Genomic DNA, 72,089 nt, shown 5'->3' with positions numbered 1-72,089 from the left:
CAAAGAATTCAGGCCATCGTAGAAGAAGCAACAAAGTGCTAACTGTTCTTGAGTGACTGAGTGAATCCATAATTCTTTTCTATATTAGATCAGGAAAAACAAATGCTTTTCCAAAATTTGCCCCTGTGGCAAAAGAAAAAAAAACATTTAATATGCAAATGAGGCTGAGGTGTCCATAGGCATTACTAATCTCCCAGTTAGCCAGATATCCCAACCCATTTCCTCCTCTGCTATGAATTTAGATAAAAAAAAATGTTAGAACCTCAGACCAGACAATATAATTAACCTCTTCAATTCAGCCCGGCTATTGGTTTGTTACAGGCACTGCTGTAACTACGGTTAACTATTTTCCGGTGTATAAGACGACCCTCAACTTTTCCAGTTAAAATATGCAGTTTGGGATGTACTCCCAGTATGACTACCCCTCTTCCAGCACACGCAAAAAGTAGAAATTAATAAAAACATTGGCCAACAGCATGATCTGAGAGGCAGAGAAGGAGGTACAGTAATACCGGTAGGATACAAGGGCGGGCAGACGGGTCAAAGAGGTGTGTTTTTCTGGGCACAGTGCCACTCTACTGTATCTTTTTTCCATACCCCAGATGCCTGCAGCTTTCTCTGCCCTTCAAACGATCACCGCATATGGTGGGGATGCAGACATTTTTTAACTCCCCCCACCGTATGCGGTGACTGCAGATTCCTGGGTCCGGTTCCAAAAGCACCCGTCCTATTAGACAACACCCAGCGTATCAGACGACCCCTGACTTTTGAGAACATTTTCCTGGGTTAAAAAGTAGTCTTATACCTAGGGAAATACAGTACTCTTGATGTTGTTGGGCACCAGGTGCCTGGTCTCACACTACATGCTGGTGTTGAATGGCATGAGAGCTCAGTAAAATAAGGCAGAGAGTGAAGCAAGAGCTGGAGCAAGGAGGGTAAGTATCTAATAAAAAATGTATTACTTATTTATTTTTTGTGCCCTACTTCTGGCAACCTGGTGAAAATAGATATCCCAAAGTGATGGGGTTAGGGAGGGTAAGAAAGGGGAGACTCTCAATAAAATCAGTTGACTTGACTAGTCTGGTGAGGTACCATAAGCACCATTCTTATTTCGAACATCCTTTTTAATCCTTTTTAACATTCTCAGGCGTTTCTATAATTCAGTTCTGTCTACCCTTGCATCATTTCGCATGCCAGTTTACTGTCACCCGTGGCTACCACACTGAATAATTCTTTCCCTCTATGCTGATACGCCGTTAATGAGAGTGAATCTTTGTCTGGGTTCTCTCTTTTTTTTTTTTTTCCTTGCAATATATCACACGCCATGTATAGTGGATTACCCTAGACAAACGTGCTGTGTTCGTCTCTCTTTTGCTCCCGGTTTTTTTTCTTTTTTTTTTCTAAAATGGACCGCACCATTACATTTAGAACATGAAAAGGAGATAGTAAAAATGTTTCTTGCCGCTGTGAGAGAAACAGCCCTGAAAATAATGCCTCTTTGTTGCTTGACATTGAACAGAAGCTGATTTACATCTGCGGCTGATCTTTCATGAGTTGGATAAAAGGGAGGCAAACTCCAACCATACCAAGCAGCTCCGTATGTTGATGAATCCCTTGGCACATGTTAATTAATAGTCTATTGTGTCTGGCAGCCTTGCAAAAAGGGATTCCACACAGTTTGATCTTTTAAAACACAGACAGAAAATCTAAGTGCTTATAGCCAGACTTTTTCTTTCATATTATCCCTAGCCCAGTTTTCAAACAACCTCAACTATAATATACATAAAACTAGGGGATGCTATTAAATTTCTAGAGGACTATCAAAGGATTCCAAATTGTTCAACCATAAGTACTGTAACATTTAACCATTTTTCAATACCGTTGCTGGAAAATCTCCTTTGTTTAATAGGGCATTTTTTTTTAAGAATCTACAGCTAAGGGACATGAAGACAGCTTAAATTTGATGGAAATTGAGCAATTTTTACCAATTTGATCTATTTTGCAGAATTTTACCACCGCTGTTCTGCATTAGACACTCAAAACTATCCAATCCAATGACAAGAAAAATAGGAAAGGCAATACAAACAAAAAAAACAAACAAACCACAACCTTGTAATTTGATGTGTTCTGCTACATAAGAAACGTGAGGGGTGTTATGAGGAATACAATGGTGACATAGAATTTCATAGCAAATGGTATCAGTGACCACAGTGGCCACATCATTAGCGTTTATGGAGAAAACTTTTTGTATGTCATTGGTGAATGGACATGGTCCAACAGTGTTAAAGCATGTTCCATATTTCTACCCCAAGGGTAAATGTTTAATATATTGTTTTACTATCTTGACATTGAGTTCTCTGGAAGCAGATTTGTCCTTGCAGTTGAATTATAAGATATGGGCCCCAGGGCAAAGCTGTAGGGGTGCAGAGATAGCAGTGATTCCTTGACTCTCTCAGCTGTTGGCTGCATATCTGCCTGTGTAATAGAACCTTGCGACTAACAGCTGATCCAGCCATCGTTCATGTGGTCCACCATATGACTGATTGGACTTTGTAAAGGCTATGTAAAGCAAATGATAATCAAAAGGAACACAGATCAAAGTGCAGGAGACTGTACAGAATCCTGTGGCTCCAGAGTATGGTAATATAGTCAGTCTGTGCACCTTATAAGGGCCCGTTCACACTACAGAATCCTGCCTTCTATCAGTTTGAATGGGAGGGCTTGCATGCCTCCGCTCTCCGCGCCTCTCCGGTTAAAGAATTGACATGTCAGTTCTTTGAGTCGAGAGGTGCGGAGAGTGGAGACGCGCAAGCCTTCCCATTCAAACTGATAGAAGGCACGATTTGGCACCAAGTCCGCACGGAATCTCAGCACCGATTCCGCAGTGTGAACGGGGCTTAATGCTATATCATTGGTTTATTCTAGGAGACAGTAGCCTTAATATATTGCTTATGATGAAGCATAGCACAATTCTTTCCGATTGCTATGGTATTGATTAGAAAAAAACAGTATATCTCTGTATAACCTCTGAGTCTTGTTCACAAAGTTTAGATATTATTTCAAATAGATCTTTTGGTATTTCCCCTATAACAGCTTCCTGGCCATCTTTTATACTGTATGTATAGAAAGCAACAGACTTCAAAGAAAACTTACAATTTAAGAAAACAATGGCTTCATTCATGCGTATATCCACAAATGCCCATATTAAACTCCATTATGTTACATCTGCCCATCTGATGTGTGAAATCATTGTGTTTGATCCTAATATACTTCTTTGTTGGCTCTCTTTCATGCTTTAAGGGTATACATTTATTTCAAGCTTCACATATTTTATTCCCTTTTCAACATGTTTTTTCCTCACTTTGAATGTTTTCTATCTTCACCTGCGGTCACGTTGTAAATCACACTTGTACTTATCTATGGGATTTTTAAGGTTGTTTATTTTAGACAATCAAGGCTTACAATCATTGATAGCAAGTATATGTGGTATGTATGCAAGGTGTTATGTAGGTGTTATGTAACAATGTCATAGGACACACAAATAGAATAAAGATACTGCCATCCCCAATTACTAAACAACATTAGGGGCTGAGAATCTACATAAGAATAAACATGCATATTTTGAACATTTAGGGGCTTCAAAATTAAAGAAGTCCAACCAAAAGCTATGCTATGTTAAAAAAAAGTTATACAAATACTCAATATACACTTATTACGGAAAACATATAGTGCTTTTTCCCCTAGATTTACTACTGCTTAAAGTCTTCAATTTCCTGCAAAAATGGTGACGTCAAGACCTAATGGTGTGGGCTGTGCCTGTCCCCTGGGATAATATCATCGCCAATATCAGGGCAGCCCCACACACCCGCCCAGTAGGAACAGCTCCGCCAGCTTGCCCCTGCTCAGGGAAGCCTCCTTAACCCCTTCAAGACTAAGCCTATTTGGGCCTTAATGACCAGGCTCATTTTTCAAAATCTGACCTGTCTCACTTTATGCGCTCATAGCTCAGTGATGCTTTAACATATGCTAGCGATTCTGAGATTATTTTTTGTCACATATGGCACTTTATATTAGTGGCAAAATTTGGTCACTACTTTGTGTGTTTTTTGTGAAAAACATCAAAATATCATGAAAAATTTAAAAAATTTGCATTTTATGAACTTTGAAATTCTCTGCTTCTAAAAAAAGAAAGTCGTAGCACATAAATTAGTTACTAAGTCACATTACCGATATGTCCTCTTTATTCTGGCTTCATTTCATAATCATATTTTAATTTTTTAGGGTGTTACGGGGCTTAGAAATTTATCAGCAAATTACCACATTTTCGTGAAAGTTTCCAAAACTGATTTTTTTAGGGACCAGTTCTTTTCTTAAGTTGATTTAGGAGGCTTGTATACTGGAAACCCCAATAAGTGACCCCATTTTGGAAACTTCACACCTTAAAGAATTAATCTAGGGGTATAATGAGCATTTTAACCCTACAGGGGCTGGAGCAAAGTATTCACTATTAGGCCGTAAAAAAATGGAAAATTAAAATTTTCCAATAATATATACGTTTAGAGTAAAGTTTCTAATTTTCAAAAGGAACATGAGAGAAAAAGCACCCCAAAATTTGTAACACAGGTTCTCATGAGTACAACGGTACCCCATATGTGGGCGTAAACCACTGTTTGGGCACACAGCGGGGCTCAGAAGGAAGGGAGCGCCAATTAGCTTTTCCAATGCAGATTTTGCTGAAGAAGTTTCTGAGCACCAGGTGCGTTTGCAGAGCCCCTGTAGTGTCAGCAGAATAGAACCCCCCCAAAAGTCACCCCATTTTGGAAAGTACACCCCTCAAAGAATTCATCTTGGGGTAGGATGAGCATTTTGACCCCACAGGTGTTAGAGGAAAGTATTCAAAATTAGACCGTAAAAATGAAAAACTCGAATTTTTCCAATAATATGTTCGTTTAGTTTGAAATTTCTAAATTTCACGAGGAACAAGAGAAAAAAATTACCCCAAAATTTATAAAGCAGGTTCTCTTGAGCACAACGGTACCCCATATGTGGGCGTAAACCACTGTATGGGCACACAGCGAGGATCAGAAGGAAGGGAGCGCCAATTAGCTTTTTCAATGCAGATTTTGCTGTAGAAGTTTCTGAGCGCCAGGTGCGTTTGCAGTGCCCCTGTAGTGCCAGCGGAGTAAAATCCCGCCATAAGTCACCCCATTTTGGAAAGTGCACCCCTCAGAGAATTCATCTTGGGGTAAGATGAGCATTTTGACCCCACAGGTATTAGAGGAAAGTATTCAAAATTAGACCGTAAAAATGAAAAACTCAAATTTTTCCAATAATATGTTCGTTTAGTTTGAAATTTCTCAATTTCACGAGGAAGAAGAGAAAAAAATTACCCCAAAATTTATAAGGCAGATTCTCATGAGTACAACGGTACCCCATATGTGGGCGTAAACCACTGTATGGGCACACAGCGGGGCTCAGAAGAAAGGGAGCGCCAATTAGCATTTTCAATGCAGATTTTGCTGAAGAAGTTTCTGAGTGCCAGGTGCATTTGCAGTTCCCCTGTAGTGCCAGCGAAGTAAAATCTCCCCATAAGTCACCCCATTTTAGAAAGTGCACCCCTTAGAGAATTCATCTTGGGGTACGGTGACCATTTTGACCCCACAGGTATTAGAGGAAAGTATTCAAAAGTAGACAGTAAAAATGAAAAAAGCGAATTTTTCCAATAATGTGTTCCTTTAGTTTGAAATTTCTAAATTTCTTGAGGAACAGGAGAGAAAGTTCACTGCAAAATCTGTAACGCAGGTTCTCCTGAGTAGAATGGTACCCCATATGTGGGTATAAACCACTGTATGGGCACACAGCAGGGCTCAGAACGGAAGGAGCGCCAATTAGCATTTTCAGTGCAGATTTTTCTGAAGAAGTTTCTGAGCACCAGGTGCGTTTGCAGAGCCCCTGTAGTGCCAGTGGAGTGAACCCACCCCATAAGTCACCCCATTTTGGAAAGTGCACCCCTTAAAGAATTCATCTTGGTGTGTGGTGAGCATTTAGACCCAACAGGTATTGGAGGAAAGTATTCAAAATTGGCTAGTAAAAATGAAAAACTCGAATTTTTCCAATAATATGTTCATTTAGTTTAAAATTTCTAAATTTCACAAGAAACAGGAGAAAAAAAGTACCACAAAATCTGTAAAGCAGGTTCTCCTGAGTACAACGATACCCCATATGTGGGCGTAAACCACTGTATGGGCACACAGCAGGGCTCAGAAGGGAAGGAGCGGCAATTTGCTGGAGCAAAACCGCAGCTAGTATCGGTTATTAGAATAGCGCAGTTACTAAAATATAATAAAAAAATGAGATTACAGGTAACGTGGGGTGGTTACGGACAGTCTGGGGTGGTTCCAGGTAATCTGGGGGTGGTTACGGGCAACCTGGGGTGCTTATGGGTAATCTGGGGTGGATACGGACAACCTGGGGTGGTTACTGGTTGTCTGGGGTGGATACGGACAACCTGGGGTGGATACTGTGAACATGGGGTGGTCACAGGCAACCTGGGGTGGTTACAAGCAACCTGGGGTGGTTACGGGTAATCTGGGGTGGATACGGTGAACATGGGGTGGTCACAGGCAACCTGGGGTGATTACCGGCAACCTGGGGTGGTTACAGGCAACGTGGGGTGGATACGGACAACCTGCTGTGGTTACAGACAACCTGGGGTGGTTATGGGTAATCTGGGGTGGATACGGTCAACATGGGGTGGTCACGGACAACCTGCTGTGGTTACAGACAACCTGGGGTGGTAACGGGTAATCTGGGGTGGATACGGTCAACATGAGGTGGATACGGTCAACATGGGGTGGTCGCGGCAACCTGGGGTGGTTACAGGCAACCTGGGGTTGTTACTGGCAACCTGGGGTGGTTACGGGCAACCTGGGGTGATTACGGGCAACGTGACATGGATACGGACAACCTGCTGTGGTTACAGGCAACCTGGGGTGGTTACAGGCAACCTGGGGTGGTTACAGGCAACCTGGGGTGGTTACGGCAACCTGGGGTGGTTACGGGCAACGTGACATGGATACAGACAACCTGCTGTGGTTACAGGCAACCTGGGGTGGTTACAGGCAACCTGGGGTGATTATGGGCAACGTGACATGGATACGGACAACCTGCTGTGGTTACAGACAACCTGGGGTGGTTACGGGTAATCTAGGGTGGTTACAGGCAACCTGCTGTGGTTACGGGCAACGTGGGGTGGTTACGGGCAACGTGGGGTGGTTACGGATAAACTGAAGTGCTCATAGGTAATCTGAGGTGGGTACCTGTAATCTGGCGTGGTTACGGGCAATCTGGAGGTGGTCATTGGCAATTTGGGGTGGTTAGAGGCAAGTTGAAGTGGTCAGTGGCAACGTGCGGTGGTCAGTGGCAACGTGCGATGGTCAGAGGCAATGTACGGTGGTCAGAGGCAACGTGCGGTGGTCAGAGGCATCCTGCGGTGTTCAGAGGCAACCTGCTGTGGTTGCGTGCAATCTGGGGGGGTTACATGTAATCTGGCATGATTACGGCAACCTGGGGTGGTCACGGGAAACCTGGGGGGGGGGGGGTTACAGACAATCTGGCATTGTTATGGATAAACGGAAGTGTTTATAGGTAATCTGGGGTGGGTAAATGTAATTTGGGGTGATTATGGACAATCTGGAGGGGGTCACTGGCAACGTGCGGTAGTTACGGGCAACGTGCGGTGGTTACGGGCAACATGCGGTGGTTACGTGTAATCTGGGGGGGTTACGTGCAATCTGGCGTGATTACGGACAACCTGGGGCGGTTACGGGTAATCTGGGGGGGTTAAGGGTAATTTGGGAGTAAACTGCAATTATTACTATAATAAAAAGTGTGTGTTTTATTTTTTTGTATGTTTGTCACTTTTTGTACTTTATACATTCATTTTCACTGTATTACTATGATTACTGTGATATTTTCTATCACAGTAATCATAGTTCAGTGACAGAGACCAAATTGGTCTCTGTCACTTTAAATTTTCAGAGTTGGCTGGTTATGGAGCGCATGCGCACTTCAAAACCAGCCAGGACGTCGAGGAGGATGGAGCTCCAGGAGCAGGTGAGTATATGGGGAAGGGGGGGTGACTGGGGGACGAGGGTGACAGGGGGGGTGGGGGGCGACTTGGGGGGGGGCACGGTGACACTTTTTATCCCCTGTCACCAATCATTGATGGTGACAGGGGATAAAAAGTGCCGGGTTCCACATGGCACAAGCGATCAGCGGTATATAGTATATACCGCTGATCGCTTGTACCGGGACCCCACAGGGGGGGTCCCGATGACTGCCCCATGCTCTCCGCTACCTCCTGTGGCGGAGAGCATGGGGCTTTCATTCATTTTTATTTTCTGATCACTGTGAACAGACATTAGTCTGTTCACAGTGATTGCGGCGGCCATCTTGGATCTGATGGCCGCCGCGGGGAGGGAGAGGGTTAGTGACCAGCCCACTAGGGGGGCTGATCTGGGGTCTAATTGACTTATTTCATCTCCCCCCGCCGTGGATTCACTGTGGGGGGAGATGAAATGCAGTACAGCGCCGGCCCGTATCGGCGGCCACTAAGGGGTTAACTGCCGGGATCCGGGCACGGCACGGATCTCGGCAGTTGCGGCGGGTGCCCGGCTATCACTGACAGCCGGGCCCCGCCGAGGATGACAGGAGTGCAGCTCCTGCGCCCCTGTCATCCAGTGGACGTACCGGCACGTCCATCTGCAGGAACTGTATGCAGATTTGGACGTGCCGGTACGTCCATATGCGGGAAAGGGTTAAAGCTTCCTAGCAGCTCCCTGGAACCTTCTCCTGGATGCCGTCAACCTCTCTCCAGCGCTGACGGCCCTCCATTTTTGCAATCTAAACAGAAATTCACCACGCTTACAAAAAAAACTTCTTTAGGATTTTTTACTGAAAATATCCTTTCTTTTCTTTTGCAAACAACTTAAATAACGTTGTACATAGAAAACATATCACCCATAGTGCTCATGACAGGGACGGCATCTGGTATCTGGATACGATTTCACTCCTCTCGGAGCTCTTGATCCACCATTTGCTTCACCGGGGACAGATAGGCGTGTAACCACGCAGCCGGATGGACGTTTCAGGAGCATTCCTCCCTTCTTCACGCATGCCGCAGTTAGTGCTCCCACCACCATACATAGCATAGTAGATCTCCCGAGACTACATTACTAAAAACAAGCAGATGACACATATAAGACTACTACAGTCTCTTTTACGTAAATAGGCAATCATCTATTGGGAAACCTTGTAAGAAATAACATGTTGTATGATCAGAGTTATAAAAATACATTAAAATTGCAACTTTCATTCATCCCATTCGGTCTAAGTGTACCCAGCTTCTGTATCCAAAAGACCTCTCTTCTAAGTAGTTTAACCCTAACCTGTTCGGGATCATCATCTTCAACCTGTTCAAGTACCTTCCATTTTAATTCACTCACATTGTGTCGATTCTCAAAAAAAATGTCTAGCAACACCTGTTTCTCCGAACTTATTGTCTTCTTTTCTTTTAGCATAATTGCGTAAAGCTGTTTTGTGTTCGTTCACACGGACCTTCACTGCCCTGGACGTCTGACCCACATATGCTTTACCGCATGGACATTTGAGCATATAGATTACCTGCTGTGTATTACATGAGAACCATCCTTTAAGTTGTATTTTATTACCCTGCATTGGATGGGTAACTATATCTCCTTTTATAATAGAATTACAATTAACGCACGATAGGCACGCAAATGTGCCAGATTTTTTTGCTCGCAAGAATTGTTGTCTCGTTTTGGTCTTTTTCTTTATGTCTGCTCTCACTAATTGGTTAGCTATTGATCTTCCTTTCCTATAGACAAACCTCCATTTTTGCAAGAAATTGAAGACTTCATGTAGTAAGTACAAGGAAAGAAGCAATTTATGTGAATTTCCCATAATAAGTGTCTATTGGTAATTTGTATAACTTTTGTTGGGCAATAACATGCTTTAAAATAGCCCCACCTGCCTTGATTGATAGATCTCCCCCTATACCCAAACAAAAGCTGCCAGTGACCACCCAAATGACCAAATAGGAAAGCATCCATACAGCTTCATTGAAGTACTATGGATGGTGCCCTTGAGTATTAAGGGCCACACTGAACTGATTTTAATATCAGATTGCAAACATCCAACCATATTACTGAGAGGTTTTCGACAGACGTATACTAGCTTGTGTACTTTACTGTAGCGCTAGTGAATTGCATCTCATGCTCTTTCTCCTATGGAGAACATAACCTGATGCATAAAATGCACCCTTTATGTCATTCAGTGAGGTTAAGGTAACCTGAACCTGGCCTCATGTAGATTTTAATAAACAGAGTTTTACATAAATTTCATGCCTAATGTCAATGACAGAATTATACGCCGTGCGCTATGTTAAGTTCATGTCCCATGTTCTTCCATCCTGCTCTCTTGCGATGATTCTGCCTGAGTCACCTATGTCCCTATGGACATGAACCTCACTTCCAATTTGAGCGCTGTCTTCATTATAATGATCACTTATGTCAGTAGAACACCTTCTATGTTTCAATAAGAGAGAAGTGAGTGATGTTGAAAGCATTCAGCCTCAGCACAAATATAGTATGACCTACAGTACAACCTCTTTGTCTGCTAGGAAATGTTCAAAAAGTTGTGGTAGAATTCATGGTGACTATTTTAAGCTGCGAGAACCACTAGGGGAAAGATAGAAAATGATTCCTATATATTCTATCATCTAGATTAATGAATTTGTATTTATTTAAGGGCAATTCCCCAGATATTTATCCCGTGAGCTTCTCTGTATAATTACAGCATTAGGGCCGATCTTAAGAAATTGCCACGTTCCTACTGTACATTAATGCCTCCTCATTCCGTCACATATATGATATATATTATATATTTTCTTATAGGGCTCTGTGGTTCTTAATAACCTTTAGCAGCTGTAAGAGGGGGCTAAACATATATTGGGTAAAATAAGTATTGATACACTGGCGATTTTGTCAGGCAAGGGAGTAAATGACCATGATAGAACCCCGGCCCCCGGCAAGAAGGCATTTTCACCCGAGTTGTGATTATGATGATGGGGAAAATGCCCAACCCGGCTGATAGACAGCCCACTCAGCCAATCAGTGACTGGAGCAACGTCCCACCCCAGCATCCCACTGACTGGCTGAGCGGGCTTTTAATAAGCCGGGTCATGATGTTGGTTGAAAAGAATATCCTGGAGGCTGGTGGGGGTCCCGGAGCAGCGATCCGGCACTGGACAGGCGCGGGGACGCATGGGGAGTAGTGTTGTTTATTATGTTCCCCCCTGCCCCTGCTTCTTCCAAAAATTATAGCAGCTCCGGACTTTTTCCCACGTACAAAGAATGGAGAGGTGTGTAATTTTTATTCTAAGTACACTCCAACTATGACAGAATCTATCTGGTAGCAGTAGCTGTAACATAGGACTGTACATTTAGGCATTAATTTCAACAGAGATCCAACCTTTGTCTGTACTGCCAGCACTTAAAGCCCTTTTACACAGGCTGTAGGGAAGTCCTCAGTTTTATCATTGATAGCCATACATCCCCCATTTATGACAAGGCAATGTATGCACCCTCATTCAACCTATAATTTGCCTATATATAGTAGAAGGGCATTCAGTCACAAACAAGGACTGGGATATAAGCCGCTTCTAACAGCATTTAGAGATATGCTTTACAGCAAGCCCCATGGACATAGACAACAATAACCAGAAACTGGCATTAATGAGAAACATCACTGACCTTTAAAAAAATCATTCCACGGGGAGGATAAGCTCCTATTTTCTTTTTTACCTACTGGTGTTACCATTTACTGTAATGCTGTACAAATCACTTTCCAACAGCCTCCTCCTTATCATCACAGACAGAACAGAAAATCTCAACTTTAATTTTAGGCTTATTGGTGAAAATGGAAACTGAAAGATTTCTGAGTTATTCTAAAATATATTTATTAAAATTGAAAACTTCAAAAAAATCACCAAAAATTCTTAAAAAATAAGTTTTACATGAAAACTTAGGAGCATTGATTGGAGATAAAGCTGCAGTGCAGTTCCACAGTGTCTATATAGCACATAGCAGGCAACAATATCTGTTTTGATAGTGGACCAGACAAAAAAAAGAGTAAAAATGCAAATTGCCTCTCAACCTGTAAACAGGAAGGTTTATACTACTAACAGATAGCAGGCTCCTCCTGCAAATTTCTTATTACTTTGCTCTTACAGTACATAAAGATATTCTGTACAGACTGAAGGAAAGACAGGAAAGGGGGGACATCAAAACCTTTAAATATGTTAAAGAACTAAATAAGGTTCAGGAGGGAAGTGTTTTTATTAAAAAAAAAAAAACTTAACACAAGAGCAAATGGGGCCCAATCTAAGGTTAGTTTGGGGGAAAGGTTAGAAGCAACACAAGAAAATATTACTGTACTGAAAGAGTAGTAGATGCTTGGAACAAACTTCCAGCACATGTGGTAGGTAAATCTGCAATAACTGAGTTTACACATGTCTGGGATAAACATATATCTATCCTAATATAATAAGAAAGGAAATACTAAAAGGGCAGACTAGATGGACCAAACAATCTTTTTCTGACGACAATCTTTTATGTTTCTAACCTGCAGAAAAAATTACTAGGCTATTTTGTTTTTAACATTTAAAATTTTCCATAGCATGTAAAGAAAGTTGAGGAAATGGCAATCAAATGGATGTGATATGGATTGTAGTTGGATGCGCTAAAGATTTCAGAGCTGAATCCTCACCAAAATCAGTCTGAAATCTAACACGTGACCATACCCTTATATCCTGGAACAGCTCAAATTTTTTTAGATTTTACAATGTAGGCACTTTCAAAATTCTTCTAAAAAGCTAAAAAATAAAAAAATAAATAAAAAAGAAAGTTTACTTGTACTATAAAAAAATATTACTCTCCTCAAATATTCACACCTTTTATTATTGAAAAAAAAAAAATAAGCTACCACAGCGTAGATTATATATATATATATATATATATATATATATATATATATATATTTTTTTTTTTTTTTTTTTTTTTTACAACAGCTAAGGGTGGCAAAGTGGCATAAAGCAAGTTTAAAACCCACTTGGGATACAAATACATTTTGATTTCAAATTGGGTTGTGGAAAGAACTCTCACGGATTTTATTGTCCAGGTAATTCATTAAATTGCAAAAAAATTGGGTAAAGCAGTACAGAAGTGAATAATGCAAGCTGCAATGTAATGATTAAACAAAAGAACATTTCAATGTGTCTCTAACAGCCTCGGCTCATCGCTAAAGTGGCTTTGTGAATGACAAAGGTTGAGTAGCACTGCCTTAAGGGCATTGTTAATATCTAGATTATGTAGAGAATTGGCGATGAGAACAGACATGAAGATTGACAGTCCCCATGACTCACTCCATTACTTGCTACTATTGAGCTCCTGCCTCTCATTCTCATGTCATACTGTGCAACCATCTTCCCAACCATATCAGGTTAACACTATGTGTGCTGGGCATTTTATATTCGGCCTATTATTCTGTCTACGATGAGCCTACAAAAAAAAAAAGGGTGATTTCTACTAAAATGTCTCGGCACCATAGTGGACATTGAAATTCATAATAACAGCATAGATATAACCCAAACCAAAGCGATTTTCAATTGACTTTCTAATATATAATATAAGGTTGCAAGTTCCTGATGTCTCTCCTCATTGCCATGGTTTCATCTCTGAATTATTCTTGATTAGTAACACAGTGACCCAACGTGCTCTTAGCTTCCTATCTCTGTAGGGTATTTCTTGTTCATTAGCTTTATCAGTCATTCCGACTGTATGAATAATAGTTCAAACCAATAATCATGCCCTTTTTCTTAATTATCTACACAATGGGAGATTAGAAATGCAATTTGGCTCACTCATAAATATTACTAACAAAATATCATCCCAACCCACAACAAAAAATATGTGTTGTTCCCGTCACCTCATCCGTAGTCATTCCGAGACTGTGCTGTAATCATGGATGCACTAACAATGATATCTGTTTGTAATATTTGCCTAAATTGTACATTTAGGAGGGTTTGATTGTATAATCTCATCAACATGTCGAAGCTATATCAGACACAGAGCCTGATTAGCATTGCGGGAACAACGATGCGGATGACGAGGGCTTGTTTTCTCATTAAGGACAGGAAATGAAACTCTTAGATTACATTTCTGGATTCCCATTTTGAATATATCCACAGATTTACATTCTGCTGATTCAGAAATAAAGATTTCACAAAATTCATTATTTTGTTTTCCTTTTTTTTTTTTTTGCTTTGTTTATAAGGGAAAGGGATTTTCACAAGAGACAAGTACATAAAATATTACTGAGTAACAGGCTTGTATAGATGAAGAAAGCCCTGCCCATTGAAGGGAACCAATCAGGCCAATTGGCCTGATTTGGTTCCCTGGAGCACTGTATTAAACTGCTGTGCAGCTCGCAGCACTTACCGGCCATGGCAGCAGCTTTATAACTGAGAAAATTAAGTTTAATCCCCTGGGTGCGCGACAGGGAGAGGGGCTGGGAGGTAGTAATCTGGGCGGCTCCCAGCCCGTGTCTAGTCACCGGTCTCTCCCTGTCAGCGTTCAGTGACAGGGAGAGGTGCCAGTAACAGGCCTCTCTGTCACTCATCCCCGCTGAGCACACTGACAGGGAGAGAGTATGATCCGTCCAGATTACTACCTCCCACCCCTCTCCCTGCCGCGTGCCCAGGAAAATCAACCTAATTTTCTCGGGTATAAAGCTGCTGGTGCAGCCGTGGCCGGTATGTGCCACGGGCTGCACAGCAGATTTATACAGTGCTCCAGGGAAGTGTTTCCTTCATGAACTGTTTCTCAGAGACTCTCTATCAGTTGAGGGCCATTTCTCGGGAAAAACTGACTGTCTGGTACACAGGGTTCTGGGAAAAGAGGAAGAGTATTTTATGTGAACTTACATCGCAGCAGAAGAGACACTGTTATATAAACAATTTATGGTAAACAACACGTTGTACCAGCCTGACTGGGGAGGACAGGAAACTGCTGACATCTATAGATTGACCTATCAGAGTGTGATATGTATGTATGTGTCTTGTGACTTGAAACCCCGCCTGTATTGAAAGTTTATGTATTTCATGTGAATACACTGCGCATGAGTGCACCGCCCCATATTCTGTCTATAAAAGTTAACACAAATCAATAAAGGGGGCGCTCCCCAACTTATGTTACTGATACATACATCAGCTGTCTGTGTCTGTGATTTTAAGTTGTAAGCAGAACTGCAGCTGCTAACTCTAATTAGGAACCATCCTATCCTGGGGAGTGTCTGGCTTCATAAAGTCAAGCAAAACAAAAGGTAACCTTATGAAAGCTAGATGCAGCCCTAGTGAGTCCTGGAAAACAAGGATACAGCCTTATGTCTGTTTGGATAATGAGGAAAAGTCTGATGTGTTGGAAAAGAAAGTTTTGGAGGTCATCATAAGAGGAGCAGACAAGAGGAGACTATATGCTAAGCTGATATTATGTGATTAAAACTCAACAAAAAAAATTTTGGAGCTAGACCCCCAACGGTTACAACCAGGAGAACAAGTTCTCATCAGTCACAACCATTTTTTTTTTAGCAGCATACAGAACAACATTTCTTTGTCTACTTTGCTTCTATTTATGTGTATAAGTGTGTATGTGTATAAATAGCATAGAATTTATTCATACATCGAATTCATGTTCCTGCTGCAGAAACAACTCAATTGTAATGACAACTTAAGATAACAGTACCCAGGTACCTATGAGGAGTCAAATGGTGTCAGGGAAACACCCAGGAATCCAAAAGGGTGATACAGTTCAAGGTGTATTAGCCAGGGGAGCATGAATAATGCAGAATTTAGCAGACAAAGGGTAAACCTACTTATCTAAAGAGCTGAAGCCAGAATATCCACCAAATGCCAAGTCAGAGCTAACAAAAGTCGCTATGAGCAAGCAATCATAGAAGAATTATAGGCCCTTAAAGGGGTTTTCTGGGATAATCCTAAATCGCTATACTGTTGGGGCTGCCGGGGACATGACAGTAATGTATACTTACCTGTCCCACTGCACCACAGCTGCCGATTCCCGGGCTGCACACTATTCACTGCTTTATTCAGTGTTGCAGCATGTTTTAACCCTTTGAGGACCAGGCCCAAAATGACCCAGTGGACCGCGCAAATTTTGATCTTAGTGTTTTTGTTTTTCCCTCCTCCCCTTCTAAGAGCTCTAGCACTTTCAGTTTTCTATCTACAGGTCCTTGTAAGGGCTTATTTGTTACAGGAATAGTTGTACTTTGTAATGGCGTCTTTCATTCTACCATAACATGTATGACGGAATCCCAAATATATTATTTATGAAGATAGAAATTGGTGAAATCGTAAATAAGAATGCAATATGGTAATGTTTGGGGGGTTCCTGTGTCTACGTAATGCACTATATGGTAAAAGCGACATGATACCATTATTCTATAGGTCAGTCCGAACACAACCACATGCAGGTTTACACAGATTCTCTAATGTTATATATATATTTTTTAAATGAAATCCTTTTTTTGGCAATTCATTATAAATAAAATAGCCCTATTGTGACGCTTATAACAGTTTTTTTCACCTATGAGGCTGTATGGGGTGTCATTTTTTCTGCCATGATCTCTATTTTTTATTAATACCATATTTGTGAAGATCGGACGTTTTGATCACTTTTTATGAATTTTTTTACATATATAATGTAACATAAAATCAGTAATCCACGCAATTTTTCCCCCTCTTTTTGTCTACGCCGTTAACCGTTCAAAATGACGCTTGTTATATTTTATTAGATCGGGCAATTACTCACGCTACGGTATAATATATGTTTATTTGTTTATTTATTTTTATATGTTTTATTTATATAATGGGAAAGGGGGGTGATTTCAACTTTTATTTGGTGAGGGGTTTTGGGGTAGTGTGTTAGTGGTTTTTTTGTTTTTTTTTTACACATTTGAAGTCCCTTTGGGGGACTTTTACATACACTACTATTTTTACACTGATCATTGCTATGCTATAGGCATAGCATTGATCAGTGTTATCGGCGATCTGCTCATTGAGCCTGCCTGTGCAGGCTTAGTGCAGCAGATCGCCGATTGGACCGCATGGAGGCAGGTGAGAGACCTCCGGCGGTCCGTTTTAACGATCGGGACCCCCGCAGTCACACTGCGGGGGTCCTGATCGGCAAGTGACAAGGGACTCCCCCTGTCATTTACACTTAAATGCCGCGGCGTTTAAGGAGTTAATGACACGCGGCAGCACGATCGCTGCAGCGTGTCATTACCGGTGAGGTCCCGGCTGCTGATTGCAGCCGGCCCCCACCTGCTATGAAGCGCGCTCCGCTCCGGAGCGCACTTCATAGCCGGAGACATAGTTACGCCCTAGGTCGTCTAGGGACAGACTTCCTTCGCGTAACTATACGCCGTGGGTCGTCTAAGGGTTAAATCCCATGCCCAGAATCATGATTGGATGCCAAGCCAGAGACCTGATTGGCTAGGTGTCCCTGAACAGAATGACCGACCAGCAACCGGCCTGTGGTCAATGTAACCCCAGATTACCTTCTCCAGATATATATATATATATATATATATATATATATATATATATATACTCTCCTGATGAGTATTCTGAGCTCAAGTATGATCAAATCACAATTGATCAGTTTTGATTCGATCAAGGTTAGATTATTTCTCGGGAAAAGGCGGCAGAGGCTGGAGATTAAGCAGTCAGACAAGCTTTCTGATGGATTTCACAAGGGTTTCATCAGTTTACTACATAAAGTGATACGTCAAAGTTGCAGTTGCAACACGGTTAAGGCTATATTCACACAACGTATACTTTCGTAAAACCCGTTGTACAGCGGCCTTTGCTGCCTATGGGATCCCGGCCAGAGCATTTACACATAGTATACACTCCGGCTGGGATCTCTCGCGGCGCCGCAAACAACTGACATGTCAGTTTTCTGCGACCACTATACATTGAATAGCGGCCGCAGAAAACCATGTCAGTGCACACTATGGAGCGAGCAGTTCCGGCCACTCGCTCCATAGTGTGCTGTGTGGAGTTCTGATGCGGGCATGCACAGATGCGCTCACATCAGAACTCTGCGGCCAAAAAGATCATCCGGCCAGTACTGTAGTACCGGCCGGGATGATCTTTTCAGAGACCAGCCGGTCTCATACGTAATGTGAACATAGCCTAAAAGCTTTCAATACAACCTTAATAAACCTTTTTCTATTCATGATACATTAATATAATAAAATGCCCCCCAAATGTGTCCATAGACTTTACACATAATGCCTATTCTTATGTGCCAAACATATTCATTCATATTGTTCATGACTACAGTGCAGAAGCTAATTGTCCAATTTACATGTGAAATTCATATATAAGTGAAAATATCACCACTATTTATAACTTACAGTCGCATTTACCTCCCCCTGTGTAAATAATTGATCGTGTGCAGCATCATCTGCATTTGAAAAGTAAAAGGTCATGTGCGCTGATATTTTTATATATATTTCATTTTTTTAAACACTCATTGACAAAAAAAAAATCCAGATAGAAATGAGAAATGTTGGATTGCTGCAAAACTTAACACACAGTTATGTTCTAGGCAGATATGTGAATGGTGTGAATGGTGACAAGTGTGGTCTGATTAGGTACTGGGTCTTGGAACAAGCGGGTGTAAAAGTTCTCCCCTATTAAAAAGGCTTTCAGAAGCTACCCTTTGGGTAGTATACTCCCTGGTGAAAGATCATTGGCTGCTAGGCATGCTACTAAGATGGCCATCAACAAATTGCTTGTGATCTAGGTGATCTAGAAATGGCTGGGCCCAAAGCAAACTTTTGATTGTGCCCCCTTCCATCTGACCACAAACCCCTTAAGTGTAGATATAACCTTTAACAGTAGTAATTGCAGTTACTTTTTCAGCACCCAGGAAGCACTCAAAGGAAATTTGGAGCCACACCACCCATTTTACATCCTGCTATTGACAGACAGCTTTTGTCACCTTTGTTTTCAGTGGTTTCATGAAGAAGAAACCTATACTGATAAGGACTGGTACTACATAAGTGTTAGCAATAAGTCCAGGTTCTGTTTGGGATCAGATAATGATCAGCATTGAGTATGGAAGCCAAATGGTGAGTGCGAGTGCTACAATCCTGTTTTAGCTGAGGAGCAACACACTGCCCCATTTTTTTGGTCACCATAGTGGGGATATGAGGGACACCAACAAATCAGCAATGTGTTCAAACAATTACTTTCTCTTGCATCTTTTTTTTGTTGTTGTTCTTGTAGTAGTAGTAGTCTATTTAATTTAATAGTCTTTATTAGGTAGAACCAACATATTCTTCTGCGGATTCTGAAGAATTCGCCCATTTAGCCCATGTATCTAAGGATTTTCAGACTCCTGTCCCTTTAGGCACCTGGACGCTGGAGGCCCTTTGGTGGTGAAAACCTCTAGACAATTTTTCCTTGGTACAGTGGTGATGGAAGTCTTATCTCCCTAGCACAGATATCGGGGTTGGAAATTTAGTCTATATAATATATTGTTTTCATATTGCTTTTATTGATATAAGCAAGATGTGTACAATATATTAACCTTTTAGTGCCCCATGACGTATCTGGTACTTCATGATGCCGCTAGGGGGGGTTCTGAGTGGGTCGCGCCATAACACCACTCTGAACCACTTCCGGCTGCTAGGGCCCATCTTACCTGACGCAATGACGCTGATCCTGGCTCAGCAATTCATAACTCTGGGCTGCAGTAGCCAAGAGAAATATGGATCAGTGATGTACATATATACTTCACTGATCTCTATGAGAGATCAGTGCAGTTGTATTTGAAGTCTCATGACATATCTGGTACATCATGGCACCGCTAGGGATGGTTTAGAGAGGGTCACGCCGAGCAGCTATGAGCAGCCAGGGACCATGGCGTTGTGCGGGGAGATGGCCATGCCCACTAAATAAGACAGTTAAATGCAGCTGGCAAAACTGATAGCTGCATTTAAATGCCTTCAAAAGCCCATCATTGGTGTCTAGTGGATGGATCTTAATGACACTGATCCTGGCTCAGCAATCCATAGTTTGGGCTGCAGCCACCCAGAGCAATACAGCACTGATCTCAGGGATTAGTGCTGTATATGTATACTGCACTGATCTCTATGCGAGATCACTGCAGTTGTATTAGAAGTCCTCCACGGGGACTTTTAATTAATATTTGTGTAAAAAAAAAAAAAAGGTCTTCATGAATAAAAAATCCCCTCTCCTAATAAAAGTGTGAATCACCCTCTTTTTCCATGTTATAAAAATAAATGAATATTTGCTAATTAAATCATCACATTCCTGATCATCCACGGTAAACGGCTGAAGGGCAAAAAAATGCTAACATTTTATAAAAAGTCGCAAATATGCAAGCAAGGTACCAATAGAAAGTACAAAAAAACGACATCACACATAGCCCCATAGACTAAAAAATAAGGATAACCCCTTCCAGCATCAGGGAGTAACTGTACGTCCTGATGCAGGAGGTGGCGTACAGAGGGGCCGCACCTGCTAATTATACTTTTAAATGCAGCTGTCAAAACTGTATTATTGGCCCTCTTTCCCTGGTGTCTAGTGGGGGATCTCCCCCCTGCAATGCAATCGCGGAGGGGAGATCCCTTCTGCTTACCGAGCCGGGGCTCAGCAACGCTCCGAAGCTGATCCCAGCTCGGATTTTAATTCCTTTGGTCTGCTGCAGACCAGAGTAATACAGCAATGATCTGATCGATCATTGCTGTATAAAGTATACTGCAGTGATCTCTATGGTAGATCACTGCAGTAATACTGAAAGTACCCCAGGGGGACTAAAAGTTAAAGTAAAAAAAGTAAAAAAAAAAGTGGTTTTATTAATAAAAAATCCCCTCCCCTAATAAAAGTCTGAATCACCCCCCTTTTTACAATTTTATAAATAAAATAAATAAATAAACAAACATATTTGGTATCATCGCGTGCGTACTCGCACAAACTATTAAATGATCACATTCCTGATCTCGCACTGCAAATGGCGTAAGCACAAAAACCTGCTAAATTGCACATTTTTTGTCACATCAAATCCAGAAAAATTGTAACAAAAAGTGATCAAAAAGTCCCATATACGCAAGTAAGGGACTAATAGAAATAACAGATCATGGCGCAAAAAATGACACCTCACACAGACCCATAGACCAAAGAATAAAAGCGCCATAAGCATAGTAATAGAGCGATTTTAAGGAACTTAAATTTTTAGAAAAGGTTTTAATTTTTTAAAAGCCATCAAATAAAATGAAAGTTACACAAGTTACATATCGTTGTAATCGTAACAACTTCAGAAACATGCATAACAAGTCAGTTTTACCCCAGGTCAAACAGCGTAAATACAAAACTCCCCCAAGTTAAAAAAAAATGTGTGTTTTTTTTTTTTTCAATTTTATCACACATTTAATTTTTTTCTGGTTTTGAAGCATACTTTATGCAAAAATTAAGTCTACCATTGCAAAGTACAATTAGTGGCGCATAAATAAGGGCTCATGAGGAGGAAAAAAAACGAAACCACAAAAACAAAGATTTGCCTGGTCCTGAAGGGGTTAAGAGCTGTCCAAAAAAATAAGTTTTACAAGCTGCATATCATTGTAATCATACTGACTGGAGGAACGTAGATAACATGTCTATTTATCATAGGGTGAACGGCGTAAACACAACTCCTCCGACCCCCCAATTTTTATTTTTTTTTTAAGTGTTTTCTTTTCTATTTCACCGCACAAATAATTTTTTTTTTCTGGTTCTGCACAAAACACAACCATTTTTAATTGGTATCATTACAAAATGTTCCTGCTTCTAGCTATTGCTGATACATATTTTTTTTTAATTTTATTATAAAATGTCCACTTATTGTAACTAGGGTTGGAGTGAGAAACCTACTTCTAATACGAGGATTCTTATTGGCTGGCCTACTTATTAGAAGTCAACTGTAAACATAGGACTGATCTACTGAGCATGTGTGACCACAATAGGTGGTTTCTATGAGAGGAAGTTAAAAGATCACTAGGTGGCACCATAATGGCACCAGAATATAACAGCAATTGAGCATTTTCAATCTCGATCGGAGCATTTACTATGGGGGAGAGTTATCAAACATGGTGTAAAGTGAAACTGGCTCAGTTGCCCCTAGCAACTAATCAGATTCCACCTTTCTTTTTCCAAAGAGTCTGTAAGGAATGAAAGGTGGAATCTGATTGGTTGCTAGGGGCGACTGAAAAAAGGAAAAATTGGCCGCACATCTATGACTGTTCACACTGCAGGTTGCACGCTGCTTGTGGCTAAAGTACAGACAAAGAAACAGAAGGTGCAGCAGCAACACACAGGTGCAAGGGCTTACCGTATATACTCCTCCCAGCGTACACATGGTAAACACCTGCTCTGTAGATATTTAAAAATGAGGATCTTAGCAAACTATTTGATCAGAGTGTACCATGTCGCCACATTAAGGTGTCCTCGAGACATGGTCCCTACTCTAGCATTTTCACACTAGCAATGGCCTCTCCTGGGCTGAATAAGCTTACAGCTGGGCAGATAGGAGCCAAATGATCTCTTTTATAGCACCCTTGGGACAAGGGTGGAGTGCAGGCCAACAGGAGGTAGCCACACACCCCACATTCAACAGAAAAAAAGGGGAAAATTTCCCGCACATCTATGACTCTGTTAACACTGCAGGTTGCACGCTGCTTGTGGCTAAAGTACAGCAGCAACCTACAGGTGCAGGAGCCCACCGTATATACTCCTCCCAGCGTACACACGATAAACACCTGCTCTGTAGGTATTAAAAAGTGAGGATCTTAGTAAACTATTTGATCAAACAGAGTGTACCATGTCACCAACGTTAAGGCGTCCTCGAGACATGGTCCCTACTCTAGCATTTTCACACTAGCAATGGCCTCTCCTGGGCTGAATAAGCCTACAACTGGGCAGATAGGAGCCAAACGATCTCTTTTTATAGCACCCTTGTAGGCTTATTCAGCCCAAGAGAGGCCATTGCTAGTGTGAAAATGCTAGAGTAGGGACCATGTCTCAAGGACACCTTAACGTGGTCACACGGTACACTTTGTTTGATCAAATAGTTTGCTAAGATCCTCACTTTTTAATATCTACAGAGCAGGTGTTTACAGTGTGTTTGATGAGAGGAGTATATACAGTAAGCCTGTGGGTTGCTGCTGCACCTTCTGTTTTTTTGTCTAGGGGCGACTGAGCCAGTTTCACTTTACGCCATGTTTGATAAATTTCCCTCTATGTGTATAAGCTCCATCCGGGATTCTATTCATTCACATACAATGTATGTTCTGTATAAATCACGGCTCTTGTTGCAAATTGCCTAGATAGCAACTTAGATTTAGGCTATGTTCACACGTCGAATGAGACCGGTCAAGGAACGCAGGTCTCTGGCCAGATCATCCCGGACGGTAGTTATGTACTGGCCGGATGATCTTTCCGGCCACAGAGCTCTAATGCGGGCGCATCAGCGCACACCCCGCATCAGAGCTTCCCATAGCACACAGTGAAGCGAGCGGTCGGAGTCGCTTGCTTCACTGTGTGAACTGACAGGGTTTCCCTGACATGTCAGTTATTTGCGACCCCGTGCAGGATCCTGGCCGGAGCATATACGATGTGTATACGCTCCGGCCGGGATCCCATTAAGAAACAGGCAATGTTCACAGGCGCATAAAGTACATCCATTGTTGCCGATGGCAACAACGGACGTACTTTTATGTAGTGTGAACATAGCCTTAGGCAGGAAGCTGAATAACATGGAATCCCCAGTAGCTCCATACTATGGTTTCTATATTGCTTGCTTTTTATGGGAGAGATTCTCCTAAAATACCAAAGAGAAGATCTCTATATGCCTACAATGGTGCAGTAAGGGGACGTGCATCTCTATAGAGCCATAATACCGATGTGTGAATAAGACTTCTAAGTATAATGGATTCTCAGGAATATTGCCTCTCATTGTCTATGTCTTTAGGAGTACTAATGCTGACAGCTTTTCTTCCATATGATGTATATGGTTTAGAGTCACTTCTTATATAGGTCACCTATTTTTTTTTACAGAATAAGGAGTGTAAATTTTTCTAAAGTCATAAGCCGCCTAGAACTGAATCCATCTTACGTAAATGACGATATAAAACAAGCTTGACTGTAGGACGGAGAGGTCAGATTCCTCCCCTACCAGTATCGGCATCACCATTGGCCTCTTTAACTCTCCTTATAGCCCTTCTCTGAGAAATACAAGTCCTCACACAGATTTCTGAATCATTAGGAGGGGTGTTATGATTGAAGAGACAGAAGATTCCGATATGTCACAGACAATAACAATCTTAGCAGCTCAGCTGACAACATCAGTTTAGATACATGGTAACATTTTATGTCTGTCAAATACAGATATCTGCAAGCAAACACCTCGAGAAATCCATTAAATCTAATTGTCGCCATTTTAGGATGCTAACACTTTCCACTTTAGTCTTGTCCTCTCACTTTAAGAAATGTCTTACTAATTATACCATAGCGATAAACACAGGGTTCTCATGGCCATACAATGTACAGTCATGGAAATATCATCACAAGGAAGGCATAACAAACAAGCCATAGTGTACTCCAATTACGTATGTCTAGTATGTACTGAAGATGGCTTATAATGATACTGCTATATATATAACACTATTACCTGTTGTCTCATTTAGGCCTTGTTGGCAGTCGTAAGTGATGCATTTATAAACTTTTTTATTTTCAACAATGTTACCTAGCTTTATTTTGCAAATATTCATTTACAATGGCATAGCTTTACTATACATCCTACATATTGTTTGATTCCTAGCGATAACATTGCATACAATACACATGATGTATATGTGATATAGGGGTATAACAGGGCCTCTATCCACCATGTGCTATTTATAATACTGGTATCTGCTTTGAGCCTGAATGTGACTGCTATCTCTGCACCCAATGTAGCCAACTGCACAGGCAAATATACAAAAGACCACTTATCACATTTACCAATGAATAAGTGCTTCATTATCCATGGTAATGGAACTAAAGGGAGGGATACACCTTCGATAACTGTAGGCCGAACAGTTATCTTGTTTGGCCGGTTGTTTTCATTATAGTTATCTCTCCAGAACTTCCTCCCCCACCCCTGTGCACTCTGGCAGTGTCTTATGTTTTCAAGGACAAATGGGTTGGGCAATGATTTTCCATAATGGCCAACCCAGATCTCCACCAACATTTTCTGTCAGTCGAGTTTAGGTTCAGCCGACAGCAGTATAAACTGTATGGGAACCTATAGACATTTCCTTTCAACTAATAAAAAAACACTAAACTAATTGATATTTGAAATAATTTGACATGTCATCAGATCCAGAGATACAGCAAAGGTTAGTGCGCGACAGTGTGCTCTACTCACTAGCCGGACGAAGATTCAACTCTTTCTCTTCATAGACTGTATCGTGGTAAATACTTGTCAAAGTATTTTAGGAGTGAGGCCTTTATTGGCCAACAAAAAATTGTTAGAATTGTGAGCTTTCAGGATTCAAACGATCTCTTAGTCAGACAAGTTCACAAATGAATGACTTACAGGAACAGTACAACATTGTAGGGATGTTACAAGAAAGAAAATAGAGACTTCATAGACTATAATGAAGAGTTGGATTTGATTGACGGGTGGGGAGAGCTGGCTGTCGTGCTCTCTTCTCAGCTGTATGTCAGATCGCAGCAGGTCTCAGAAGTCCCAGCCCCAGCTCATTCTCCTGATCAGGATCAGACCCGACCAATAAAAAAAACTGGTAAGATCAAAACGTTACACCTGTTGTACTTAGCGATGCAATAAAACCTTGGAGTATTGCAACACCTCTGGATGGTGTTAGATGTTCTCTTTTCTACAAGTTTACCATAGACTTTATTTGGGATTGTAAATTCTACATTGGACAAACTAGTTTGGTGTCGTTGGACCCCATTACAACATGTCTTTGTAACGTGTTAAAAGTTTTTTTTTTTTTTTAGTGACAGGTATGCTTGTGCTGTGTTAATTCCTAAAAAAAAAGATTTTTTTTTCTGCATCAAATCTGTACAGTTTTATTAATCCATAGGAAGGACATTTACCATGGCTTCCATGTGTAGAAAAGTTGCACATTTTTGCTTAAAAAAAAAAATGTGACTTTTCGGAATTTGTAAAAAAAAAAAAAAGGGGGGGGGGGGGGGGGGGTTGCACAGAGATTTGCAACTTTTTTGTGCCCATTTTCTGCTGATTGTACCATCAGGCCTGGGGTGAAGCACTGGAGGAGGGCTGACCCACCCCCAGTGGGAGGAAACCCTCGCCCCTCTATGATACAGCTCCATTGATTCTAATGGAGCAGTGTCATAGAGGGGCGGAGGTTTCCTCCCACTGGGGGTGGGTCAGCCCACCTCCAGTGCTTCAGCCCGGGCCTAATGGTACAGTCCCTTTAAAGGGATTTTCCCACCTGACGATAATTCAGATCCCCGCTTACTTCCTGTTTTGAAGTGGGGGGCCGCAGAGTCGAGATGCAGCAGAGCTGAGTGGAATCAGCTTTGTTTTACTATGTCTCCCAGTGAGTTTACACTTTTCTCCAGGGACAATCCAAACCCTGGAGACTTGTGTGAGCCCTATTCCATGGGACGATTATCGTTCAAAAAAATCGCTAGATCACTCGTAATTAAACGTTAATCGTCTGGTGTAATAGCAGACAACGATTAAACAACCAACGAGAAATCGTTGGTTGCTCAATAGAGTTTGGAAATATTTTTATTGTTTGATCGTTCGCAAATTGTTAGCACATCATTCGGTTTAAAAAGACTTCATAGCAGAAACAAACGCAGTAGAGACAAAATCACCACAAGAAAGATTATAACTGACGATCATCGTTCTGTGTAATTAGGTAAAAGATTTTGAGATTGTTTATTGATAATCGTAAAATCACTTGGTGGAATAGTACCCTGACCTTAGTGATAGACTTTGGAGGAGGGTAAAACCATACTTACCACCCCCTGAGGTCCCAACCACCTGACTGGCATCTCTGAGAGTGGTGGTCGGGAACCTAGGCAACGAGCTATGAACACAATGGGGCCAAACTTTAAAAAAAGCAATTTTGCTAATGAAGTGCATTTGCAAAATTCCATTCTTTTGCTTTCCCTATCACCTAACATAAGTTTAGGTGAAGGGAATACCCCTATAATAAATTCCCCCATGGCACACCAGTGGTTTATAATAATAGTAAAAATTTTTTATAAATTACACTATTTTTTATGCATATGATAAATATTAATTCCTCATTGACATACTAAAAGTAAGGGTTTAGGCTGTTTACACTGCCGGGTAAAGTGGCAGCTCTTCTAAAGAGCACAATTCAAACAATATGCATAAGAAGCTCTTAACAGGAAATCTCTTTTTTTCAATAATAAAACATTCCTGTTTAATACAAATATGGCGGAGAGCCAAGCAGCCTTTGAAGTTACTGAAATGACTTTCCACTAATTTAAGATGTCCCCTATAAATTTCCCTTTGGTCCAGCTCTACTTCAGTCCTATGTTGTTGTCTGCACATTAGTTTTCCGTCATTGTCAGGTCTCATGTAGGAATTATTGCTGATAAAATGACAGCAATATGGAACAGGGATTATCATAAAAAATAAAATGTCAGAAATCCTCCAACTGATTTGTATTTATCTTGATTGTAATGGTATAGGAGTTAAGTGCTTCAGAAAAAAAAAGGATTAATGCGCAAATGATAGAAAATCATTTTAGCTCATTTATGCGGAAGCATATTTCTTTTTTTTTTTTTAGAATATTTCCATTTTTATATTTTATCTCACTTTTACAGGGAATAAAACACAAGGGCAACTCAATGAGCTTCCGTTACTGAAGTCGACATTCTCACTGTGACCAGAAAAATACTCTATCACATAGAATAAAGCATTGGTTTCTCTAAAATATTTAAAATACAGCTTCACCTTGAAGCAAGTTGAAAGAATATTTGAAGGAATTGCTTAAAGGGTTTATCTCACCAGAGGCAACCCCATTCAGAATGCAGACGTCATGGCAGCCAGCTGATTGCCGCAGGTTTGGTTCCAGATACCCCCGTCAACCTGCTGACTTTAATAAAGTCTTTCATGGTGGTCATTTAGAGAAATGGTGGCTCAAGTAATGCATGGTTGGCTTAAATACAAGGCTGGCTAATACAGAGTAGCTCTATTTTCTTTTTTAGAGAATAATGTGGAGGGGGCAGAACGGGGGGCACAGACTCAGAGTCTGCGCGATTCATCACTGTTTTCTTGGAAAGATAGGCAGAAAACCTACTCCAGCTCTCAGCTGGCGTAGGTTTTCTGTTATGCGCATCGGCGCGCATGGGATTTATGTAGAGGCAGTCCACCTCTACATAAATCTCCGTAGTGCTTGAGCTGCGGGGACATTTTTATGTCCGGCGCAGAAAACGCCGGACTTAATAAATGTCCCCCTTAGTGTATAGGGACCTTGAGGGAATAAAAGGGTTGTAATCATTTCAGTCATCCCTATCACTCCCTAAACCAAATTTCCAAAATTTTGTATCGTACATGCCTTAAAATATGGCCAGGATTGGACTGGCCCACCTAAGTATGATAAACAAGTGGGGACCTGAAGATGTGGGAGCGGAGACTATGGGTCAGTGGGAAAGGTGAGTATCACTTATTTTTTTATTTTTACACTAACCTCAGCAAAAAATATTAACTTTTATTTTATTGGAATACCCTTTAAATCATGACAGATACCCCATTAAAAATGAAAGCATCCGTAAATGGACCAGTCTAAAAAGATTATAGATGTTTCAACAGCATAAACATGATGTGAGCGGGTCATAAATTCCAAACTTCACTGGACCCATGGAAGCTTCTAGTTTGCAGAGACAGGGTACAAACTCATTGGGCGGATCCACAGCGAATCCCTGTCCTGTACAGTCTATGGGCAGACAAACTCGCAGCAGGATGGAGATATGTCATATGGCTATTTATGTCTGTGGTTCTCTCAATTCTAGCCTATGGGAGTTTCATCCAAGTTGTAAAAAAGTAGTGATGGGAGAAATCACATTGTGGGTACAAACTCACTGGGCGGATCCGCAGCGAGAAACCCTGTACAGTCTATGGGCAGACAAACAGCAGCCAGCCCCGTTAACCCCCCGTTGCCGGAGCGTATACATCACCAAGTCCCCACTCTGGCTTGCTTTGGGACGTGAAGATACCGGGAGCCCCGTAGCAAGCTGGAGTGGGGACCAGGTGAAGTATAGGCTCTGGCGGCGGGGAGGGGGGGGTGCAATGTAAACCGTCTGGCTTCTGACAAACTCACAGCAGGATGTGCATTCTGCTGCAAATTTGTCTGCCCATAGACTGTACAGAGTTTCTCGCTGCGGATCTGCCCAGTAAGTTCGTACAAACAATGTGATTTCTCCCATCACTATTATTTACAACCTGGATGAAACTCCCATAAGCTAGAATAAGAGAACCACAGGCATAAATAGCCATATGACATATCTCCATTCATTCCATCACCTAGATGCATCAGTTAGCAGCCGGGTCACCAAGCAAATCTGCTAATCCAATTAGAAGCCACTTATCTGAATAGGTACGGGATGCAAAGGTGGAAGCCCTCTATAATGTTTCCTTTGAATATGCCATAAATACAACTTAATCTATTAAAGCCAAAGGAATTGGAGTTATTAGGCTATGTTTACACTACGTAAAAGTACTTTTGCCGCGGTGGAACAATGCCTGTTGTTCTACGGGATCCCGGACGGAGCGTACACACATCGTGTGCGCTCTGGCCGGGATCCCATATGCCGTCGCAAACAACTGACAGGTCAGTTTCCTGCGGCCATAATTCAGTGAATTCCGGCCGCAGAAAGACCTGTCAGTTCACACAGTGTGCTATGGGAAGCTCTGATGCGGGCGCGCGCTGATGCGCCCGCATCAGAGCTCTGCGGCTGAAAGGATCATCCGGCCGTTACTTAAGTACCGGCCGAGATGATCCGGCCAGAGACCGGCCGTTCCGTGACCCGGCCAGGGTGAACATAGCGTTAATCTGTAGCATACTTACCAATCCTACTTGTATACTGTTTTTCTATATTCTTACACATATGGGAAACAAAATAAAGAAGGCTGCACTGATCTGTGTGATTCCACATGAACTGAAAAATTGATAAAGGCCGTCACTCATCTTGTCCTTGATATTGCTGTATGCCTGAGGATGAGGTGCTGATAACTATGCAGAGGCCCGAATATGCCAGAATGGGTTGATGTCTAGTAATGAGTGGCTGCAAGGTCTTCACCTGCATGGAGATAAAAGACCGAAGGTCCATATTCCAGGACTTCTAATCCTGGCTGCCAGGGAGAGGACAATGACTGCTGGGACAGGGCGCCGGATGATGGATTTGATGTTGGTTCCTATGCTAAAGTTGTTCTTTGAAGTGCATGTGCTACCTATACACAGTATATATATTTTCCTAACTAAAACCAGATTTTAAAACTTTCATTTTCTTATGTGTATCAGCTGTATTTATTTCCTGTTAGTAGATCTTTTTATTCCATTTTAAACAGATGAGCTGCTGTTAAAAGAATTGACAGATATGCTTTACAAGAGTTACATGGACCTTGGAAACCTGTCAAGAGAAAATGTTCATGTTGACTTTTTGTTCACATATTAGTGTGCAAGGAGGTGGAGGTGTAAGATGTAACCTATTGTGATCACATATTGTGATTATTTCTGTCACATATATACCTTTTATTGTAATTACATAAATAAAAACAGCTAGTCCCGCCTCTGGACCCTTCTCCATGGCGCCACCCACCCTCTTCAAGCCCCGGCCAGCTGCTTCTCGCTGGTCCGGTGACTGATGGCCAGAGCAAACACTGCTTCCCCCTGACTAAGGGCTCACCTCTGCTGGCCTTCGTGACTTCCTGCGACCCCTCACCAGGCCGCCAATGCCCGCCAGGCGATGCTGAGTTTAAATAGCCACAGCTACTGCCTCTCACTCTGCCTCCACTGTGGGGAAGAAGGGAGCAGGGAGAAGGGTCCAGGGAGCTCGAGCAGGCTGGAGGAGCTGTTCCCCACAGCAGGAAGAAGCAAGGGTGGCGCAGCAAAATGAGGGAAATCCCCACTCTAAATGGGTGTTCCCCGCAGTGGCGGCAGAGGGAGAGGCAGTAGCGGCAGCTGTTTAAACTCAGTGCCTCCGGGTGAGCATTGAAATGCAATGGGCAGTGATGGGCTGATGTATGTTCTGGCCGGCAGCTGGAGCTTTAGGAGGGTGGGCAGCACCCTGGAAAAGGGTCTAGGGGCTGAAGGAGCTGTTCCTCGCAGCTGAGAGAGGCAAGGGCGGTAGGGCAAGGTTAAATAGCCACCTAATACTGCCTCTCTCTCTGCCTCCACTGCGGGGAACATTGGTTTAGAGTGCGGATTCCTCTCATATTGAGGGGAATCCATGCTCCTTTACAGTAAGTACTGGTGCAAGATGCACCGCTACTTACTGACATTCTTTACACTCTGTGGGCCGGGGGATATTTATGTTGTTCCCTATGGGAACGCACAGCTCAGTTCTTGAACTGCTCGCTTCTGAAACAGCCTTCTAGAGCCAATTAAGGATGAGAACAGAGGTATTAATATATCTATATCTATATATATATATATATATATATATATATATAGTTAGGTAAACACCTTTTCCAACCACCTCTTTGGGTGCCAAAAACAGATAAGAGGAGACCAGGTGATCCTAGATAATATGACAGGTGTGTGGAGGCCAGAGGTGGGACCCTGCATCTATTGGACATATATTGAGCATGTGGGTATCCCATGAAAATTAGCTACCATGAAGGTAGACCACTCAACCACTATGGGGTGTGGTAAAGGAGCCCAGTGAAGCATGGTATGCCCTCATGGTAGTTATGCCAATGACATCATACATCACCACCACAATCCTCCCCTACCCCCAGGACTATGACACCAGAAATTCCCCTGGACTGCGGCTCATACTAGATACCCCCCCCCCCCCCCCCCCCCCGACAGGTGCTCACGGCACCAACCACATACACATACTCGCCTGGCCCTGCACAGTTCCCTGGTGTTTGTTCTCCAGGCCAGGTGAGTAAGGGGAAAGGGCTTACAGGATCCATGGGGCCCCATACAGATTTTTGCTACGGGGCCCCATGAATCCTAGCTACTCATCTGACTCCTTGTATAAATTATATAAAAGAAGTGTTTCTTATATTATGTATATATACAATAAATATTTTAATGAAATGTATATTTACATACGTAAGGTATAGTAAAGCAGTAAGGCTTTGCAGGTGCTATATGTATGTGTATAGTTAATAACTACAATACAGATGGCGATGACTCGGGGAGGGGGGGGGCTGTTAATATCATGAATCATTCCAGATAAATCAGCATTTACAGAAAGCATGAAATGTGTCTGCCATTATCTTAAAAGATGGACATAGAAGTGTTCAGTTCAGAGAGAAGAAAAGAGAAAAGCTGCCAATGTTGCAGTACAGGGGTGGATCCTTGTCACAATCCATCCCTGCCAATCTCCGCACTGCCAGTAGGGAGAAGTATAACCATGGCAACAAGCTGTACCCACACCAATGATGCTTCCAGTCCTACTGTCAAATATTCTATGCACACCATGTAAATAGGCCTGGCTCCTTCTCTCTCTCTCTCTCTCTCTCCTTTTACCTTTGTGTATGTCGTTTCCGTGGATACATGTTTATGTAAATGAGAATTGTCACATTACTGTCTGCTTGATTGATCGCTGAATTTGTTTTGCACCTCTCTCTCATGTAACACCACGCCTTATGCTCTCCAGACTGCAATTTAATTGCAAGAATTAAATGATGTAATTGTTACATAGGTAGGAATGAGCCCGATGATAGCACGGTGATAATATACAGTGTAATACAGCCTGGCAGCAGCCCGTCCATGTGACGCGAAACACGGCAGCCGCACGACGAGTGCCAAATTACTACTGATTGTACTACGCTTATAAAACATGAAAACACAGCGTCTGCTCTGAATGTCGCACAGACTGAAAGGCAAATTACCCATTACCGTTGCCTCGAATTGTGAAGAAATGTCAGATTTTATTTTTTGAAAAAAATAAAAATGTGAGCGATTTTTGAACCCCATGAACATAAATATATATTACTGTATGTTGTACCCCAGGAAATGACTGGTCCATGGGGAAGTGTTTTAATGAGAACCTAAATAAAAGAGCAAAGGCAGCACAATTTAAGGATCAGAAGCAAAGGCAAAGAATATTACTTTACTGAAAGAGTAGTAGAGGCTTGGAACAAACTTCCAGCACGTGTGGTTAGTAAATCTACAGTATGTGATTGGGATAAACATATATCTATCCTGAGATGAAAATAATATAGGGCAGAATACATGGACTATTCGCTATCATTCCTCGTGTATATACAATATATACAACTGAACATTATGTTTCCTTTGGAAAGAGAATTATTCACTCAAGGTTTTAAGCTTTAACGTAATTCTTAAGCAAACGTAAGAATGGACTGCGACCGATACCATATAAGTATACAGTATATGGTAATTATATATATATATATATATATATATAGTTTTGCAATATTTGCTCAAGGCTTTAACATCATTCTTAAACGAATGTAAGAGTTGACTACTACCGCTGTATACCATATAGGTATACAGTATATGGTAATATTATGTGTGTGTGTAAATATATATATATATATATATATATATATATATATATATACTGTATCTATTTTAAATAAACACAGTGTATATGCCATATAATACAGTGGACAGAGACAACAAAAAGTTGAGACAATTAGATTGGATTATAATAGAAAATTTGAAAAATTGGTAAATGTAATGTAATGTAAAAAAATTTTTACAGTGTAAAGGCCGCAATAAAAGGTTGAAACCAACAAAGAGTTGGCAAGACAAACGAAACAATAAATTGCTGAATTATAGGTTGAATGTAATAAAAATCCAATTAAAATTGCCAGAAATTAGATAAAAGCTATTTCTGAAAGGGGGGGAGGGGTACACTGGGGCTAATAAATGTATTACATCTCATAGTAAACATAGCACCTTGTTTTAAATCTGCCCTGGATTAAAGGAGACATCTTCACAGTAATCCCTGATAGGAGGTGGTAGTTTAACCCCTTTTTTCTCTTTTCAGTTTGGCATCCTATGTTTCCCTAGGCGTCTGAGTCATCCACTATCCTAACTGCATCTCCTAATGTGACATCTAGTGGAAATTATAGCCTTCCTTATACCTAGAGAAGAGCGAACCTGGAGCATGCTCGAGTCCATCCGAACCCGAACTTTCGGCATTTGATTAGCGGTGGCTGCTGAACTTGGATTAAGTCCTAAGGCTATGTAGAAAACATGGATATAGTCATTGGCTGTATACATGTTTTCCAGACAAAGTGAGAGCTTTATCCAAGTTCAGCAGCCACCGCTAATCAAATGCCGAACGTTCAGGGTTTGGATGGACTCGAACCCAAACCCAGTTCGCTCATCTCTACCCTAAAATGGCTATATACATTAGGTAAATGTTAGCTGAACCTACTGGTAAGACCAGCTATCTATCTAATGCAGGGGTGCACAACCTGTAGCTGTTGCAAAACTACAATACCTATCATGCCTGAACATTCTTTGTCTATTCGGGCATTGTGGGAACTGTAGTTCTGCAATAGCTGGAGAGCCGCTGGTTGTGCGCCCCTGATCTAACATGTATCAGGACCTCCCAACTTCCCCCCAATAGCGGATTAGGGCAGCTAAAGATCAGGTATTTGGATTTTAGCTATCCAATTATTTTGTTCTTGGAAGATGAGCCTCCACCAAAGTAGTCTGGCAGCGGCTTACTCAACTACTTACATGTGTAAGGGGTTATCTAACATGGTCACTGAATTCCTGGAAGATAACTGATGACTCCTCTTTGCTCAGCTGGTATATTAAAAACACCATAGACAGACAAAAACAAGTATGCACAACACAGAGCTTTCATAATTTTAAAAATTTCCTATACGTATCATGAAGCTGTAATATCCGTGTCCCCTCTTAAACTTTTTTTTATCTAACCACGGTGTCTCTTATACAGTGGTATATAGCACAGCCAGATGAACACAGTTCCTAGGCCAGACAGAGCAGGCCCCTGAATGCACATACATGTGAGCACAACATAACCATGGCAGGTTCACATGGTAATGCCTGTGCCGCAGTCCTTTTTTTTTAACCGCTGCCTGGTTACTGTGCACGGCTACGGTCAATTCCCGAGCAGCGGCCTAGCATGAAGCACTGGGGACAGGTCCACCAGCCCCCAGTAAGATGATATCCCCTCCCCTCTGTGACGCAGCTCCATTAGAATCAATGGAGCCTTGTCACAGAGGGGAAGGGGTTTCGTCACCCTGGTGGGTCGTGAGCCCATCCCCAGTGCTTCATGCTGGGCTGGCGCTCAGGAGTCGAGCGGCGCCGTGCGCTGGAACCGGGCGGTGGTTCAAAAGAAGGACCAGCATCCCCACGCCGGTCTGTTCATGTGAAAAACACAAAGTGATGTACTTAATGGTACATTGACTTTAAGATACTGAATTCCAAATTTGAATTACATAAAAACCTTGGCTCCCTTCAGCCTCCACTAGATGGAGACTAGGAGCTTCCTGCATACAGATGTGTTTTTGATTTCAATGTATATCCAGTATGCAGTAAGCTCCTACTCTCTTCTACTGGCAGATTCAGGTAGAATATTTTAGGACTATGCAGGGGAGCTCCGCGACATGAGAAATGGTGTTAACATTGGCTGTCTCTTTAAGAGGGCTATTAATATTCAATAAAGACTCAGTTTCAAATTGAAATGTGAACATAAAATATCTCCAGCACATCCTGCTGCTCTTTGACTCGATATTTCTGCTGTGACTAAGAGTGTCTCCTGTTTCCTCCCGCTCTTACTTGACCATGTCATGATATTAATTGAAATCAAACCTTAATAAACCTGGAGTGATGGCTACATAATTTCGAGAGAACTCTCAGAGACAGATTTCACTTTAGAGTCAAGCCCCTATTTTATGCCAGACTTCCACTAATGAGTAGCGACAAGCATTTCCTCCTTATGCAAAAGTCGAAAATATTCATGATTTAGGTATTTAAAAATCAAGAGCAAATAAAGCGATGATCCGGCTGCTTTTTAGGAAATTAAGTTGAGCTTGTACTTTTGACTCTGGTGGTTTTATAGATCTTTTCCTCTCGACATAACTCATGTAAATCACATTTCGGTTTGCTGGCAATTCTTTTCAGAGTGTAATTATTTATACCAGTTTACTTGTACATTCAGGTTCCCTCATGACGCTGCATTTATTCATTTGGGTATCCAAGCTGTAAAAAGCGGCACGTTTACGATACAGCCACCTGCCATAACTATAGGTACCATAAGGAAATGGGCAGTATTTATTGCATTCATTCAAATTAGAGCTGCCTTGGATTTCATTCAGAAACACTGAGTGTAATTTGTCAAGATTCAAGCACTTTGGCAAACATCAAGAGAATGTTATATTGTGCCATCTTAGGATTTCATATGTTAGAAAAATGTGTTTACAGCGAGAGGAGGAAGACCGGGAAGATGACATTAGTGTAAGAGAGTCATTATTATGAAAGCATCAATAAATTACGTGTAAAGAAATTAAAATTATGATTAGAAAAAATATGACATAAAGCAGATACATACATTACCACTATGCCTTGATGGTTGTCCACCTTCTAGGCATGTCAACCTTATTAAGTCATAACTTACAGGAGTTGTCTGAGATGACATCTATTCTAGAAGAGCATCCCACTTGTCCATGGGCTGTGCTCGGTACTAACATCATTCTGTTCAGCCGTTCTCCTAATATGCAGGAGAATAGGATTCTTGCCACACCCCTCTCCCTGCCTTCCAGCTGCTTATTGACAGTTGACTGCTTATACACAGCATGGATAGATAACTACCAATTATCAGCTGATGGGCAGAGTTTTCTGCTTCTCATGAATATCCAGGACTACTGGGCTCATGCACATCAGCGGGTTCACACAAACCTTTTTCCAGTAATTAAATAAAAATAAAATATGCAATAATTCATAAAAAATCATAAAATATTTATAATTTTTCTTTAAGCCTATTGATAGCTGATGTAAGCCTAGACTAGACAGTCAAAAGATGTACTAGATATATTAAACAGCCTGAACCACATTGATTAATCTGGAGCAATCTAGGCTGTGTCGTCTAAGCTCACGGTGTCTAACTATTAGACAGTATTATTAAATATAAATTTCTTCTTCTTCTTCTTCTTCTTCTTCTTTGATCCTGTGTTGTCTCATATTGCAATCAAAATAAAAATATATGTGAAGAATTTTTATATACAGTATATAGCACTGGAAATTAGTCATCCTTTCTCTTCGTACACCTCAGACTGTAAGGGCCCTATTCCATGGGACAATTATCATTCAGATTATTGTTAAATCGTTCGAATCTAAACAATAATCATTTGTTTGAATAGCAGTTAACGATTAACAACCGAACGAGAAATCGCTGATCGTTTAATAAGACCTGGACCTATTTTTATCGTTGCACGTTCGCAAATCCTTCGCATTGAATAAGATGTTGTTCGGTCATTCGCAGTAGTGACGAACGAAATAGCGACAACAAGACGACCGCAAGAACGATCATAAGTAATGATTATCGTTCCATGTAAATGGGTGAATGATTTCAGGTCTTTCGCAATAGCGGTCGTTTGGATCGTTTATCGTTAACGATTATGCGAACGATAATCGAATCATGGAATAGGGCCCTAAGGCAACTGGCTGCAGCACTAGACCTCCCCCACTGCTTCATTTGCAAAGATGTGAAAAGTTGCCGCTGAGTTAGCTGACTGTCTAAAGTAAATGGCATCCTCCTGACTCTTCACGACTGATGATGTTGGGGTGACACAGATCCAGCTTGTTGGATTTCAACTACTTGAGCCTATTTTCCTGGGAGAGATAAGTCTTGCTGCAGTTTACCCCTCCCCATAGACAAAACATGTATTTTCAGCTGGGCTAAATGTTCATACATATAAGGAGGTGAGAACAGATAACTGTAGGCTGAATGGAGGTTTGGTGAAAAATTCTTAAAAAATGTATGGCCACTTCAATTGTAGAAAAGAATTGACATGCCCCCACACTTGTAGCAATATGGTAACACAATGTATGCTGCAGCTCAACACTGCCGCTACAACTAGAGTTTAGCCCTCGCTAAGGACTATATAACCTAGAAAGATGAAAACAGCATGTCTGTCCCTTATGCCTAGATGTAAAATCTACCCCCAAAAGCTTTAAGGCTATGTTCACACTACGTAAAACTACGGCCGTAGTTCTCGCCGCAGAACTACGGCCGTAGTTTTAAGGGGTGGAACATAGCCTTATTTTCAATGGGATTGCGGCCGGAGCGTACACACATCGTATGCGCTCCGGCCAGGATCCCATGCGGCACTGGAAAAAACTGACATATTAGTTTTCTGCGGCCTGAATTCAGTGAATTTCGGCCGCAGAAAGACCTGTCAGTTCACACAGTGAAGCAAGCGGCTCCGGACGCTCGCTTCACTGTGGGCTATGGGAAGCTCCGCGGCCAGAAAGATCATCCGGCCGGTGCTTAAGTACCGGCCGAGATGATTCGGGGTCACGGAACGGCCGGGTGTTCACGTAATGTGAACATAGCCTAAGGTTGCGACCATAGATAGGTCACCTCTGCCAAAGAAGAGTCACCACTGCTGCTGTCACTGCCAAAGATGGACAGACAGATTTTCCATATCACTATGCAGAGGGAGAAATCTGTCATATTGAGGGTGGGAAAGTGCAGAGGTCACTCTCTTCTAGTCATGCCTGCAGGTCCTCTAACCTGCTGTACATTCTGGCATAAGGGACAGACCACAAAAAAACAATGTGTCTGTTCCCTTTAAAGTTGGACACAGGTTCCCTTTAAAGTTGGACACATCTTGTGTAAGATACCTTACATTACGTTACATTGTACCTGGCTGAGAGAATCTGAAATGTAAGTTGAACAAAGTGTCAAACTTTAATGTTACCTTCACACAGTAATATTCTACCAAAATACAGGTGTATAATTGAGTGGAAAATGTGTTGATTTTCCAATGTAACAATGTGCTCTGTTAAAGTCTATTGGCACAGTAGAAAAAAATGGTTGTATTTCAGTATGGGCATAAATATGATGAACATACTATATCACTATAACTTGTTTGTATAAATTTTTTTTTTTTTTCACCTGTTCACACATGGTTTCAATTGATTCGAAAAATATGGCTGCTTTCTTTGACTGGTAAGTGTTGCGAATCTTCTACATTGCATACAACGTCCTGAAACTGGCATCCAACTCTTTGCTATGGGCCCTAAAAATAGAGAGTACGGTAAGGTAAGGAAAAAGCCCTTTTTTGTCTGATCTGGGATTTGACGTATTTTGTGGTCTGAGGTCTAGCTACCTAAGGGGTCTGCTCTGACGTTTGAATACATTTAAGGGTCTGAGCTGAGGTCTGAATTTATTGCGTCCTAAATAAATTTGGGGTTTAATGTCTGAATGAGTTTTTGGGTCTTACATCTGGCACATGAATTCATTTTGGCACCCAACATCTGAATTCTGAAATGATTGTGGGGTCTGAATGAATTATGTGTCTTATTTATTACTTGTTTAGACCTTTTTTTTATTTTTATCTCTCTCCTTTTTTAGTAACTGCTACTTGTTCCCTGGAGTAATTTCCTAGAGTAATTCCCAGAGATTTTCCAGAGCTAAAAAAAAGTTGTGAAACCCTGCATTATACCATGATTTAATGAATACCTGTCATTAAAAATACAGTAACTTTTGAAATGTCATCAGTCATAATTAATAACAAGAACAAATAAAAGGCCAACGCACCAGTAACACTATTCACACTATGCAGGTGCATGCTGCCATAGCTAAAATACAGACGAAAACAGAAAAGTGCAACAGCAACCTGCAAGGGTTTTACCGTACATGCTCCCTCAGTCCTATACATAATTTAGATATTTGAAATGGAAAAATTGATCTAAAATGTTTGTTAAAAAAAAGAGGTTCTTTGAAGACCATTCAATCAAATAAAATGTACCATCTCACCATGTTAAGGTGACCTTAGAGAGAGATGGTCCTACTTTGTCACTGACCTCTCTAATGCTAGTACTAAGCCTACAAACTGGGCATGCAGGACCCAACTTATCTCTTTTTAAAACACCCAGATGAGATAGGTGGAGTGCAACTCCCCCTCCATATAGCACAATAAAACACCAAAAAATTGTGCAGGCTGCCTTGGCTAAAATACGGAAGGATGCAAGAGGCAATAGCAACCTGCAAATGCTGGGAATTACTGTATATGCTCCCCCATTTTTAGGAGGTCACGCATGTCAAAAGTTATTGATTGCAGCGGGTCTCACTGCTGAGACTCCATGAGATCAGGAGATTTACCATAGAGAGAGCACAGCAACAGTGTGATCCACTTTCTGGCTGCTCACTAATTCCCACAATGTAGTCTCATAGACTTGTTGGAATCAGTAGATTAGGAGATACAGTCAGGGAGTGGATTACGCTGCTGTACTCTCTTCTCGGCTATATCTCCTGATCTCAGGGGGTCTCAGCAGTCAACATCAATAACTTTCAACATCCCTAATGACATCACATTAACATGGTGAGATGTAGTAGTGTAATCCACTCCTGACTGTATCTCCTAATCGAAAAATTTCAACAAGTCTATGAAGCTACATTGTTTTTTTTAAATCTTTAGAATAGGTTTTTATTGTGTACACTGGAGGGAGGATCTGTGGTAAGTCCTGCCACTTGCAGGTTGCTGTTGCGATTTTTTGTTTTTGTCTGTATTTCAGCCACAGCGGCATCAAACCTGCACAGTGTGAACAGTGGTATAAGAGTGCCGGCCATTTTTTGCTTTTTATACCTGATGACATGTCAAAAGTAATTTTTAATGACAGTGACTCTTTAAGTTGCTAGAAGTATTACTAGAAGTATGCAACCAACGTCATTAGAAGCCAAATTCTTATGCTTACCCGCTATGTCATGGCATGCAGAGTTCAGTAATCTAATCCATTGGAAGATGCAAATATAAGTCATCCTGTCAGTGTAGGAATTGTAAATGTGTAAATGTCTTCTATTAAGCCCAGGTACCCACATATCCAGTTCTACAGTCAAAACGGAAGCCATAGCAAAAAAAAAAAAAAAAAGAAAAATCCTGTCAGAATAAAAAAAAAAAAATTGTAATCATGAGCAACCTGAAAAAAAGAAAAAAGAAGACCACATGAGACAAGCAGCGCGGGTTTATATAAATGTAATGGACATTTTTTTGTTTGATATGTTTTTCCAGTAAAAACGTCGCTGTGATGTTGATAAGTGTATATTTTGGCAGAAAAATGTCGCGTATTGGATGTATGACTGGTATATAGATGTCACTCCGAACGGCTTAAATATTGGAGATGTTTATTGGGATACCGCTAAGGGAAATAATTACAGCCGTCATTTTATCAGCAGGATGCTGTAAACTGAACAAAAAATCATCTTGGGCAAATAAGAGAAAGGAATTTTATTTTTTGACTGGCATATGAAAGAAAACAAAATAAAACGCCAAATGCAACTGACCTAGATTGCTCCACGGAGGAAAATCAAAGAAAAGTTTGGGATAATGAGGAGCTATGAAGCCAAGCATTTGGTAGGCTAATGATGGAAGTGCACAACGACTTGACTAATGCCCCCACCATGGCCCACTGTTTTCTGTCAATGCCATAGCGACATCATGTCTGACTCAAGAAGAGCGCCAGTGTTTACACTGATTCATGTGCAATCCCAACTGGAGTTGACCTGATAAAGCAGAAGTAGAACAGCCCTATTGTTCATTAGATAGTCTTGATATGTAGAAGTAATATTCCTCACAATGGGAGGAAGTCTAATTGATAGCAATTCTCTTTAGATCCCTATAAACAAAGCAGAACAAATTCTTGTTACTGTGTTTCTCAAAAGTAGGACAGTGTCTTCTTCTTCTTCTCCTTCTTCCTCTTATTATTATTATTATTGTTGTTTATTTATTTTTATTTTTTTCCAAAGGCTTATTTTAGGGGTAAGTCTTATTTTTTTCCATGCATGAACATCAATCCCTCTTCAGTACTCCATGACGTAGCTTTTTCTTTTTGAGCTCATGTTGTCTGACATAAAAATGTACCATAATTACCTCTACAGCATACCAGTTAGAGATGAGCAAATCTATTTGCAGATTTGTAGAACCGCCCCGTATCTGCGGACTTGGGGGGAGGGGCAGTAGGCAAGACCTGGATCGGGAATCGCAATCGAGTGAGTAGGTTTTGCCCAGGAGGTAGTGGGGCACTTGTCCAGCATGGTTGAGAGCTTCAGTTTGCCTATACTCCATATCTCACATTAGTGATGTGACATAGGCTAGTGTTGGAGACTAGAGATGAGAGAACCTGGAGCATGCTCGAGTCCATCCGAACCCGAACTTTCAGCATCTGATTAGCGGTGGCTGCTGAAGTTGGATAAAGCCCTAAGGCTATGTGGAAAACATGGATATAGTCATTGGCTGTATCCATGGTTTCCAGACAACCTTAGAGCTTTATCAAAGTTCAGCAGCCCCAAATGCCGAACGTTCGGGTTCGGATGGACTCGAACCCGAACCCGGTTCGCTCATCTCTATTGGAGACGCTAACTATACCTAGGGCTTATATTTGGAAAAAAAACCATCAGTTTCATACGATCTGACATTTTATATTCCAGAATAAGCATAATGATGTAGAGTATAGTGGTAAATTTTATACAAGGGAACAGAATGTCTTACAGAAATTTCTACTACTCTACTATTTATCTGAATGGATCCTGCAGAAATCTACGTTCTTGTGGCCTTAACAACCCCGTTCAGATAAATGAAGATAGTGTTGCATCTCAGAACTAAATCTTCCATGGGTAAATCTATTCTTATCCTTTTTTCAGGGCTTTCTTCTTGAGCTTGGTTTATATACTTTGCCATGACAGCTTGATAATCCAAAAAATCTCACAATAATCTGATGTTAAAGGGATACTATTATTATTTTTAAATCAGCTGGTGCCATAAAGTTATTAAGAGTTGTAAAGTACTTCTATTTAAAAATCTCAATCCTTCCAGTGCTTATCAGCTGCTGTATGTCCTGCAGGAAGTGATGTATTCTTTCCAGTCTGACAAGGTGCTCTCTGCTGCCACCTCTGTCTGTGACAGGAACTGTCCAGAGCAGGAGATGTTTGGTATGAGGATTTGCTACTGCTCAGTTCCTGTCATGGACAGAGGTGGCAGCAGAGAGCACTATGTCAGATTGGAAAGAATACACCACTTCCTGTAGGACATAAAGTAGCTGATAAGTACTGGAAGGATTAAGATTTTTAGAATTTACAAATCTGTATAACTTTCCAACACCAGTTTATATAGTATAAATATATATATATATATATATATATATATGTATATATATCACATTATATATGTTGAAAAGTCAGTCCTGCTTTTTACACTCTGGCCTAGATTAGGTAAATGGGTCCAATGGATACATCTCACATATTTGACACATAGGTTGAACATGCTCTGTGAACAGTGTGAACAGCTGAAAAGTGATACATCTTACAGGTCTGTACTATTCAATAACTGGAATGTTTTGACGTTTGGGATTTTAGACCAGCTGAAAGAAGATTCCGGTGGGAATTGTTAAATGTTGGACATGCTGCTTGTCACTCAGCTGCCCTAGAAACCAATATAGCTGAATACAATGTTTAACAGCTTGTCAGAAAGGGACCATTAAGCAGTCCTAGTGTACTTTTTTGTAGCATTGTGTGACTTGATATTTTTAAGGGTCTATTCACATATACAGGATCTGCAACCGATTTGATGGTTTGGATTTAAAGGGGTACTCCAGCGAAAAGCTTTTTCTTTCAAATCAAATTGTTTCAGAAACTTTTATAGATTTGTAATTTACTTCTATTTAAAAATCTCCAGTCTTCCAGTGCTTATCAGCTGCTGTATGTCCTGCAGGAAGTGGTATTTTCTTTTCAGATTGACACACTGCTCTCTGCTTCCACCTTTGTTCGAGACAGGAACTGTCCAGAACAGGAGAGGTTTTCTATGGGAATTTGCTGCTGCTCTGGACAGTTCCTGTCGCGGACAGAGATGGCAGCAGAGAGCACTGTGTCAGACTGAAAAGAAAACAACATTTCCTGCATGACCTACAGCAGCTAATAAGTATGGGAAGACTTGAGATTTTTAAATAAAAGTAAATTACAAATCTATAAAATTTTCTAAAACCAGTTGATTTAAAAAGGAAAAGATTTTCACTGGAGTACCCCTTTAAAGCTTACAATTTGATGCTGTATTCCATCATTAAGTTACGATCCTATCTGCGGCGTTAAATCTGCAGATCCTGTATATGTGAATGGACCCAAAATATTTACTTGTACTCTATATTTTCCACCTAGCAAAAAAATGTAAAGTTTTCAATCCATCTTGAAGATACACAAGTTTTTGGCTGTTGAAAGAGAAAGGTGAAGCCAAAATCAATGGTTATACCATAATATACGATAATACCTTGTATCTCAGCAGTTTCTTCATTGATGGCATGCTGCTCTGTTTACTCACTGAACTTCATGACATTGCTGTTTAATTCTCGGTATATGGTAACATATTGCTCACAGGCTGATGTGGTTAGATCAAGAAAACAGAAATAAAAAAGGACACTGACTTATACCCAGGCATACTTGCAGCAATCCCATTTAGTTTAATGGCCTGAACATAGCCAACTTGTGACTACGTAAAGGCCATTTTCATCCTTTTAAGTCCCATTAAACACATGTATATGTTCAGGAAGTTACCCAAACAGCGTCACTAGCTGACTAAGCCTGAGCTATAAAACTGTTGGTTGCCAGTATACAGGGACAAAAAAAATGTATATGATGCTAACATATACCTATGATTGACACAGTGCAAACCCAACCTAACTCCATTGTAGCATTTGCCACCTGTAAAGAATGGTACGGTAAATAACATATAATTATATCTGCACTCAGATGCTGGCGATATGTTCATTCATCTAGTATACAGTGTATTAGAAACCTTAAGAACTGTAAAGTTATCATCAGGATTTGTTAGACTGTTCATTTTTCCCCCCTGGCAACACTGCAAAAAAATATCATGAAATTATGCTAAGACTGCAAAATTTGTTATATGTTAATACTGATAGAGTTTTGTTCGGGCAAACAACAAGTAGTGAATGCCCTCTGGTGGCCAGATGAAAAAGTACAGCATCATTGTTCTGAAATATGTTACAGAGTATGTGTTTTATAGGGAAATATTAGTCTCATGTAGACGCCACATAAATAATAGTATACATTCTCTGCCTGTCAGTGGGGGAGGAAATCGAAAGTGAAATAAATACAGAAGTAAAATTAGCACTTACTGCTATGGGTTGTAAAATGTCCAACTGCGAACTGACAAAAAGACGAGTGGCATAACATTTTGGGAGCACTGTCCTTTGTCTAAAAATAGTTTTTCTGTCATTGAAAATATTACACATAAGCCGGTCACATTACAGATTTGTTTCATCTGCACCGTATATATGTGCCAACACTAATTCCTTTATTTATATAGCTTCACCATATACCAGAGCGCTGCACAGAGCCTGTCATCATTCACAAGCGCCCCTGTCTCCATAGGGCTCACAATATCAATTTCAAATTAACCTATTAGTAAGTTTGTATAGGATGAAACTTATGCAAACACAGGGAGGACATACAAACACCATGTAGATGTTTCTCTTGGTCAGATTCAAACCCAGATGCCACCAGGAACAAACACATCCTCTTCCATTTTTTGGACCAGGTTAAGGCTTAAACATACCTCTTATAATACTGCTGTTTAGGAGTGTATTTATTTTAAATGGAAAGCGCTGCAGAATATCTATACAAATAGATATTATTATTATTATTATTATTATTATTATTATTATTACTACTACTATTAATGGCTATAAGAAGGGTTTTATAATAATTTTTAATAATGATTAAAAAATGCAGTACAGCGGTCCCTCAACTTACAATGGCCTCAAGATACCATTTTTTCAACATACAGTGTTCCTTTCTGGACCATCGTAACTTGAGACCAGACTCAACATACAATGCTACAGACAGTCAGGATCTGCGGCACATGTAAATAACTAGATGATCGACCAATGAAACGGGACATTTTACTGGTAAAACCCCAGTATTAGGGTAATGCATGCACTGGTCGGCTGTCTAGTAGTGATACTACATGTCCTGTACTGCTCTTTACTTGCTCCAGGAGGAGTTGCTCCTTTGGGCACCAGATGAGGGCGGCTTCATTTTATTTTTCTGGGACCCTGTGCGATCTGTACAGGACTGTTAAAATGCTCCCATGTTCTACTTAGAAGGTAATTTACAGTCTTCAGTAGTTCTTTTTTTGACTGTTGTATGTAAGGACTTGCTTTATCCATATTAGTTATCTACTTATTTTCCTTAAAATCTCAATTTTTTTCTCATGAATGACATTTTGGGGGATTCAGAACAAATTACAAGTTTTCCATAGAATTTTGGTCTCAACATACAATGGTTTCAACATACAATAACACAGAAAAATGCAACAGCTCACCGCAACAGCAAGATACAGACCCACCATAGACATGAAAATAATTAAAAGCAGCCCCCCCAACTGCCCAAAAAATTCCCACAAAAATAATGAGTCTCTTGGTTACTGTTTGCAAACAGCATAAACTGCCTCACCACGATAAGGTGGACTCATATCGAGGCAGACCCTACACTGTATGTACACTAAGGCCTCTCCATGGCGTATAATACGCCTATGCTCTGGGCATGCAAGATCCGTCTAATACCTGCAAAAATAATTGCATCACCTGGGTGAGACAGGTGGAGTGCACGACCAAATAGAGGCAGCCACTCCCCCAACTGGAAAACAGAAAAAAAAAAGGAAAAAAATGGTCAGCTCTCCTAGAACACTGTTCACACTAGGCAGGAGCACATTGCCATGGCTGAAATTGCAAACACACAAAAACACAGAAAAATGCAACAGCTCACCGCAACAGCAAGATACAGACCCACCATAGACATGAAAATAATTAAAAGCAGCCCCCCCAACTGCCCAAAAAATTCCCACAAAAATAATGAGTCTCTTGGTTACTATTTGAAAACAGCGTAAACTGCCTCACCACGATAAGGTGGACTCATATCGAGGCAAACCCTACACTGTATGCACACTATGGCCTCTCCATGGCGTATAATACGCCTATGCTAGTAACCAAGAGACTCATTATTTTTGTGGGAATTTTTTGGGCAGTTGGGGGGGCTGCTTTTAATTATTTTCATGTCTATGGTGGGTCTGTATCTTGCTGTTGCGGTGAGCTGTTGCATTTTTCTGTGTTTTTGTGTGTTTGCAATTTCAGCCATGGCAACGTGCTCCTGCCTAGTGTGAACAGTGTTCTAGGAGAGCTGACCAATTTTTTCCTTTTTTTTCTGTTTTCCAGTTGGGGGAGTGGCTGCCTCTATTTGGTCGTGCACTCCACCTGTCTCACCCAGGTGATGCAATTATTTTTGCAGGTATTAGAGGGATCTTGCATGCCCAGAGCATAGGCGTATTATACGCCATGGAGAGGCCTTAGTGTACATACAGTGTAGAGTCTGCCCCGATATGAGTCCACCTTATCGTGGTGAGGCAGTTTACGCTGTTTGCAAATAGTAACCAAGAGACTCATTATTTTTGTGGGAATTTTTTGGGCAGTTGGGGGGGCTGCTTTTAATTATTTTCATGTCTATGGTGGGTCTGTATCTTGCTGTTGCGGTGAGCTGTTGCATTTTTCTGTGTTTTTGTGTGTTCAACATACAATGGTCGTCCTGGAACCAATTAATATCGTATGTTGAGGGACCACTGTATCAGTTTTTCAAAGAAAACAGTGTGACAGCAGTGTGTACTGGGAATACTATGGATTCTTCCACATAAGAAAGGAAGTATATCCTTAGAAATACTTATCTTATCCAGGGATCCTGCAGCATTATGGGGAAATAATACAGAGGAAATCTCCTGGATGTAGTGTGAACAAAGCTATGTCTGAAATCCATTGTTCTGAGAGCAACAGTAGCATGTAGCTTCATTTCTATAGCACTCATACATGAGTAAATTTCAAGTAGTAGTTGTAAGTAGTAGTAGCAGTAGTAATAGCAATACAGTATAAAACGCTTGGCGACAACCATGCACGGAGAATAATTAGTGGGGTTGCTGAGTACTCTAGCGGTAGTTGCGGGGGTGCTACTTTCTGGTACAAGTAAGTTCATATAAATCGGTTGATTACACTTCCTTCGTCAGAGGAAGTGTGGTAACCACACAAAACAGCTGTCCATTCGTGGAAGGTGTTGGCGTTCCAGCTACACCAGATGTATGGATTTTATGAAGTGAATTAATAAAGGACAAGTTTTATCGGGTGAGTGCACTCTCATATCTCTTCTCTTCTAAGCGACAGTATTAAACATGATGGACAAGGCAGTAGATGGGAAATGTGCAGCTGAGTAGGGCTATTAATAGTACTAGTAGTGGTAGCAGTACAGTATGGAACATGACGTACAAGGCAGAGGATGTGTCTCTGTGTAGTAGTAGTAGTAGTAGTAGTAGTACTGTATAGAACATGATGTACAAGACAGGAAATGTGCAGCTGTGTAGGGATAGTAGTAGTAGTAGTACAGTATGGAACCTGATGTATAGGGCAGGAGATGTGTTGTGGTGTAGGGTAGTAGTAGTAGTAGTACAGTATCCTGATGTACAAGACAGGAGATGTGCAGCTGTGTAGGGATAGTGGTAGTAGTACAGTATGGAACCTGATGTATAGGACAGGAGATGTGTTGTGGTGTAGGGTAGTGGTAGTAGCAGTAGCATACCTCCCAACTTTTGCTAAGAGCAAAGAGGGACACGTGCGCCGTGATTCCCATAGCCACGCCCCCATAGCAACCCTCTATAGCCACTCCCCAACATTCACCACATGCTGCTTACTGAATAGTACCCCATATAGTATCCAATCCCCCCAATAGTGCCTCATATGGTATCCAATTCCCCCATATAGTGTCCCACATAGTGTTCAATCCCCCATATAGTGGCCCACATAGTATCTAATCCTCCATTATAGTGCCCCACATAGTACCCAATCCCCCCATATAGTGTGGCCCCACCAGAAAAACAAAAAACAGTAACTCACCTGACAGCCGATCCCAGCAGCTCCTCTCCCGGCAGAGCGCGCACTCCCGTCATCCTCCGGCATGGGCAGCAGGGTATAGAGACGCGGCCTGTTCCGGCAGTGTCCTGCAGACTCTATTATAAATTATAGAGGCTGCAGGGACACCCGGCACAGTCAGTCTCTCCATTCCCTGCTGCCTGTGTCGGAGGATGACAGGAGTGCACGCTCTGCCGGGAGAGGAGCTGCTGGGACCGGCTGTCAGGTGAGTTACTGGTTTTTGTTTTTGTTTTACCCCGAGTATAATGCGGGACACAGGGAGCCGTTCCGGTATGGCGGGACATCACCCTGAAACCGGGACTGTTACGCAGGATTCGGGAGAGTTGGGAGCTATGGAAGTAGTAGTAGCAGTAGTAGTACAGTACAGAACATTATATACGAGGCAGGAGATGAGATGTGCTGCTGTATAGGGTAGTAGTAGTAGAAGTAGTACAGTAAAGAACATAATAGACAAGACAGGGGATGTGCAGCTGTGTAGGGTAGTAGTAGTAGTAGAAGTAGTATTACAGTATAAGGCTATATTCACACTATGTATGAGACTGGCCGTTTCGTGATCTTTCCGGACGCAGATCTCTGATTTGGGCGCATCAGCGTGCGCCCACATCAGAGCTTACCATAGCACACAGTGAAGCGAGCGGCCGGAGCCGCTCGCTTCACTGTGTGCACTGACAGGCCGCAGAAAACTGACCTGTCTGTTTTTTCCGGCGCCGCATGGGATCCTGGCCGGAGCGCATATGTTGTGTGTACGCTCCGGCCGGGATCCCATTGAACATAAACTATGTTCCACAGCGCAAAACTACGGCCGTAGTTCTGCAGCGAGAACTATTAGTGGCCACCAAGAGATTCATTTGAAAAAAAATCTCAAAATGTATTTGCAAAACTGAATTTTGGGGATGAAATTGTCAAGTAATTTGATTTGTGCCAAATCATTTCCCTCATCTATAATTGTGGTCTATGTTCTCAGAGTATTTTTGACATATATTTTTTTGCAGTTATCGGCCACAATGATTCCTTTGATCAAAAGCTAATCCCAACTCCAGATGTGGTTATACATCACAGGTGTCAAACCTGCAGCCCTTCAGCTACTGTAAAACTACAAACCCCTTAATGCCTGGACAGCTAAAGGCAGTCTGATTATACATCATAAAACCTGCACTGACCCTTCACTTTGCTTCTGATAGTCGTAGACATACAGTAAAGACTCTATAGCTACATACATGTTGTAGTCTTTGATTTCCAGAGATATTATATTTAGACTTTTCAGTCCATAAATCTCTCCTCTACATCTCAGAAATTCAGTTGGATTCTCTAATGGCTTCCTACAGCTACACATGAATGCAGACACAGTCATCTCATCACAGTAGGGGTATGGACACTGCACACAAGAGGACTTGAGAATTTTTTTGATCTAGATCACGAATGGCATTTGATTTTTTTACCCTATGTCTCCAGATGAAAGATATTGTGTCTATCTGATGGAGAGAGATTTGGTGGTCTACCAAGTATACCTAGGTTACTAGGAGTTCTATTTTCTCTATATCTTTTACAATATATATCTTCTTTTGCTCAAGAGGTGTGAGATCTCTTTTGCATATGCTTTCTTCCCAGAATTCTCAATAGAGCAGCAATGATCTGTAAGCCTCCATATGTCTCCTTAAGGTTGGTTAGTACCCCTTTGACCAACGTAAATAAGCCTCTCACTAGCCAGCCAACACCCTACTCTGCACTGATGAGGGGCAACAACCCTGAAACAGCTGTATGCAGATGGGAGATCTTTTATTTTTGAGAGATAGTTTGGCTTGGCATAAAATCCCCAGTCAATGTTCTAAAACTCCTTGAATGAGTGAGACTTGACAGCACATCTCTTTGCTCAAGAGGTGAGAGAGCTGTTTTGCACATCCTTTCTTCTCAGAATCCTCAATGGAGCACCAATGGTTTGTAAATCTCCATACACCTTTATGACGATCTCTCCTTAATGAGAGTTAGTACCACTTTGACCTACAATATATATCATAATAATAGTCTTCATTGCTGTAGCACCAACATATTGGACTTAATCCCTGTATAGTTCAGTGGATTTGTGGTTGGCTGAAGGATAGATATCAGAGGGTTGTTGTTAATGGTGTATATTCCAAGCAGAGACTGGTTACAAGTGGTGTGCCACAAGGGTCTGTTCTGGGTTCTATTCTTTTTAATATGTTTGTAAGTGACATAGGAGAAGGGTTGGTAGGTAAAGTCTTCTGTTTGCTGACAACACAAAAGTGTGCAATAGGGTTGATATTCCTAGAGGTGTCAGTAATATGGAAAATGATTTAGCTTTGCTAGATAAGTGGTCCAAACAGTGGAAATTGAAGTTCAAAGTTTCCAAATGTAAAATAATGCACTTGGGGAGGAGGAATCCTCTATCCGAGTATCACATCGGCAGTACTGTGTTGGAAAAGACTTCAGAAGAGAAGGATTTAGGGGTAATGATTTCTGACAGCCTTAAAATGAGTCACCAGTGCAACCAGGCGGTGAGGAAAGCAAATCGTATGCTGGGGTGTATAGCTAGAGGTATAACCAGTAGGAAGAGGGAGATTGTGATCCCGCTGTATAGAGCTCTGGTGAGGCCACATCTGGAATACCGTGTCCAGTTCTGGAGACCTCATCTAAAAAAGGACATTGATAAAATAGAACGGGTCCAAAGACGGGCTACAAAAATGGTGGAGGGTGTAAGGCATAAACCATATCAGGAAAGACTTAAGGATTTGAATCTGTATAGTCTGGAGGAAAGAAGGGAAAGGGGGGACATGATTGAAACCTTTAAGTATGTTTAGGGACTAAATAAGGTTCAAGAGGGGAGTGTTTGTAGTAAAAAACTAAGCTCCAGAACAAGAAGACACAGTGAGAGGTTAGTTGGGGGAAAGATCAGAAGCAATGTGAGAAAATATTATTTTACTGAAAGAGTAGTAGATACCTGGAACAAACTTCCAGCAGAGGTGGTAGGTAAATCTACAATAACAGAATTTAAACACGCCTGGGATAGACATATGTCTATCCTAAAATAATAAGAAAGAAAATACTAAAAGGGCAGACTAGATGGACCCAGTGGTCTTTTTCTGCTGACAATCTTCTACGTTTCTATGTTTCTAACATATTCTGAGGCACTCTACAATTCTGAGGGTAAATGTACAAAGAGAACCAAACATTACATATAGTAGTAACAAACTATATGAAGTGTATCAGTACTCACAGTGTATGTGTGTGTGGGGGGGATACTGTTGAATGAAGGGGTGGGGGCACTGTATACTGTAGATATTGCAAATGAATCTGATTATCCAGAGAACTGGTGCAACGCAAGCATAGTCTTAGAGCTAGGGATGGAGCTTGAGTAATGGGGGATGTTAGTCTTACTTAGATCAACTGGGTTGGGTGTTAGACATATACGATGGAGGAGATATGAGGAAGATCACTGTGGAAAGCATCATTAGAAGAGGTAGGCACCCGCCAACAAATAGTTACCCAAAAAAGCCGCTGAATGCCTCGGGTTTGGAGTTTACTGTCTGCTGGGAGCAGTTCAGGACCCCTGCACATTGCCCCTGGATCAGACACATGCACAATGATATGTATACGTTCCCAGTCAGTAAAGGTGGTAAAGTGCAGGCCCTGCTGCTGACGAAGTAGAGGGCACATACGTTTTTGTTTTTTTTATTGTTGCTTAGGGGGCACCTATCTATCCCCAACTATCCACCTATCCACCTTTCTATCTCCAGGGTAGGGGGATGACTTTTTGATTCAGCCTTTACTCTCGCCTTCACCCTCACGCTCACCTTCACCCCCACCTTATCCCAACCATCACCCCCACCTTCACCCTCACTTTCACTTTCACCCCCACCTTCACCCTCACCTTAACCCCCACATTCACCCCCACATTCACCCCTACATTCACCCTCATCTTCACCTTCCAGCAAGTTTGCAATTTAGTATCAGTTGCTCACGTTTTAGGAGCAGTTGTGCCAAAGGGTTAAACCTCAATGAGCTTCAGGAGGGTGTTAATTCTTTTTACATACCCTCCTACAGCTCATTGAGGGTTAACTCCCTGGCACCACTGCTCCCTGAACAACCAAATGTAGAGGACCACTGATACCAAACACAGGGCATTTTTTCCACAGCCCTTGGGGGGATAGTATCATGTTATCACAGAAGTCCGGCATTTGATAAAATCCTGTAGCCTGCAGAGGCTTGCATGGGGAGGAGGGAAATTGATTGAAAGTAGGCACTCACCTCTCCTTGTGCCCGTGGTGAGTGGCCACGGGATTTCTGGGGTGTCCACGTCATGGCTGGCTGATTGACGTCATTAGAGCTCAGGAAAAAATGACTTCCGGCAAGGGTCCCAAGGCCAGTCCCGACCCTCACCGTGAGCACAAGGAGAGCTAAGTTCCTACGTAAAATAAATTCCCCCCCTACCTCTGCAGGATTTTATCAATCACTGGACATCTCCTTTAAAGGGGTTTTCCAAGCAAAACTGATTTATGAGCTATCAACAGGATAGATTATCAGTCATTGATTGGTAGGATGCCATCAGCTCTTTGGTGCCGCAATACATAGTCAATGGAGTTTTTCACAATGTAATGGTGGTGAACTGTAACTGCAGCTCAGCTCCTATTCACTTGAACAGGACCTGAGTTGCAATTACACATCATCACCACTACACTGTAAACAGAGACAAACTCCCATCACTGTTTATTGTAGCACCAAACAGCTTTTTCCTATTTCCTGTTGACCTACCAGGGGGAGAACACCTATTTGGGACACTTATCTACCTCTTAGGGGATACCTATCTGTTCTGGGTGACACCTACCTTCTGTACAGTAGAGGAAACTATCTACCTATTGAGGGCTACTACCTTTTGGTAATCATTAACGATTATGCGAACGATAATCGTCCAGTGGAATAGGGCCCTAAGAGAGAAGGTTCACACTATGATTGTGCCTTCCAAGGGATGTATTTTCTGGCATCCTGTTAAGATGTATCCGAGCATGGACAAGCATGAGCCCCATAGACTTTATTGGACTAAACTCAGCTGGTGACTATGTTCAGGTTATTTTCTAAACATATATATGTTTGTACCCTAAAATGTGTTTTGCAGCATTTAGGGTATAGTACAAACACATATACACATGGAAAATGACCCAAAAATAGTGAGCAATTGAGTCACGTCCGTTGGGCCAGTGTCTGTCCATGCTCAAATATTGCAGCAGCCCATTTTGAAAGGATGCTGATGTATACGTGCCACACAGATCATACAATATGGGTGTGAATACAGTTGTTCGAGCCAGAAATGTTATTTATATCATATTTTTTATAATTATATTATTCTTCATTATTTTTTATAATGCATTTTTAGAATCCTAGGGCTGCATAGTATTGTATAGAGCTGTAGTCTGTATAATATACTCCTTTTACACTGCATTTCTACTGTTACCAAAGACTTGCATTGTACATAAAAGGAATCTGGGAGGATCATGTTTTTTAAGAAAAAATAAATCAAAATGAAGAGAAAAAAAAACACAAATCCTGATGGAAACTGTAACAGATCCATTTGAAAATAAAGAAAGAAAGAAAGAAAGAAAGAAAGAAGGTGCTTGAAAAGGAAACTTAAACGTTATATGATCTGACTTTTTGTCTGTCTCATTAAAAAAGGAATCCTGATGGAATCAATTCCTTAGGGAAATTTGCTAAACTTGCACTTGAAGAAAAATCCACACACTTCATGCTGCGCTATTCTGTCCAGGAAAATGCTGAACATATTTTTGTTGTTCTGTAAAGGAGGAGAACAGAAACAACAGGGAACAGTGTGAACCGAGTCAAAAAATAAATGAATAAAATAGACAGTTGGTCTTAAAGTGTTCTGCTGTTTCTTGTTATGAAGAATATAAAAAAAAAAAATAGGAGCGGAATTTCAACAGAAACAGCAGGGAGAATAGTTATAGAAAGAAAAAATATTTATTGGGTTAAAAAATTGTATAGGAGGATAGGACACAGGATATGTATGTACAATGAAAGCTCCCTTAAGATGACCACCAAAAATTGGTTCAAAAATAGTCTGTGCTCCTCTCATATACTATGCTATTATGAATAGTAGATGATCATACTAAAAATCTTCTACTCAAGTGTCACTGTATAATCTACAATTAAATTTGCATTCACAAATTAATTAAAGTATTCCAGTGTTTCTGCTATTTCTTTAAATATATAAGTAAGTATATAAGACCTCCTCACATCATACAGCTTGTCACAGATTACACTTTGTTTCGTAAAGAGTCTGTTTACTAAAAGTAAGCGCTTTGGCCACAAAGTTGAACTTTCATGCAATTTTATCTTATAGTAACTTGTTTGATGCAAGTTTCATGAAGGTATGAATTATTTAGTTGTATTTTTTATACCCAGTATACTGTGTGAAATGTTGGTAGAATAGTAGCTGTTTGTGGTGTGCAATATATATTTCTTGTCACATTTGTAGATGACAGCCAAATATTGCATAGTCTCTGTTTCGGAATCTTTTAGCGCACAAGCCTTTGGTGAGATAAATGTTTGTAGTATATACAAATTTTGCACACCTTTATCTGTTATTTTTACTTTTTTGTGTTCTTGCAGAAAGAATACAGGCATTCCAGAATAGAATTATCCTTAAAGGAATACTCCAGTGATCCCATAAAAATTAAATGCACAAAAAGCATTTACTGTAGGTGCACTCACCAATCTCTCACCGATCGTTTGACATATTTGTACCTAATTTGTCTACATTTGTCTATTCTCTTTTCCCTTTTATTGCTCAAGAGAGGCTGTTGTTTCCCTGCACTTGGCAAGATGATCACTCATTGGTGTGATGTCAGTGGGCGGGGTTACAGATGATATGCTACAGCATGCCTGGCACACATAGGATAGAGATCATGTGACCTCAGTCTCAAAAGGGAGGGGGAGGTCAAAGGAGTAGAGACAGGAGTGGACCAGGAAATGGGAATCTTCAGCATCTTGGTGTGAGTCATGATGTGCTGCAGATATACGGACCAATTCATGCACTGAAAGCCTATTACAAACAACCTTAGATTATGCGTGGGGATTGAACAGGGTTAAATCTTCCTTAAGTGGAGTATCCCTTTAAGGCTATGTTCTCATACCATGAAAAAGATGGCCATTTTTATTGGATTGACATTTAATGGCAAATAATGGCCGTTATTTTAAAACAATGGCCATAATTATAAGAATAATGGCCGCTGTTATAAAAAAAAAAATGGCTGTCATGTGTTTTTAAATATGGCCATTAGAGATGAGCGAACCTCGAGCATGCTCGAATCGATCTGAACCCTAACTTTCAGCATTTGATTAGCGGTGGCTGCTGAAGTTGGATAAAGCCCTAAGGCTATGTGGAAATCATGGATATAGTCATTGGCTGTATCCATGTTTTCCAGACAACCTTAGAGCTTTATCCAAGTTCAGCAGCCCCCGCTAATCAAATACCGAACGTTCGGATTCGGATCGACTCGAACCCGAACCCGGTTCGCTTATCTCTAATGGCCATCTAATAAAAACAGTTGTCATTTTGACGGTGTGTGTGAACACTAATGCTTTATTTATGTGATTAAAAGCTCACAGGCATCACATGATGGGAAGGAATATGTTTTAGGCATACATACTAAGGCTATGTTCCAGCACCATATTTTTTTTGCTGTTTCAGGCCATTATTGAACTAATGACGGCATATATTTTTAGATACAATTACATGATATATCCACCCACATTACATGAGGATTGATATAACTGTCAAAAGCACAGTAGGATAAGGGCAAATATCAGGGTGTCTGCTTTCAGGTAAAATTACCTGAAAGGGTAGCTAAGAAGGTAATTAATAAAATTACCTTCATTCTCAGCATCACCTCACAATGAGAGCATAACAGCAGGTTAGAGTCTTCTAACTTGCTGTTAGTTTTCATTTAAAGACTATGTTAGCTTCAAAAATTTAAAATAGTTTTATTGTTTTGAATCTACAGTTTTTATGCAGACCTATGTGCCTCCATGGTAACAGACTACAAAAAAATTTATGTAGTCTGACCATGCAGAAACCTGTTCCCATCTGTACCCTACTTTGTGATATAACTTTATAAAATAAAGTATATCCATATCCATTTCCGTTTAGTGGCAGCAGTAAGAGGCAACATGTCCCATCTCCTCCCACCAACATTTGTGTCCGGAACTGCAGGGCTCTAAGCAGTACACAGGGAGGAATATGCACGACACAATCACAGTGTCCAGCAGCCTCTGCACAGTAGCAGTGATTGATATAACCATTAACTGTGCTAGAAGTTAGAAGCAGAGCGAACAGTGATATACTAGCAAAGTCCCTTTGTGTCCGGAGTACCCCTTTAGGCTATGTTCACACTACGTATATTTGAGGCTGTATGTTTGAGGCTGTATAGCATTGAAAACACAGAAAGGCTCTGTTCACATAATGTTGCAATTGAGTGGATGGCCGTCATTTAACGGCAAATATGTGCTGTTATTTTAAAACAACGGCTGTTGTATTGAAATAATGGCCGTTATTTACCGTTATATGGTGGCCATCCACTCAATTACAACATTATGTGAACAGAGCCTTTCTGTGTTTTCAATCCACTCCTGGTTTTGGTTGCTATGAGGACCTGACATGAGGACCAAATACAGCCTCAAATATACATGGTGTGAACCCAGCCTTAATAAGTACTAGGGGTCAGATAAAAGGGAGAATGACACATAAAAGGTAGAATAACAGTATGATCAGACTACACAAAGTGTATTTGTTTCCTGTTGCCAATGAGACACACAAGTCTGCATAGTAGCTGTAGACAAAAAAATGGTAGGAATATTTAAAATAAAAACTTTTTGTAGCATAATTTATTTCTATATTATTTTATATATAATTTTATAAGTATATGTTTTATATTTGTTATAGTTTTACATTTAATATTACCAACAAAAAATATATGTGGGTATCTGGGTTGCGGGTAAAATAGACATCTTTATTAAAATGCTAAATTTGAATATTCACAAGTGGAAAAGCAAATCTGAGAAGAAGTAAAGGGAATGTGCAGATGGAGTCAATAGATCTCTGTTGATTTTTTTTTTCTAGCGTGATATCATCTGTATTTGAAATATCTGAAATCCCAGAGCATGCCGACTGTCAGAATGTATTGACAACACCCTTAATCATAAGGCTCTCTTCATCGCACTCTTCTCCCTGTCTCTCCAATTCTTCATATATTTGCTCCAGCTCCCAACTCACCCACAAGGCTGTCAATTTTTCAATATGATCCACTTTCTGGAGGTCTACATATCTAAAGAGAACTCAAAGGAGGCAAAGAAATCTTATTTCACCTAAAAGTACTAAATGTAGACATTATAAGACACACAGAAGGTAGCTCCTTACTTAAGATATTACACAAAAAACTTTGGAGTTCCTATTACTATACTGAGTTTTGTACTGTACTAAGGTGGTAAACTTCTCTTATATTTTTTTTTTGTTATTTTATGTTTAATGCAAGAACAAAATGATGTTGGAATTCAAAATAAAAAAAGGTAAGATGATAGATTTTTACCTATGGCTGTTGTTTACTGTATATATTGATTGTGGGTTGTTGAGTAACTTAAAGCGTTTTTTCCACTAACAACTGAATTTCCTCAACTCTCACAGCCTTAGTAAAATAGTATTCCTACTGTATGGTCCCTTTATGGGTTTTTTTTCCTGTGGAGACCTGGAAATGGGAACTTTTGTACAGTGTGTCATGTGACCTCCATTCCTGTTCAATAAACTACATTACCCATGATCCCTCACACCTTTTGTGTGACAGTTTACAGAGGGATGCACTGTTAGGCTTTGTTCACACACAGTCTTTTCTTGTCTGTTTGAGGTGGTAATGTACAAATGACGGCCATGGTTATGAAATAACAGGCAATATTTGGACTCAAAATTATGACCATCCCTAAAGACAGCCCTTAAAAGGCCAAGAAAAGACAGTGTGTGAACATAGCCTCAAACTGTAGTACATGTTCTCATCCTGCTGAACTACAGGACAGCTGGGTGCAACAAGATCACCTGTCGAGTAAGACTTGAGGTACGTTGGGCAATCATTTCTTCGGCAAGTAAAATTAATTGCAAATATTGTTTGTTTTTGTATGATTCTTTAAAATTTAAATCTGAATGTAATTTTGGCAGATCATAAACTTCTATTGACCTCCAGCTAACATTTCTTGGGAAATTCTACATACACTAAGGCCGGGTTTACATTTATCCGGCAATCAGTCAGCATAGAAAAGTGCCAGAGGGAAAAGTATCTTTGAGCTGATCCCATTTCTTTCAATAGGACAATTTAAAGCAACTGGCATGCTAAGGCTATGTTCACACTACGTAAAACAACGGCCGTAGTTTTCACCACAAAACTACGGCCGTTGTTTTGAGGATGGTACGATATAGCAATTCGTACAAACTACGGTCGTACGATGCACACAGCGTATAAGACTACAGCCGTAGTTCGTACGGACCCGTGAAAAATGAACAGGTCATTTATTTGCGGCCGGTAATGTTACAACTACAGCCATGGATTTCAATGCGGCCGCACACATAAAATTTATTTCGCCCAAATTAAACTTGATTTTAATGTAAAAAATTTACTGAGTGGTTTATTCGGCTAGTCGCAGTATTTAAATTAAATGACATGTTTCAGCCCGATTAAAAACATGCTAGGAGGCAGTATTAAACAACAGCCGTTGTTTCACGACGAGCCCATATGTTCGTAATTCTACAGCCGTTTTGACCGCAAAATTCTGGCCGGTGAAAACAACGGCCGTTGTTTTACGTAGTGTGAACATAGCCTAATAGTGCTGCCGGATCACCGGACACGCCATATGTCAGAATGTGTCTTGCAGCGTTCTGTTGTAGGGCCTGCCCATTGATGGAAAAAAGGGTAGAAAGCTGGATGAGAACTGATGCCTTTTTGGCATTGGTTGCGTTCAGTTTCTGAAAAGAAACTGAAACGGAAGAAACTCATGCTGCGTTTACACACAGAGATTTATCTGACAGATTTTGGAAGCCAAAGCCAGGAATGGATTTAAAAAGAGGATAGATCCCAGTCTTTCCTTTATGACCTGATCCCTGTTTATAGTCTGTTCCTGGTTTGGGCTTCAAAGATCTGTCAGATAAATCTGTCTGTGTAAACGCACCATCATAAATGTAAATCCAGGCTATGAGTACACACAACATTCATTTTACAGGCAAAAAAAGTCAGACCTTTTAGACAAATTTGTAATTCCTTATAGCCTTTTGCTGTATTACATTCTCCTCATTATGATATTAGATGCAATAAATGGGGGCTTTCATTAGGTCCCTGTCGTTCATGGAAACCCATACTTTTGCAGAGGTGCAGATGTGATTGATATCCCAAAAACAACTTAGATGTCAAAATCACAACTGTATCAATGGTCACTGTGGTTATACTTAACAAACTCTAAATGAACAGTAGATGTGATATAAAGCAAGTTTGCAATTTGCATTAATAATTTTTTTCTTGTTATCATGCTTTAACCTCTTAGTGACCGCCATGCTGCCTTTTCACAGCGGCCACTAATGGGCTTTATTCCGATGCGTACGCCTTTTAACGGCGGGCGCATCGGAATAAATTACCGCCCGGCGGCGGCTGCAGGACGGGTGATCAGCGGTCAGTGTGACCGCTGACACCCTCCTGTAACTGCCTGGAGCGGAGGATTCTCCGCTCCAGGCAGTTTAACCCGTTAAATGCCGCTGTCAAAGCGTGACAGCTGCATCTAACGGGTTCCGGTGGATCCCGGACGGCGCCGTGCAGTCCTCCGATGTCTCCATGGTGATCCCGGGGTCCTAATGAAGGTCCCCGGGGTCACCATGGAGATGCCTGATGCTGACAGGGGTGGCTGTGGCTATTGCCTGTCAGCATGAGGCATGATACAATACATTGCAGTACATCAGGTACTGCAATGTATTGTATCAGTGATCAAAGAATTTTACACTAGTATACAGTAATGTACACTAGTGTAAAAGTACAAAAAAGTGAAAAAAAGTGTGCACCAAACACAACACAGCCCCCCCCCCAGCCCCCCCCCCCCAATAATAAAGATGCATTACATTCCCTATACCCAATAAAACGTGACATAAAAGTGATCAAAAACACAAATCCTATACATATTTGGTATCGCCACGTCCGTAACGACCCAATCTATAAAACAATATCAATAATTATATCACACGACACACGCTGTAAAAAAAAAAAAACTGTACCAGAATAGCTGTATTTTATCAATCCACTTTAGAAAATACGTCATAAAAGAGATCAAAAAGTCATATACATATAAAACTTGGTATCAATAGAAATTACAGATCTTCCCGCAAAAAATAAGCCCAAAACCAGCTCTGTCACGCAAAAGATAAGAACGCTATGGATCTTGCAATGCGGCGACAGTTTTTGTGGGTTTTTGCTAGGAAGATAGTTTCTATTGCACCAAAGTGATAATAGTTAAAAAAAACCTACACAAATGTGGTATCGCCGTAACCGTAGTGACCCAGAGAATACATGTATTATGTTATTAGTGACCGCCGATACGGATTTTTACGGCGATCACTAATAGGCTCTATTCTGCTGCCATCAGCTCTTTATGGCGATGGTGCAGAATAGTGCAGCGGCGCCGGTAATGCCCGCAGCCCCCTCCTCTCAGCTACCGGAGGTAGCTGAGGGGTTGGGGCAGAGTATGGGGTCAGTCCCGGCCAGTCCCCTCACCGGCGATCGCCGTTATTACCAGTATAACGGCGGCCACCGGTAACAGACATTGCCAGCGCAGCTGAACGCTTTCATCTCTTCTCACCGTGAATCCACAGTGAGAGGAGATGAGAACATGTCTCCCCCTGTCCCCAGAATTAACCCTAGTGACCTGGTCACTGACCCTCCCCTCCCAGGGCGGCCATCTGATCCAAGATGGCCGCGGCCATCTCTGAACAGACTCTGTTCACAGTGATGGATTCCTAAAAATGATCAAAGCTTCATTCTCTCCACCACCGGAGGTGGCGGAGAGCATGGGGCAATGATCGGTGACCACCTGGTGTGGTCCCAGTGCAAGTGATCAGCGGTATATACTATCCAAATGGTGCCGGCACCTTTTTACGCCTGTCACCAAAGTCAAGTGCCCTGGATTACCCGTAACCACCCTGGATTACTTGTAACCACCCCAGATTACCTGTAACCACCCCAGATTACCTGTAACCACCCCAGATTACCTGTAACCACCCCAGATTGCCCGTCACCACCCCAGATTGCCCGTAACCACCCCAGATTGCCTGTAATCTCCCCAGATTGTCCGTAATCTCCCCAGATTGCCCGTATTCACCCCTGATTGCCCGTATCTACCCCAGATAGCCCATAACCATCCCAGACAGCCCATAACCATCCCAGACAGCCCATAACCACCCCAGATTGTCCATCACCACCCCAGATTGCCCGTCACCACCCCAGATTGCCTGTCACTACCCCAGATTGCCTGTCACTACCCCAGATTGCCTGTCACTACCCCAGATTGCCCGTAATCTCCCCAGATTGCCCGTATCCCCCCCAGATAGCCCATAACCATTCCAGACAGCCTGTAACCACCACAGATTGCCCGTAACCACCACAGATTGCCACAGACTGCCTGTAACTACCCCAAATTGCCTGTAACCACCCCAGATTGCTCGCAACCACCCCAGATTGCTCGCAACCAGCCCAGATTGCCCGTCACCACCCCAGATTTCCTGTCACCACCCCAGATTGCCCGTTGCAACCCCAGATAGTCAGTGAACACCCCCAGATTGCCCGTCACCACCCCAGATAGCCAGTGAACACCCCCAGATTGCCCATCACCACCCCAGATAGCCAGTAACCACCCCTAGATAGCCAGTAAACACCCCAAGATTGCCCATAACCACCCCATATAGCCAGTAAACACCCCATAACCACCCCATACAGCCAGTAAACAACCCCAGATTGCCCGTGACCACCCCAGATTGACCGTAACCACCCCAGATTGCCCGTGACCACCCCAGATTGACCGTAACCACTCCAGATTGGCACAGACTGCTCGTAACCACCCCAGATTGCCCATAACCCCACCAGATTGCCGGTTGCCACCTCAGATAGCCAGTAAACACCCCGAGATTGTCCATTACCACCCCAGATAACCAGTAAACACCCACATATTGCCTGTAACTAAAATTACACTCCTCTTCTGAGCCCTGCTGTGTGCCCATACAGTGGTTTATGCCCACATATGGGTTATCATTGTACTCAGGAGAATCTCCGTTACAAATTTTGGGGTGCTTTTTCTCCCCTGCTCCTAGTGAAATTGAGAAACCAAACAAACATGTTATTGGAAAAATTCTTTTTTTTATTTTTACGGTCTAGTTTTGAATACTTTCCTCCAATACCTGTGGGGTCAAAATGCTCACCACACCCCAAGATGAATTCCTTGAGGGGTGTACTTTCCAAAATGGGGTGACTTTTGGGGGGTTCTATTCTGTAGACATTACAGAGGCACTGCAAACGCACCTGGCTCTCAGAAACTTCTTCAGAAAAATCATGCACTGAAAATGCTAATTGGCGCTCCCTTCCTTCTAAGGCCCGCTGTGTGCCCATACAGTGGTTTATTCCCACATATGGGGTACCGTTCTACTCAGGAGTACCTGCGTTACATATATTGGGGTGAGTTTTCTCCCTTGTTCCTCGTGAAATTGAGAAATTTCAAACTAAACAAACATGTTATTGGAAAAATTCTATTTTTTCATTTTTACTGTCTTCTTTTGAATACTTTCCTCTAATACCTGTGGGGTCAAAATGGTCACCACACCCCAAGATGTATTCTTTGAGGGGTGTACTTTCCAAAATGGGGTGACTTTTGGGGGGGTTCTATTCTGCTGACACTACAGGGGCTCTGCAAACGCACCTAGCGCTCAGAAACTTCTTCAGCAAAATCTGAACTGGAAATGCTAATAGGCGCTCCTTCCCTTCTGAGCCCCGCTGTGTGCCCATACAGTGGTTTACGCCCACATATGGGGTACCATTGTACTCAGGAGAACCTGCGTTACAAAATTTGGGGTGCATTTTCTCTCATGTTTATTATGAAAATGAGATACTTTAATCTTAACAAATATATTATTGAAAATTTCTATTTTTCATTTTTTTCCGGCCTAATTGTGAATACTTTCCTCCAGCCCCTGTAGGGTTAAAATGCTCATTATACCCCTAGATCAATTCTTTAAGGTGTCTAGTTTCCAAAATGGGATCACTTATGGGGGTTTCCAGTATAAAAGCCTCCTAAATAAACTTAAGAAAAGAACTGGTCCCTAAAAAAATCAGTTTTGGAAATTTCATGAAAATTTGATAATTTGCTGATACATTTCTAAGCCCGTAACACCCTAAAAAAGTGAAATATGTTTACGAAATGAAGCCAGAATAAAGAGGAAATATTGATAATGTGACTTACTAACTAATTTTTGTCATGTGCCTTTTTTTTTTAGAAGCAAAGAATTTAAAAGTTCGTAAAGTGCAAAATTTTAAAATTTTTCATTATATTTTGATGTTTTTCACAAAAAACACACAAGACAGTGACCAAATAAAGTACCATATGTTACAAAAAAACAAACACAGAATCTCTAGCATACGTTAAAGCATCACTGAGCTATAAGTGCATAAAGTGAGACAGGTCAGATTTTGAAAAATGAGCCTGGTCATTAAGGCCCAAACAGGCTTGGTCCCTAAGGGGTTAAAACCGAGCTATACTTACCAGAAATCCAGCTCCAGTGTCCTAAAGGCAGATTTTCAGTCATGTGCTGGTTAAAATAAAAAGGCTAAACGCAGGAAGTCCCGATCATCTGAGTGCTCACATAGAAGGCAGTCATTTGATAGATGGAAGCACTGAGCCGTGACACTCTGCACAGGTCAGGACTTCCTGCATTTGTTCTCTTTTTTTTTCAACCAGCACTAGACTAAAAAGCTACATTCAGAAGACTGGACCTGGATACAAGTATAGCTTGGTTTTACAGCATGATAACTAAAAAAAAATCCCCTGTTAATTGTGAAAGCTATAACAACAGTGACTGTCACATAATGAGTTGGCCTTATCAGTCGGGCTCCCTAGAGCTCCATTTTAAGTCCAACTGATCACGTGACACAGAGCCAGGAGAGGATCGTGCTTAGCTCTGTCTCCCGATCAGTACGTGTCTGAACAGTCAGACCCGAACCATTCAAAACTTTTGACAAGTCTCTATGACATGTCAAAAGTTTTGTGAAATGACAGTGACACTTTAAGCAATAACCCTTTAGCCACAGCAGAACTATACATAGCAATGACTACTGAGGGACCCTGGTACAGTTTTTTCATTGGTGCCATAAATTACGGCTGAGCAATATCTAATAGCAATAGCATAACAACAATTGGCATTTGCTTTCTTAAGAACACTCCAAACTATTCACACAGTAGCAGATACTAAAGTTATAATATACAACATACAAAAAAATCCTGTAGCCTCCAAAATTGCCTTGTTTCCAATAAAGGAAAGATATCAAACCAGAATATATTAGTGTTTTTTTTAAATTGGACAAAAATGCAATATTTATGAGCGGATGCCTCATCCTATACATCTAATGTCATGTTTCCATTATAATGTCTTAGTAACAGTACACAGAAATAATATTTATGTCCTACACAACTACAATGCCATTAGGAAGCCAGCAATATCAATGATCCACAGACATATCATTTCTCCTTTGAAATCACGTAAATCAAGATTAAACAGAGATTTCACATAATGCAGCCTGCTGTGCTCCTGGCCAGAAAGCCGCCTTATAATAATCATTCAAGTCATAAATATTTCTATAAACGGAACCTCGGGGTTTTGATCAGTCTGAGGATCTCGCCACACTTCATTTATTATGTTAATAATGTTTGCCTCCTCTTCTTACCGCAGAGCATCGCGCACTCTGTTCCACTACAGCTAATGGACTGAGATCATCTATTGAATTTCTTTTCACTTTTCATCAACAAATCTCTTCCAGCAATCCAGATTATCTATGGTTGAATTAGTTAAAAATTCTCCAGGCCACCTTTTTTTTTTTTGCCTCATGTTACTAAATATATCATTGCTGAATCAGTACAGTAGTAAGATGGTGCTAGATACAGATTCCACATTCAGATGTATGTGAAGGGTACTTTCCATTGCAAATCCATCTTTTATGGTAGCACAATTATGGAAGCAGTCAACTATTGTACTTGCAGCTCCAAAACAACACAGTTATCACAGATGTATTAATAAAGTAGGGTCTTGGAATTACAGATAGTATAAATTTACGCTTGAAATAACACTTTGCAACATATTGACTTTAAAGGGGTACTCTGGGTAAATGTAAAAAACTGGAAGGCCAGGGGGATATGGGAACATAATAATGAAGTTATACTTACCTGTCCTGGTGCCCTGGCAGCACAGCTCCACCACTCACTGTTAGCCTCCGGTCTCCTGAATCTCCTGCTTTGTCATGACCCAGCAGGAACTTCCCGCTCAGCGAGTCAGTGAGTGCAGAGGTGTCCAGCCTCAGTTACTGATTGGCTGATTGGGCATTTGTAATATGGTTTATGGCGTCACAGGATTGGGAGATACAGGAGACTGGTGGGTCACCGTAAGGGTGATGATGCACAGTGGGGGCACGAGGATGGCTAAGAATAACAATGTTGGACAACCACTAGTAGTGATCTGCTGATGGGCCACAAATGTTATGTCACAATGTATATGACATAAGAAAACAGAGAAACAACAGAACCATGGGTACATCCATTAAACTACTGTGTCAGTAGTTTATTATAAAATTATAATTGCAATTTTTATCAAATTTTTATCCAACATTTACATATTTACAACCACCAGCTGATATCCAGTATAATAGTGTGCATCAAAGACAGCTGCTAGGCTGGCTGGAGGTGACTCTATAAGGTCCTGGTAGGTTGACACAGGTATCTGGAGCCATGCTGACTTCAGTGCCTCCCACAGCTGCTGGAGGGTGCATGAGGAAGCATCTAAAGAATAAACATGACAATCGAGGTGGTCCCACAGATGCTCTACTGGGTTTTAAGTTTGCTGAATTATGGGGGTCAGAGAAGTCTTGGTCATGCTCTTCTTAGCAATGGTGCACATGTCTAACTGGAAGATCTTGTCAGTTCAAGGTAAGAGAATCAGTATAAATGGGTGTATGTGATCGGCAAGGATGGATTTATACCCAAACATTCCCCAGTGAATAAGGCTGCCCCATTCACAACAGCTTGTGTTTTTTCACCAATGCTTGCAAGGTGTTTGTTCTCAGATGTGACACACTAATGTCCATCCATTCAACAAAGCAGTAAATGTAACCTATTGGAGAAAGCAACCATTTGCCAATCAGAGGTCCAATACTGTGGTGATAACTAAAGCCTTTAATGTAGATAGAACTTGCAATAGGACTAGCAGAGGTGCAGTGATGATCCATCTGATTCAGAGCTCCATATGCAGTAGGGTGCTATTACACTGAACGATTTTTCGGCGATTAACAATCAAGAATAAACAATCTCAAACAATCGCTATGATGAACTATCTTATAGCTTTCATCCTATTACACAGGATCGTTACTTATGGTCGTTTTTGTGCTTGTCCTTTCTTGGCCGATAGACCAGGGAATGACCAAATGACGTGTTATTACACCCAACAATGTTTAAACGATTTGTGAACAATCAACGATGAAAATAGGTCCCAATTCGATCAAATGATCAAATGATTCTTGTTGGTCATTTAATCGTTGCCTGCTCTTACACAAAACGATTATCATTTAAATCTGAACGATCTAACGATTTTTTTGTCCCATGTAATACGGCCCTTACACGCATGTCTGGTAGCTCCCTGATTCATTTTGGTGTTGGGATGCTCCACTGTTGTAAGTCAGTCCACATTTGTAGCTGACGTTCACCTCTAATGGCACAAGGTGCTCTGTAGTTTCCATGTTCCTTATTTATGATGGTGCCATTTGATAGCAATAAGGGATATGCATGCAAACAACCTATCAGGCACCTTATATGCCCACTTAGCCTAGTTCATGCTGCGGGACTTCCTTCAGAAGCCAAGTAGTCATAATAATGTTACTCGACTATATATTTTAAATATGTTACATTTTTAAAAAAATTTGCGGGGGATACTTATATAAATATGTCCTTTACAAATACTAAAAAAAAGTAATAAAATATGCAAAGTAGTAACATTAATTTCTCATAGACAATCTATCCACAGAAACCATTGGCATCCATAGTTCATTAGTGGCAGTTCTTATGTCCGACCGAATAAGACAGGTGGGGTTCTTTATGAGAAAATTATAGAATGTTTCCATTTTTACTGGCTTTAATGACTTAGGATTAATTGCGCTGTACGATCATTACATCCATCTAGGTTTATTTACAAATATAAACTTCTATAAATCAGGTATTAGCGGGAAAGGAATAAGAATAAACTGTAACCGTTACCGAATGAACAAATATGATACTGATATATGTATAATCCTATTCAGTCTTATTGCCTTGATTTGTGTTATTTTTAAAGAACAGGTATAATCCAAATATTAGATGCATTTTATTTTATTTGGGAATACTTATGTTCAATCTCACTAATTTCAAATTGTATTCAAGTAAAAATAGATAAAAATAAAACCATAAGGACTGTAAAAGATTTAGGTTTAGATATGTCATGTTGTCTTCTTGTGTTGTAGTGTTGGTAATTATGATAGAATTGTTTGGGATATAATACAGCAATATTTGTAAACCAAAAACAAAATGAGTTTGGGAGATAGATTTTACATTTAGCTATTTACATTTATACAATTACACAATTGATTTGACATATTTGAATATATTAGAATATATAGTAATTTTTTACTTACTTTTAAAGGTTACTAATATACTATATAGATAAGTAATCTGAGAGTCTTTCTAAGGGATGTTATGATGCCATGCCACCTCCTTACTGTTATCGAGTCAGATAGATAGATAGATAGAAAGAAAGATAGATAGATAGATAGATAGATAGATAGATAGATAGTAAAGTATACAGAAAGCAGCACTACTTCCAGGTAGTAAGGGGTGCCAGCAGATCCAAGTCTGATTCTAGGACCGTATTCACATATGCAAAGGAAAATCCACAGCACTCCCGGATTTGTGAAAAAACTTCAAACTGGTGTTTATTTCATAAGTGTTTCATCATATACAGCAATCGTGAGACGCGACGTTTCGGCAGCCGTCTGCCACCATTTTCAGACACCAGTTTGAAGTTTTTTCACAAATCCGGGAGTGCTGTGGATTTTCTTTTGCATAGATAGATAGGAGATAGATAGATAGGAGATAGATAGATAGGAGAGAGATGAGAGATGAGTCGTACATAGGATGTGGATAGAAACTATAAAAAGAATAATAGATATGATATAGATGGATAAATAGATACAATCCCTTCTATTCAGTCTTAGGCCTCTGTTAGCGCTAACTATGTTAACATCTCTGAATTAAACTAAATACACAAATTTACACAAATGACACAAGCCAGATCACATATCACTATGAAAATGGGAATGCTTATTCACACAATCTGCACTTATGTAATGCTTTCCTTCAGTTTACCATTGCCCATACATTACCTCCATACATATGATGCTAATATAAGGGCATGTATGGGAGTGCTCTATGACCTTCAGGAGCTGGTGGAGTTGTATTATCTTGTTTCAATTGCTGCCTCATAAATACCTATCTTCAGTTTGTCTATAATGGATGGAAACTGTAAATATGTTTTCATTTTAATGTGCCTATTGAAAAGAGAAGTGATCGTGACGGTGGAAGCCTTTGCTGCAGCCCAAAGACTGGAATTACTCGTATGCAGGAAATATACAGTAAATGTCATGTTCTTACTATGCATGTAGCTCATGTTTATGCAACCTAAGAAAGGGGGAAGGGTGAAATTTCAGCTAGCTATTGTCCTGATATTTCTCTACATTCACTTAATCAAGGCAATATGTGTTGTTGTTGCCGCTGTCATTTTTTTTCTCAATTTTGTTCCCCACAAGCAAGGACCACCAGAAGAGCACAAATGTCACACAATTACTTCATAGAAGAGAAATTCTGATTACAAAAAAATAAAAAATAACAAAAAATCACGTTGAATCCAAAACTGTAAGCATCTAAGTAAATTCTACTGGTGATGAAAACATTATGTTCACAACCAATCACATGGTCCTATGACAGTGCCATCCAAACTAGCAGCCTGATGTTTAAAATAACCCTTATGAATAATTCATTAGAAGTTGATGTTTATGCAAATTAAGAAGAATGTATCCACCTGACCACTGAAAGCAAACTGAAGGGGGGGGAAAAAAACATAAAATGGCATGAGAGCCTTCACAGTCTACAGAATATATAAATTATTGGTCTTAATATTTATTTTATTTAAAAACTATATATATTGCAAATCATACCTTGTTTACTCTCCTGGCATCCGGGATTTTTTTCCTTGGCGCTTAGAAAGCAATACAGCTGAGCTGGAATGTGATTAAAGGCGCTTAATACAAAGACGCTCGCTGAATATTCATATTGTGATTCTGTTTATGCAAATGAAAACTGAATTTAACCCGTGAGGACTGGCTGCGAAACCTTTATGGAAAATGATGGAATTGTAATGTACGCCACCAATGTGAATCAACAAATAAGTGTTACGGCTGTATTACATATCATGGATATTAAGACTATGCAGATAGAATGTTTTCAATATCTAAATATTCTGTAATAAATCATATTAGATATATTAAGAATATATAATAATAAACAGCTGTATATAAATTTGTGTTATTCATATAAACCTATAAATTGATGGTTCCTTTGTGTTTGTGTTTTGATCAGATCTGCCCCACCTCGTGGTCATCATTTATTTTCATTGCAATAATGGTTTGCATATTATATATATAATCTACATAAAATCTAGTAGTCCTATAATGCAAGAGGATGCTGTGGCTTTGCAGGGTTTGCTATGGCTACATGTTTTTGTTATGGAAGGGTTACTTATTATTTATTTATGTTTTTTATTGTTCTTCTTTATTTATTTATTTATTTATTATTTACTTAATTAATTTTTCCACTGGTGGTCAGACGTCATATTTTTGTGGAAGGTTTTTTTTTTTTTCATAAAATGTCATTCCTATCTATTCACATATTAAGTAAGTAAGCTACAATTTCTATAAAATGTAGAATTACAGCATGACTTTCTTGCAAATTTCATTTGAATTATTTTTAATTGACTTAAAGGGGTTGATCAGGGCTTTTCTATAAACTAGCATTGCATTGATTTCTGTGGGTGTTCTACACACACT

The sequence above is a fragment of the Dendropsophus ebraccatus genome, chromosome 3, assembly GCF_027789765.1.
Source record: "Dendropsophus ebraccatus isolate aDenEbr1 chromosome 3, aDenEbr1.pat, whole genome shotgun sequence".
NCBI classification, from domain to species: domain Eukaryota; kingdom Metazoa; phylum Chordata; class Amphibia; order Anura; family Hylidae; genus Dendropsophus; species Dendropsophus ebraccatus.
Note: the sequence above shows the minus strand (reverse complement) of the source record.